The sequence below is a fragment of the Nyctereutes procyonoides genome, unplaced genomic scaffold, assembly GCF_905146905.1.
Source record: "Nyctereutes procyonoides isolate TBG_1078 unplaced genomic scaffold, NYPRO_anot_genome, whole genome shotgun sequence".
NCBI lineage: Eukaryota > Metazoa > Chordata > Mammalia > Carnivora > Canidae > Nyctereutes > Nyctereutes procyonoides.
In genome coordinates this window covers 8,489,644-8,561,732 of record NW_026575141.1, presented here as the reverse complement: position 1 = coordinate 8,561,732, position 72,089 = coordinate 8,489,644, and the positions used below count along the sequence as shown (strand labels likewise).

The window sequence follows — 72,089 nt, the reverse complement described above, 5'->3', positions numbered from 1 at the left end:
ATGGAAACCATAAGAAAATAATTAGGCACTAGAAAAAAATACAGACTGATTTGAGAAATCATCACTTAAAACTTTTAAAAATTAAAAAATTTTAAAGATTCTTGAAATAAAAATGATCACTGAGTGGGCCAAGTAGTAGATGAAATAAAGTGAAGAGAAAATATTGAATTGGTTGGCTGGTGAAATTTCTCAGGATGTAACCCAGAGAGGTACAAAGATTAAACAAATGAAAAAGACTAAGACATATAGGAAACCAACATTTATATTAATATAAATTAAAGAAGTAGAATAGGAGAAGGGCAATATTTGAAATGATAATGATTAAAAGTTTTTCCATGTTTAGGAAAAATAATAATCCTTACAGTCCAGAAGCAAAATGATTTCTAACCAGGATAAATGAAAATAAAGTTATATCAGTAATATCTAGTTGAAACTGTTGGACAGCAGAGACAATAAAAAAAATAACGATGGTCAGGAGAAAGGTGATTACCAGGAAAGAAAAGGTGAGAGAAAGGAAGAGATTAACTACACAGCAATAACATTTTGACTGCAGCAGATATCTCAAAAACAATAAGAAAGCTTAGAAAATGAAGAATAAATAATAGTTTCACAATGCTTGGAGAAAATAACTACCAGTTTAGAGTTCTATACCCCACTAAATAATTCTTCAAGAGTTGTGGGTGGAGAGTGGAGATATTTTCAGACAGAGGACTTTTTGTTTGCTGGATTTTTTTTTAAGTCACTAGAGACTTTATATCACTTAAAGTTATCACTCAGTAATTTACTGTTGGAAGAAGAAAATTATACCCAAAAGGTAGGAGCAGGATTCATAAATGGGTGACAAGGATGGATGTTGATAAATATGAGGTAAATCTAAATGAAAATTAATGAAAAAATAAAGACTAATTATTGTGGTTTAAAAATAAGACAATGAAAACACTAGACATGAATGATAGGGAAGGTGTTAGAAGTTTACTTATATCACAGGTGCGGAGTATAAGGATATTGATTAATGTTAGACTTTGTCAGATTAGGTTACACATAATAGAAATTTAAGGGGAACCACTAAATTAACAGAAAAATAATGTATAACTTCCAATTGTTTAGAGAAAAAAATGGAATAAAGACAGTTGGTCAGCGCAATTGGAGACTATAAAGAAGGAAAAAAAGAACATAAAAATGCAAAATACAAAGTAAGTTGGCAGAAATAAAATACTAAGAAACATGATAAAGGAAAATGTAATAAACCTGACAAAAGGTGAAAACTTGGGACGCCTGCGTGGCTCAGCGGTTGAGCATCTGCCTTTGGCTTGGGTCCTGATCCTGCGGTCCCGGGATCGAGCCCCACATCGGGTTCTCTGTGTGAAGCCTGCTTCTCCCTCTGCCTCTGTCTCTGCTTCTCTCTCTCTCTGTGTCTCTCATGAATAAGTCAATAAAATCTTTTAAAAGAATTAAATAAAAGGTGAAAACTTGATAGCTGAATTCCAAATTCAACTATATCCTATTTTTGGTGGGGGAGGACAAAGGGAGAGGAAGAGAGAATCTTAAGCAAGTTCCACACCCAGCATGGAGCCCCACATGGGGCTCCCTCTCACAAGCCTGAGATCATGACCCAAGTTGAAATCAAGAGTCCAACACTTAACCAACTGAGCCACCCAGGCGCCCTAGCTATATGCTATTTTGAAAGGCACATCTTAAACATAGTAACTTGGTAAAATTAAAAGTAAGAGGAACAAAAATTATATACCTGACAAATATTAACCATAAGAAGCTGGTGTAGCTATACAATTCCCAGGGAAAACAGTTTAAGGCGGAAAACATTAGTAAGGTTAAAGAGAGTCATTGTAAAATGATAACTTTGAAAAAAACTTCTCTAAGACAATGTAATAAGAAAAAAGATATAAAAATTCATTTTCCTATTACTTATGCATGTATAATTCTCAAAGGGCTTAAAACTAGATTAGTCCTACTTGAACACACTTCCTTTTATTCCTTGACATCTCTCCTTGAAAGCCTAGAACACATTTCTTTCACTAAGCCTTCCAGTATTGATTTTTTTCCAACCTTTTCTGTCTCCCCTTTTGCTCTTGCATAGCATATAGTATATAGAGTTAGCTGGGAAACCTCACAGGAGCTTTGTCTTTTATGTGTTTGTAAGTGCCATGTACCCTTACAACTATTATAAATAAATCATCATCATCATCTTGGGATAAAAATGAAACATAAAAGTGTCAACCTTTCAAACAAAATGAGTTACCTTTCTCTCTTTAACTATACCTTAGAGATGCATTCTTGTAAAATTCTAAAAACTCTTTCAAGTATATTATTAACTTAAAAAATATTATTTCAGTCTAGGTTGAACAACCATCCTGTTTTGCCTGATTTTAGCAAAGTCTTATAACTCAGGAAACTCTTTGGGCACCTGGGATACTTGGTTGCTGAATAATATCACTATTCTTTTAAGAAAGCCAAAGCACATACATCTTATACCTTTTATTGAAAATTTATCTAAATAAATATTTAGGCAAAAAGACTGAAAGTAAATATCTATAATGAAGAAAAATATTAAGTTTTCCTTAATATGAGTCTTCTACTGTCAAAACAAAGTCCACACTTTTGTAGCCTATCTCTTTCTAATTTGATTAAATGTAGGGCATCTTATTCACTGAAAAGTTTACAAAGCAGTGGAACATGACTTTTCGTTTAAACTAACATCTGTTGTAAAGAAGTCTCTGGTATTCTTGGAATTTTTATTATGTATGCTAGAGAAAGTCAATTATTTTCGAGCATCACAGCATCTAATAAGTTGGAGAAGGTGAAGGAATATAAGGCTAGTAACCAGTTCTTAAAAAATAATACATCAGAAATGTTTCTTAGCCTTTCATTTGCCTATTTTGAATAGATTTTGTGTGTTTGTTTTTGTTTGTTTGTTGTAGCCAACGAAGTGGATGAAACTGACCAGAATTTACAGGCAAGGAGAAAATGCAGAGTTAGATTATGATGCATTTCCATAAGCAAATAACATAAACCTCTCTACTATCTGAATTACAAAAAAACTATATTTTCCACATCTGATAACTTACAAAATTTAAACTTTCTCATGTGGTCATAATGGTTTGGAAACCTAATAATATTTTCTCAAAAGTGTTTATCCACTTACAAAACTATATACTAAGTGGTTGGGAGTTCCAATAGGAATAATACATGACCCAATCTTTAGGGCACTTATATTTTATTAGATACCAAAAGTAAACAATGAGTTTATTAAAGTAGAATACAACTGTATAAGGGGGTGCCATCATTATAACAAGAAAGGAATTACTGAGGTGTATAGCAAAAAATTCACAAAGGATGTGATACTTGAAATGGATCTTGAATTCATTCATTCATCCATTTGTGCATGCATGCATTTATCAAAATCATTAAGCATCAATTTTGTGTCAGGCACTGTGCTCAGGGCTGGCTCTCATTGTGTGTTTATTTTTCTTTCAAGATTTTATTTAAATTCAAGTTAGTTAACATAAGTGTGGTATTGGTTTCAGAAGTAGAATTTAGTGATTTTTTTTAAAGATTTTTTTTTTTATATGAGAGAGGGAGAGCACAGAGAGAGAGAGTGAAAGGGAGAAGCAGACCCCAAACTGAACAGAGAGACTGATGTGGAGTTCGATCCCAGGACCCTGGGATTGTGACCTGAGTCAAAGGCAGATGCTTAATTGAGCCACCAAGGTGCTCCAAATTTAGTGATTCATCACTAGAATATAACACCCAGTGCTCATCACAACACATGGCCTCCTTAATGAGTTCTGGCTATAGCTGTAAACAAGAAAGAAAGGCTCCTAATATCACATAGCATACACTCTATTAGAAAAGAGAGATGATAAACATATTCACATATTAATAAAATACATTAATTTCAGATGGCAGCAAACGTTAACAAAGAAATAAGCTGATGATATGAGAGATACTGCTGGAGAAAGCTGAGAAACGGATAGTTGTTCAGGCAGATGGGGTGGGGGTAAACAAGGACATTTCCAGGGACAGGTCCTTTTAAGGTGTCTGGCACCTCTCTACAACATAAAGTTGGCATTTCACATAAGTGGACACCAACATCCTTTTCTTGGTGTCTCTTAACGAGTAAATCCTAACATTACATCCATCACATTCTAATTTGTCTTTAATCTTTCACTCTTTGACCTCACATCTTTTTTCTCTCTTTATTGCCTTACCAGACTGTGATTTAACACCATTTTCTTCTTGCAAACTTTTCATGATTCTGATTCCTGTTCTTTCCCTGACATGGCCAGAGGTAAAGGGAGTTGGAGAACAGGAGAAGAATACTAAACCAGAAAGCCATTATCTTCTGTAATTTCCAGGGCAAGACATGTAAGATCAGGAAGAGCCAAATAAAATCAAGAATATATCCATAGGGAGTGGAATGATGTAGAAAAAAGAAAAGGAGGTCCCGATATTTTGCCATTAACAGGGATGAAAGAACTAAAATTCTACCTCATTAGATACAAGTATGAGAGTGAACCAGTGTCAGATGAAAGTCCAGGGTTTTTAGAAACCTGCCAACCTTTTGGCACCAACTGATACTGTTACGAACTTAGGGACCAATTCCTGGCTATATAATGAACTGTAGGGTTGATGAGCCAAAGCAACATATACCACTAGAAATGCTCCATCACTGTAGGTCTGCACCTCCTTGCTAACTAGTCTTCTGTCCCCCAAGACATTTATGATCTGTTCCAACACTAAAAACTGGGGAGTTAGAGTACACAGTATATGAGGGCTTGTATTCCTTCTGCCATGTCTTCTTTAGAACCAAGATCTGAAGAGAATAATTATCTTTCACTTCTACCCTGTTTGGGTCTACTTTGGCCCTATATTGAACAAATTCCATTGATAACAGTCACTTTGATGGAAGACTGTAGCAGTTTACAACAATAATTAGACAATTATTATGTTTATGTCTTAAGTTATTAAAAAATTAATAATTATGTCAAGTTATTAAAAAATGGCCTGACAATCAGAAAAACACAGCAACTTAAACAGAAATGCTAAAAGATCAGTGATCTCAATGATACTTGCAATCCTTCTTTACTGTTTTCACTGTTAGTGTCTTAACTTACAAGGTAGGTGAGAAATTCATTTGGAGATTGTAATTTCCTTTACATACTTTAAAAGAAGGCAGAAGAGTCTGTTTAAAATGAGATATTTTGGTTTAGCACCCAACTATGACTTCTTTTCATTTAGTGTTACACTAATTATTTCAGCACTACCATCCAACTGTCAGATCACATTTACCTCAGTCAATTTCATTTACACCCAATGCTTTTCCATGAAAGTGAACAATAGCTTATTGTTTGTTTCCATCAATAATTTGTCATAGTGACTGGACTGTATTCAGGTATAATATTCCTTACCTTGGAAGATAAAAATTCTGTACACATACACAGAGATGTAAATACCAGTTTGCTGATAAATTCCAACAAAAAAAATGGACTTACTCTCCTAATGAACTACTTCATAAACAAGGAGTTTTTGTTATGTAACTTTGTATGTGTCTTCAGGGATATTTCATTTTAATTTTCTTTTTTTTTAATTCTTTTATTTATTTATGATAGTCACGGGGGGGGGGGGGAGGCAGAGACATAGGCAGAGGGAGAAGCAGGCTCCATGCACCGGGAGCCCGATGTGGGATTCGATCCAGGGTCTCCAGGATCGCGCCCTGGGCCAAAGGCAGGCGCCAAACCGCTGCGCCACCCAGGGATCCCTCATTTTAATTTTCTAAGTGAAGGAGGACAGTATAGGCACATGCCTTTTTAAAATACAAACCTAAAATTATTTTTAATACATTTTCACTAAGCTTTTAACATTATAATATTTGCCCTGAATATTTCTTTATAAGATACTTAAAAATTACATGTGGCTGTATAATCTGTGACATGACAGGTAGGTAGCAAATTAAATTTTAAAAGTTGGTCTTCTTTTAAAAGTGAAAAAAACAGACACAAAATAAACATTCTGTACTGAGCAATTATGAGTAGGATGTTTTTAAGGATGCAAAAATTTATTTTTGTAAATGCAATTTTACTTCCAACTGCTGGCCAAATTATTTATGTATCTGTCTATGTAAAAAAGAGATTCATATTTGAAAACATTATCAGATTTTTCCCTATATGGTACAAATTTGTTCCCAAATGTGTCCTAATTCTCTCAGCGCATCTGGATTTGCCAAGAAGATAAGCAGACATGACTCTTAAGATGACTAACTTTTGGTCCAGAGAGCAACGAGGTTTGTTAATCTCCCAGCCACTTTTTCTTTGCGTGAATTCTTGTTTCTTCTTGGTTGATATAAACATGCACTCAGGATTGGCTTCACATGAAGGGAATGTGTAAATCTCCCTAGTCTGTATGATTTCAAGGCATTATCTCTGGTCTAGATTTAAATTTCAAGGATTGGGAAAGCAGTCCTTTGTGTCTTCCTGAGAAGGAAGGCGAACTCCATGACAATGGGATTGGAGGTACAGCTTCAATGGGAGGTGAGGAGCACCAGGATACCTAAGATAGAGAGGCACGTTGACCATAGAGGAGGAACTTATGATTTGCTATAGATTTTTATTTTTATATATTTTTTAAACATTTTAAGAAGATTTTATTTATTTATTCATGAGAGACACAGGGAGAGAGAGGCAGGGAGCCTGATGTGGGACTCAATCCTGGGTCTCCAGGATCACAACCCAGGCTGAAGGCAGCGCTAAACTGCTGAGCCACCTGGGCTGCCCATTATTTTTAGAATTAATGTTTAACTTTTACAAATTTTGACAAGATTTCCTATATCTTAGTATTCATTGGGGTGAAAGTACATTCATAAGGAACACTTCAGATCTTAATGCCATAAGAAGTAAAATATAACTTTGAAAGATAAATTGCAGCTTTTGCTTTGAATGATTTACCATGTTCCATTCCAATATGCTCTCATTGTTAGGGGAGTTGGGGGAAAAAAAAGTGTGATTAGTAGTTTGTGCTGGTAGGAAAGAGCAAGTCTAAGGTGAATATTATTAAATATTTCTAATGTTCATAATTCATGGTATAATTATTCATAAGAGTAAAAATAATGAATATAACTCAAATGCTCAGCTATGAAATACCTGTTGTAGGTATCATGAGTATTAGAAATTAAGAAATATGCAGGCCTTTGGGAAATGTTCAAAATACTTTGTATGAAAAAATGAAGTGATAAAAGAATAATCCATAAATAATGTCTTAAATACATTATGTAGGTGACATGGACATGCCCCACAGATCCCCCCTTCAAGGATAGATTTCTTGCTCAGCCACAGGAAGTGTGGTAGGCAGATAATTCCTTTTGGGTCAGCCACAGCTTCAGAGAACTGCTTTGCCTGACCTCACTCCCTCCTGGGGCAACCCACACCCAGCAATTGATGCAGTTTGGGGTATAAGGATTTGACAATTTGGACCTGACATAAACCACTCTGAAAGGTCAGACTTGTTCTAGAATTCCTCCTTGGGTTGACTGCGGTTTTCAGACCTGACAAAGTTTGATTTCTTCCTCCATCCAAGCCTGTTTTTCACTTCCCTTTCATAGATGAAATCCAGAAAAACATCTTCCATTCAAAACTCTGTCTCAGCATCTGTTTCTGGAGAACCCATTTGTGGAAGAATTTCCCCCCAGAGATATCCATGTTATAATTCCAGAATCCTGTGAATATGTTACCCTTCGTGGCAGAGGGGACTTTGCAGGTATAAGTAAGTTAAGAATCTTGCAGTGAGTAGAGCTTATTTGGTGGTCCCACCAAATGTGTGTAAACACAGTGGTAAGAAGGAATATCAGACTCAGAGGAGGAGATGTGATTAAACCAAGATGCTAGTTTGCTGGCTTTGAAAATAGAGAAAAGAGACAAGAGCCAAGGAGACTAGGCAGTCTATAGACACTGGAAAATGTGAGGAGATGGATTCTTCCTCAGGGCCTCTAGAAGGAGCAGACAATTTGATTTCAACTTAGTGAAATCCATCTGAGATTTCTGACTTTCAGAACCATGAAATTGGAAATTTGTCTTAAGCCTCTATTTGTGATAATTTGTTACAACAGCAATAAAAACTAATTTATCACCCAACATCTCTTTTGTATGAAATCACTTTAGTGAAAAATATTTTTCAAAGGAAAATATCCTGGACAATATATACTGAAAGGTATATAATATTTATCAATGAGTAAGATTTTTCCTTATTTGGCTTATACCATTTCCTAGATTTCCTATAATAAATGTGTTTCTTCTGTAATAAATGAGTTTTAAGGGGAGAAAAAGAATTGTCTTCAAGATTGCTCTGCAGACATGCTACAATTTAAATTTTTACTAGAAATACATAGGCACTACTCATTCCCCAGAGTGCTCTTTTAGATTTTTTCAAACTCAGACACAAATTACATGGCTGGGCTTAGGAAGCAGGCAGAACCTGGAGTAAAGGTGATCTGAAACTTAACTCAAGGTTTTTGACTGGGAAATATTTATATATCTCTTATTTCTAATAGAGATTGGCCCTGAGAGCAGGAGGCTGAACTGTTGCTATTGGCAACTAGCTTGGGTCATACATGGCCCACCTTTCCAGTCTCATCTCTGGTTAGTTCCCTTAGCTCTAATCCAAGCACACTGAGATTTACTCTCCTTGCCCTCCTTTCATTATTTACCATTTGATTTTCTACCGCCTGGAATGTTGCCCATTACCAATTTATTTTCATATTTGTGAAGTGATGGAATCAAAGAAGTTCAGAATTTGGTGGGACAAGATCTACACATTTCCATCTAATCCAGTATTCATTGCTCTTCTCCTAATTTATCATTTAACATCTAAACCTAAAACTGTGCTAGTGGGAACTTTCCTTCGTTCCTTCAGGTGATGTCATCTTCACCTCCATTGGAATCTTTATGATGTTTAGTTTGTACTTTTTTTAGACATTTAATACAGTAAGTACCTTGAAATTTAAATAGTCTTCTTCTAAATTAAAATTTAGGTAGTCTTCTTCTAAATTAACACATCCCTGAAGGAATGAGTTGCCCTTATATTTTCTTATAAATCCCTCTTTCTCCTAAAACAGTATCTTATAAGGAGTAGAGATATAAATACTTATTGAATGAAATGTATGCATATTTATAGTACAGATGTGAAACTATTTGCAGTTATGGCAAACAAAATAAACAAGAACAAAATCCCTAAATCCCACTAATATGCATAAGACAAAGACTTTGGGAAGTTTTCTTCTCAAAGAAAACCATATCTGAGGCAGAGAAACCATACCTGTAGAAGCTAGGATATATTCATCTGTAGTCAGAAATTTTAATAATTTGGAACAGTCCTAAACTTCTGCTAACAAATGTCACCAGGCAGCCTATTGTCATTTGTTGTGGATTTAAAATAATGTGTTGAAATTCTACTCCACTATCTCAGAATGTGACTTTATTTGGACAAAGGGTTGTTGCAGATGTAATTAGTTGAGATGTGGTCATTCTAGTGAAGGATGGGCTCTTAATCCAGTATAAATAGTGTCTTTATAAGAAGAGAGGAGACATAGAGACAAAGGCACAAAGGGAGAACACCATGTAATGATAAAAGCAGAAGTTGCATCTACAAACCAGGATCACCGAGGATTGTCAGCAACCGCCAAAGGCTAAGAGAAATGTGGAGCAGAGTGTCTCCCTCAGAGTCCCCAGTTGGAACTAACCTTGTCAAGAACTTGGTTTTGGACTTCTAGCCTCCACACTGTGGAAGAGCAAAAAAAAAAAAAAAAAAAAAAAATTTTTTTTTTTTTTTTTTTAGATCCTTCAGTTTGTGGTAATTTGTTATGCAGCCCTGGAAAACTAATATACCATTCTTCTCATCCTTTCCTCCCAGTAAAAATTTAAATCCAATGTTTTTAACAAGCTGATGGCCACCTGGTGTTTGAGAAAAGCTGAGAAGGTGAAAACTGTTATTTGTTATTACCTCTTCAGGCAGTGGGCAGAGAAGCCCCTGGAAGAACTGTAATGAGGGAAGCCAAACACAGATGGACATGCTATGTTTAGGCAAAGGAAGTATCCAAGGGCCAGGTAGTGGATAAAAGAGACAAAGCAGAGCAGGAGGTCTAAGGTGCATGTATTAATCAGCATCAGGGAGATCTGAAGAAACTGAAGCAACAGTAGGAGATGGGTTAGTTCCAACACTGATGGATCAGAAGGCTTCATCAACTGAAGGAAGAAGGGCAATGTAACTGGAGAACAGAGACATGGAACCAGAGGAAGGAGAAAGAAAGGGAGTAATTCTAAAGCTGAGGCTGTTTGTTTCCCCAAACCTCAACTTCCTTTGTTCTTGTCTCACAAAGACAAGTTTCAGTGTTAAGGAACTCTCGCCTGGATGCCTATAGAGGTTTTACAGTCTAAAAACAAATAGCTGAGTACTGCAGGATTGCCAGAGCAGGGGTGGAGACACGATGTTTCCGGCGGAGGTAGTTCTTACATTGATCGTTTCATCCAGTCTCTTCATAAAATATTAACATTACAAGGCTTAGTTAGAAGGTGTTAACTGCTGAGAGCTCTGGTGAGGTCTGAGTTTATGTTGGACTGTAACTCCAACATAACATTTTTCTTTTAAATCAGTAAACACAAAGACAGGTTTCCTTTTCGTTACAGAGGAAACCTTAGAATGTCACTGTGGCACATTGGACATTTATTGCACCATGAAGAAATAGTCCTCATTGTCATCCAGCATCGGAAACTCCACATAGATATAAAAGTACATACAAATCATTGTCAACATCTCAGGCCTCCAAATCTAATTTTCAGCCTTCAGAGTACAGTCAGCGTAATGCTTTGCCCGTAGACTGTTGGTATCCCAAATGAGAAGGAATGTGTGAGGTACTATTATAAATGAATACGTCAAGCTATAGTCAGGCATTAGAAGATAAATAAGGTAAATGTGACAATTTTTCAAAGATATTTCATTGCTCTAGAATAATACTTGGGTACTCAAATGGCAAAGGAGACATGTGGCAGAGGACCCCAGAGGATTTTTCCCCCCGTTTATGTAAAATGGCAAATCAAGGTCTGTGAAGACCTTTTGAGGTTATATATATATATATATATATATATATATATATATATATATACAGAATATTTAAATGAAACGTTTGTGATCTTTTAATCTGCCATTTAATTCATTGACAACCCTTGAACAACATGGGGATTAAAGGTGCTGATGCCCCCCACACAGTCAAAAATCCTCTTATAACTTGATTGCCCCAAAGCTATTAATAGCCTACTGCTGAGTGGAAGAAGCATTACTAATAGCATAGACGATTAACATATTTTTCATGTTATATGTTTTACACACTGTATTCTTACAATAAAATAAGCTAGAGAAATGTTATTGAGAAAATACATTTACAGTACTGTACTGTATTTATTCATTTAAAAAATCTACCTATAAGTGGACCCCTACAGTACAAACACATCTTGTTCAAGAGTCAACTGTAGTCAAATTCCACAAAATCTTCCAAATATAAATGGGATACAAAGTGACTAATATAGTTCCTGTTCTCTAGCACTATATATAGGGAAGAGACAGATGTATAAAATTAACCATAATTTATGGCAGAATGTGATGAATCAATTAGAGAGTCAAATCAAAGTCTGTATGTACACAAGAGAGCATAATTCTCACCAGGAAATCAGAGGAATTTTCTTGGAAGATACGAGATTTGAGTATTTGAACAGAATTTTACAAGTTAGGTAGGGTTTCAGTAGTCAGAGGTAGAGAGAATGGAATTCAGACAGACTATAAGTGAAGGCTTGTAGGCAGTAAATGTAGAGATCAGGTAGGAGGTCTAGTGCAGCTGGAATGTAGGAAATGAGGACCATCACCTGACATTGCGATCAGAGAGGGCCTAGAATGCCAAAGTTAAAGTAGTTGCATGATATTTCCTGAGAAATGGGAAGTCATAAAAATATTTTCAAGAGTGATAGTTATTTTTTTAAAAATCACCTTCCACTCAACATGTCTACTATACAAATCTTTCTTGATCTCATTACCCGGATGACAGATTGCAGGTTTTAATTTGTTTTCAGAGAATTACCCTCCTTTTCCTATACTCTGACAGCTTTTCTCTTCAGATTCTAACTTTTGACATTTAATACATAAGCCTCTGAATTCCAGTGTGTGTGTTGAATTATTTGATCAAGCCATAAGTTTGTATTTGTATGTTATCAATATTTGTTTTAAGTATTGGTAAAGCTGAACTTACCCTGTAACAAAATTTTGGCATGAATGTTAACATTAGCTAAATGCTTCGAAATCAGTCTGACTCACTTTACTTTAACCTGATTTTTAACATGAGATCCACAGAGATTACTCATCTAACATCAAAATATGATGTAGAAATAAGATAACTGAATTGACATGTATTCCTTAGAGCAACTCTATCCACTCTTTCTCCAAAAGAGTTTTGGCAGCTTGTCAAACATTTTCTTACAAAGAGTCATCATATGACTACCTTTATCAAACTACCCATCAGTTCACACCCATTCAGGCTTAAAACAGAATCAGTGCACACCCGTTGTTCTAGCATTGTGAATAAGAATTGCTCAATTCAACACGTCCTGAGAGATAACATGGTCTAATGGATTGAACAACAGAGAGAAAGTTTAAAGTTTAGGTATCTATTTCTGGTGGGTTTTTATTTTGATTTATTTTTTAAATGAATTTGTCATATATTTGAGAAGAGTTTACTTCGCTTCTGTCTATATTCTCTTGTCCAACTCCTAAACTTCCTTGGTGGTATTTGTCATCTGTCATTAAGGAGATGATGCTGATCTACAAGATATAATCTGTAGCAGAGAGCATTATTTCTACAAGCTCTTGGGAAGATATTTATTAAGGAAACACTGTTCTCCTATCCAGTTATAAGTTTTTGCATCCTGATTCAAGGTGCAGCTCCAAATTAAAAAGAGTTCTCATTCACTTGTTACAATTCCTGTCACATTTTGCCTTTGTTTTTAAGAGTTAGTTCTGTCAGAATGAAATGTTCCATATTACACTTCTACTTCTTTGGGACAAAGATGAAATCTAAGCTATTTCCAAGGGAAAAAAATAATTAGTTCCACTGGATGCTTGTGTGCTTTCTCTCTCTCTCTCTCCCCCTACTTCTTTCTCTGATTCTCTCTTTTATTCTTGAGAATGATTACAAAAAAGTGTACTTTCATGAAATACCCTTACCCATTTTGGGGGCTTGTATTTTTTTAATATTAATTTTTGTTTTGATAAACTTATTTAGCAGTTCAATTTAATTTTACTTTTTGAGTAGGTGTGAAAAGTGGAAGATGCTCCACTTAATCTGAACACAACTTAGTCCTCACTACGATGAAAGCTACTTCATTTAAGTTCTACATGCCTCTCAGCCTATCTTTAAGAAACAAAAATAGTGTATGATATATCAGTAAAGACTTTAACAGGATATCTGAAAATAAAATGTTCAGTGCAATATTATTTTTCAATTGCATGATGCCATACATGTTTTCATTATTAACTATTATTTTAAATTATTTTCTTGCAAGTTGTTAAGGCCCATGTCTAAAGATTGCTGCCTATGTTCTCCTTGAGGAAACCTTGGTGGTTTTCTGTCTCACATTAAGATCTTTCATCTATTTTTATTTTATTTCTGTGTATGGTGTAAAAAAGTGGCCCAGTTTAATTCTTCTGCACGTGGCTGTCCAGTTTTCCCAACAATATTTGTTGAAGAGACTATCTTTTTTCCATTGGATATTTTTTCCTGCTTTGTTGAAGTTTAGTTGACCCTAATTTGTGGGTCCATTTCTGGGTTTTCTGATCTGTTCCATTGATCTATGTGTCTGTTTTTGTGCCAGTACCATACTGTCTTGATGACTACAGCTTTGTAATATAACTTGAAGTCAGAATTGTGATGCCTTCAGCTTTGCCTTTTCCCTTTCAGGATTGCTTTAGCTATTTAGGGCCTTTTGTGGTTCCATACAAATTTTAGGATTGCTTGTTCTAGCTCTGTGAATACTTGTAACAATCTTAGAATACAGTTGACTTTTATATCACTATTGAAAAATAGCATCACTTTTGATAGATTTGGCCTGTCTTTCTCAATGTCAGTTTTAAGACCTAAAAAAAAATTCAATTGCTATCTGGCAAGTGGGCTTCTAAGAAGGTTAGACAGTGAGTTCTTCAGAATATATTGAAGTCTCAGTAACAGGGAAGCTCTTGATTTTCTTTGGATTTGAAGCAACTATTGTAAAATAAATGGATTGTTCACAGTATTTTTGAGCATTTCTTTTTCTGTAAGTATTTTCTTATATTGTATTATACTTGTATACTTGCCTGAAAACTTGATAACTTGTTCAGATTTCCAGACTCATCACTATTCTCTTTCAGGGATGAAAATACATTTCTCTCAGTAAGTACGAGTCTATGGCAAAAACGTTTGTCACCTTTGAGTATGATTTACTGTCATCCTTTTTTCAAAATCTATGAAAATTCATCATAAAAGATATTATTCTTTAGGCGATGACATAATTCATACAATGATTCACCTGTATGTATTTGAAACCTGCTTATTTTTCTGCATCCTAGAATGAAAATAATTTGGTTGGTGGGATTCTTTGTGATATCTAATACTATTCACTTAAAATGATCTTTAGTTAAAAGATTTCTCTGTCCTTACATTTTCTGAAGTTCCAAAGAACCGAAAGTTCTTAGGGAATAGAAAGATGCTGTTAGATGTAGAAAGATTAGCATATCATAAAGACCAAATAAGAATACAAAGAAACTGAGATTACTTATTTTCCTCTCAAATATTCACCTAATGTTATGTGAAGACTTTAATGCATTTAGCAATGCTGCATACACATCAGACAGTCGATTAAACCTTGTTCAATAAATGAATGAACTCCAAATAAAACTTGCTTTAATTTTTTTATTTTAGTTATTTAGTGATATATGAACATATTTTACTATGTCCAGATTATTTTATTACTTTGTCAAGGAGAAATTTTTCATAATTAATTTGATATTATAATATACAGATTATGAAGCAATCATTATTGGGAGATATTAAATAAATAGCAATGAATATAAAAAAATCCAACTTGTCACTTTCCACAAAACATGTTTTAAGCTAGTCCAAATTGTTTCCTTAAAATTTTAATATTGGGGCAGCCCTGGTGGCTCAGCGGTTTAGCCTGCTTCAACCCAGGGCGTGATCCTGGAGTCCCGGGATTGAATCCCACGTTGGGCTCCCTGCATGGAGCCTGCTTCTCCCTCTGCCTGTATCTCTGCCTCTCTCTCTCTGTCTCTGTCTCTCATGAATAAATAAATAAATAAATAAATAAATAAATAAATAAATAATCTTTTAAAAAATTAAATATTTATTTAATTTACTATTTCAAAACTTTCATTGGTACCTAAAGGACTAATTTAGGTCATATTTCTGCTATCTGGGAGGATCATAATGACAAAAGTTTATGATACTAATAATATAGAAAAATACTATTTGTAAGAAGGATCCCTTATATTTAGCTAGTATTAGAAAAGTAATGCACATGTAAGGGATATATCAGTTATTTTCTATTCATACATAAAATGTTTTGGGAAAATATTATTCAATATTATGTCTGCTTATATATCATTTTGTTTCAGTGATGCTGTTATACAGACCCTTTGTTTCAATGATTTTTTTTAATGATGTTTTATTATGTATTCCTATTAATGCATGACAGTCATTTAAAATTTCAGAATAGATATACTTTTCTCAAGAAAAAATTACCAGATTACTCCCTTCATAGAACAGTTATTTTACACTTTAATAAAACATAGTTATTTTATATTTAATAAGATCTCAAAGACAATACAGCTTAATTCCTATTGTCTCTTTTTCCTTTCTTCTATACATGCATATTGAAGATGGATGAAATTATATGTAATGAAGGTCACACTATAATTATTGACAAAGAGACAACCAAAATATCTGACCTGCAACTTGTGTGTTTTTGCCCACTACACCATTCTGTTTCTTCCAAAGTGTGAGCTTTTAAATAGCAATGACTTATGGTGAATTCAAGTCTTTTAAGCCCAGTTTTCCATTAGTTCCTTTTAATCCGTGCATAAATAATATGACCAGCAAACCTGATTGAGATAAGAGGCATTCATAAAGTTCAAGGGACATGTTTAAGACTGTACATGTACTTAGCGTAAGAGCCAGGATCATAAATCAACCTAAGACTCTACTCAGTACATTTTTCACTGTATCTCACAGCTTTTGGTCTAAATGTGCAATCAAGCCAGAGCATATTGCCATACTGGGGGAAAGGCGAGGATGGTTATGGCCAAAATATGTAAATGAGCACCTGCTGAAGACCACCAGAGCCATCTGCTGCTTGGATTCTCATACTATTTGCCTACCTCTTTATGATAGCTTTTTTTCTCAGTTTTTTAGGATGTGGAGGGAGGACCACATTCTCTACACATTTTAGGCATTAGCAATCATTGAGATCACCTCATTAATTTACTTGTTAAAGAACTACTAAATCAAGAAGTACTTGATTTAGTGTACTAGGGTCCTAAATTGCTTGAAGACTCTGTGGGTCATTCTTAGAATTCAGCTTAAAAAATACATTAAGTTGGCCCTATAGATTCTCAGTCATTCATTCCAGTATTCATTTCAGCATTGGCCATAACTCTTGATATATGATTCTGGGATCTTTTACAATCTAAATTTTCAATTCAAGTCAATTTACTCACTGAATACTTTTCCTGGTCTTATCAGCAGCATCTATAAAAAGTCCTTTAGAAGATCATTCAATTGATATTAACATCATAAAAACAAAGCATAGTCAAATGGAAAATTGGAAATACACAAAAAAGAAAAAAACAGAAAAAAGAATAAAAGACACAAATAATCAACACACAGACACAATTATTCAGATTAGGTATATATTTTTCATTATGAATGTGTGTATAGTTTGTATGTAAATTTAAAATGTAGGTAGTATCAGGTAAATATTATTTATGTGTATTCAAAACATAGTTAAATAATCTCAAGTGTACGAATTTTACCATTTAACAATATGTCATCAAAAATATATCCTCTTGGATGCATTTGGCTCAGATCATGATCCCAGGATTCTAGGATTAAGCCCTCTGAGTTGGGCTCCCTGCTCATTAGGGGACCTACTTCTCTCTCTCCTCACTTGCGCTCTCTCTCGCTATCTCTGTCTCTCTCTCTCTCAAATAGATAAATAAGTAAAATCTTAAAAAAAATGTATCCTGCCATCCAGTATTAATCTTTGGTATCATTTAAAATAGTTTCATAGTGTTTCATGATTCCTTATGAACTATTGATTGATTTAAATATTCCCCTTTTAATACTTAGGTTGCTAACAATATCTTTGTTCAAATTAACTTCTATGAAAATCTTTGTATACATATCTAATTATTTCTTTAGGAAAAGCTTCTCAAGGTGGATATTACTGTGTCAAAGAGTATGAAATTTATTCCTAACAAAATAAGTGACTTCACTTCTTGAGGTGACTTCATTATCCTTCTTTTTTTTAAAAAAAATTATTTATTTGGGAGAGAATGAGCATGATTGATACAGGAAGCAGAAGCGGAGGGGCAGAAGGAGAGAGAGAAGCAGGCACCCTGCCGGCTGATCAGGAAACCTGACAAGGTGGAGCTGGAGACCGGGACCCTGGAATCATGACCTGAGCTAAAGGCAGATGCTTACCGACTGAGCCACCCAGGTGCCCATCATTATCCTTCTTCTCACCATAGTTTCCATTTTTGAACATTTACTATATGTTGAGCACAGTTCACATTACATGGATTTTCTTGTTTATTTCATACAACAAAATCCTTGCTGTTTACTATTATTATACACAATTTACTGAATTGGTAGAACGTAACTCAAATTTTAATTTATTATATTTTTTAACATGCTTGGATGTCAGCAGTATGTATCCTTTAAAAAAAAAAGATTTTATTTATTCATGAGAGACACAGGGAGAGAGAGAGACAGACACAGAGAAGCAGGCTCCATGCAGGGAGCCCGATGTGGAACTTGATCTCGGGTCTCCAGGATCACACCCTGGGCCGAAGGCAGATGCTTAACCACGGAGCCACCCAGGCATCCCAGCAGTATGTATCCTTATGTTTTATATAAGCTGGCTTTATACACCTTTACTTACTAGTACTCCCTGGTGCTTCAAAGATCTTTTATTTTTCTAATGTAGAGAGGCACAAATCAGAAAACTACCCTACTAGCTCCTTCATACACTTGTACAAAGACCTCCCTTCAGCCAGATTGTAGAACAACCACTTCCTACCATTCTTCTCATCATTTCCTTCCCCTCTGACCATTATCTTCAAGTCAGGTGGGTAATTCGTGGACGTGTGCTCATTAAGGACCAGTGCATGGAGTCATTCTTTCTCTGAATCAGACACCAACAAACAGAACTGACTTCTAAAAATAATTGATGAGAATTATTTTACTACCAGATAGAGACACTATAGAGGAGAATTGGGGAAATGATTAAGAAGCGCCTCTAGTCATACTACGTATTACATTACATGTGGGTGATGTAATGTTATACATCCCATATTCAAGATTATGTAACAAGATTTTTTTTTGTAATGAATTACAATACCTTAACTGGTAATTCTCTTTTGACTAATGATACAGGATTATACAGAAAAAGAATTCTGGAAATAAGGTATTTTAATATTAAATCATTTTATGCAAATCATTTCATTCTATTTTTACTTTTTATACTTCTAGTTAGGTATTTGATTCTCCTGTGTTATTATGTTAGGTTACATATCTATGCTTGTCAATGGATAGTAATGAACATTTAATTTATTAGTGACTTCTTTACCAATAATCATATTTTAACAAGAATAGCTTAATATGCTGTCCCTTCTATACACATGAATCAATAAAATTATAAAATAGGTGCAATAAATAGTTATTAAATATATACCCAAATTATGAAAAATAGTTAAGTCAATTTAACATTCTTGAGTATTATTTACTTATAATTTTTTTAAAAAATCACTTTTTACAGTAATTTGAAAGACAGCTAAATTTTAGTCAATTCTCTTGAGAATTCATCTTTAATCATCATGCTTCTCTAATTAAAAACAAAAAAGCTTTGTAGGTATTAGACTCATAGTTATGCTTTGTGGTTTACTATGTTATTTCACTACAAAGAATACTTTTCAAGTTATTTTCAACGCTGTCAATACTCTAAACTTTTAATGAGTAGTTTTTAGTTTGATTATCTAGAATTGTTAACCAACTGTCCCTGAAAGTGTAACAAAAAACTTCTATGAGCTTGGAGAGGAAGAACATGCTGGCCAAGCAATTTATCACTTAGTTTCACAAGCCAAAAAATACTTTGGCTCCCATTAAAGCACTTTTGAATGCCACGGTAGATCCCCTTTATCCACAGGGCATCTGTTGCAAACCCTCAATGGATGCCTGAAACTGCAGATAATACCAAAACCTATATGTACTATGTTTTTTCCTATACATACATATCCATGATAAAGTTTAATTTATAAATTAAGCATAATTAGAGATTAACAACAATAATAAAATAGAACAATTATAACAATATACTCTAATGAGAGTTATATGAATGTGGTCTCTTGAAATATCTTTTTAAAAATTTTTTTTATTGGAGTTCAATTTGCCAACATATAGCATAACACTCATCCTGCCAAGTGACCCCCTCAGTGCTCATCACCCAGTCACCCCAACCCCCCACCCACATCCCCTTCCACTACCCCTTCTTCATTTCCCAGAGCTAGGTGTCTCTCATGTTTTGTCACCCTCACTGATATTTTCACTCATCTTCTCTCCTTTCCCTTTATTCCCTTTCATTAATTTTTTTTTCAGTGCCATTAATTTTTATATTCCCCAAATGAATGAGACCATATAATGCTTGTCCTTTTCCAATAGACTTATGAAATCTCTCTTTTTAAGATTTTATTTATTCACTTGAGAGAGAGAGAGAGTGGAGCAGAAGGAGAGGGGCAAGCAGATTCAGGACTGAGCACAGAGCCTGACAAGGGGCTCCATCCCACAACACTGAGATCATGACCTGAGCTGAAATCAAGAGACAGAAGCTTAACCAAGTGAGCTACAGGCGCCCCCTTCAAAATGTTTTATTTTACTGTATTCATCTTTCTACAACTTATGATGATGTGAGATGTTAAAGTGTCTACATGATGATAAGTGATTTCAATGACATAGGCATCATGATGTATGATAGGCCTTCTGCCCATTTGTCTGAAGAAGGATCATCAGCTTCTGTACTGCCATCGAATGCAGGTAACCGAACCCATAGAAAGCAAAATGTGGAGAAGGGGGAATTCCTATACATCAAGAACAACCAGTTTGTTAGTGTCATGGGTGTAGAAATCCCATCTCTTAATTCTGAAGTTTAATTTTGGTTTTTCCAAGGGTTTAGCAAAATTTCCAATTTTATTAGACTACCTTTTTATTGTGGAGTGACTTAATCTTTTCCTCTCTTTTTGAAAATTTCCTGGTAGGAGTTAGCATGTACCAACAAATATGATGGCCTCATTTCTTTCCCTAAACCAGTTTTTCATTAGCTTTGTAACAATAAAAACAAACTTCATTTTCACCTTTTATTATATGTGCCATTCATCCATTTTTAGTTTAGTCCTGAAAACCCAGGGGTACCTCTTTATTTTCCACATTACTGACTTTTTTATTGTACCTAATTCATCAGAAAATTTTTGGACCTGCAAAATGGCTTACTGGAGTTGAGATCAGCATGCATTCTACTGAAGCTGACTGGGTTTGAAGCATCAGCTATCCAAGATCTCTCTCATGGAGCATCAGCTGAGGGCCCTATATTTTCATATTCCCAACAGTTGGTGTAGTCACGGGGAATAACAAAATAACTAAGCTGGAAGAGATTTTTAAAAATCATTTGATTCCAACCATTTGTGACATAGTCCAATATAATTCTTCCCAATTGCCATTAAACCCGTTTCTAAATTCTCCTGTTTTGTTGATCTTTCCAGTGAAATAGCTCTTGCATATTGCCAACCAATTGCTAAGTTCTCATCTTTATGCTACTCCATTTCTCAGCAGCATTAGACACAATTAACCATTATAACCTTCCTGGGCCACTCTGTTCTCTTGACTTCTCTCCATGACACTCTTCAGTAGCTGCTGCTTCTCATCTTACTTTTCTGGCTCCTTCTTTTATGTCTGATTTCTAAACATTGATGTGCCCTAGGGATCAGGCTTAAGCTCTTTTCTCTTTTCTCCAAGATAATTTCATCTTGTCCTGTGGCTCTAAATACCATTTACATTCTGTTGACTCTCACATTTGTGTCTTTAGCCCTGAATATCCAGGAACTCCAAATCATGTGATATGTCCACTTCCATCTATCAATCTAGACATCTAATAGGTATCTGAATTTTTCCATGTACAAAAAAACCAATTGGTTCTTACAATCCTTTCCCTTGCACTGTAGCCTTAGTCAAGCCACACACACAGTGGCAACCTTTGAATTCTTTATATTCCCGTAAATCCCATGTGAATATGCACCAGCAAAACATGTTAACATTACTAGCAAAACTAATCCAAGATCGTAGCAGATTTATTATGTGTAAATTACCCCCTAAGTATATCTCCAAAGAACAGCCACATGACACTCTTTCTCTAGGCCATGAAAAGTAAATGGTGAATGGAGTGCCAACATCTTTTAGAAATGAATTGTGGAGAATTGTTTTCTCTAAAGCAAGGATATTCATGGTTTTAATTGTTGATGGAAATGAACATATCAACCAAAAATATCAAAGCTACTATAGATTAGTTATGGACACAAAAGTTCAGCAAAAATCTGCACAATAGGATTTTGTCTCCATAGAGACACTATAGATGAAAAGGACTCCCTGATTTTTATGAGAATCTCCACGTCCCTAGGTTGTAGAGAACAAAGAAAGATATTTAACTAGTAGAAACAAATTAAGTATGGGTGGCTCAATAGAAAGCAGCATTGGAGTGGCAACTAGGATTATCTAATGTACACATTTTTGGTGGTAGCCTAATAATTGATGGGATTATGACTGAAATAATTGGGCAGCTCCATGAATAAAGGAAATACTTCAACAATAGCAAGTATGTCCTCTAAATTTCCTCCTAGCCTTCTATATAGGCTGTGACCAATTCCACCAGAACACTATGGTGGGAAAGGAAAATACTAAAAATTCTTGGTGACTTTGGACACTGAATTTCATCTTAAATGAGCATGAATGCCACAAAGGTGCTCAGTTAGAAGAGGAGGTTGTAGAAAGTAATAAAGTGAGTGCTGACCTTGGTTCAAATATACGTTAAACCTAGTACTCATTTCTGTGCTTTTTTTTTTTTTTTTTGAGCGAATGGGTGGGAAATAAATATACTGAATGTTTCGGTTTGAGTCCCAATGGCAAACAGCACACTCAAATCAGGATAATTCTAAAAGTTTTTATTTACTTTTAAACAAAGGGGCTAATTTCAAAGGTGTATGAAGGTTGTAGAGAAACACAAAGTGAGGGAAAGAGGGGCTAGCAACAGTGTGGTTGTTACCATCTCTAGGCTCAAAGGGATAAGGAGAAGGAGGGATTACCAGAAACTGAAGGTAAGATGAGAGTTTAGATGAGAATGCCTTGAGAACAGCAACTTTCTATCAAGGGATGTAGCTAGTGTGACCTGAACTCACAGGGAGGAAACCAGGAAAAGAGATACTGTGACTTCACATCTTTGCAAAGCATCATTAGCAAAAACCAATCCGACATCAGAGGATTCAAAATTTCATGATGTTATCCATACAGGTCAGCCTCCTGGGAAGAGATCAGGATAGAAAATGATGGAAGGTGAATCTGGAGGTGAAAATGATGGAAGGTGAATATTGGGCATATTCAAAAACTGACAGACTCCTCACATTGGCCCCCTGCCTTAAGGAGAAAAAGACAGTGTGGTCAACTGTTGGTAAAATTGTGATTTTCTCACTGAAGATTTTATTTCTACCTCTGGTGAATGATAAGCAGATATTGAGCTTAAAAATGATGTTTTGTCTTGTCCAACATAGCTGAAAAACTCCAGAAGTGTGATTACACTGAACAGGGATAGTAATACAAATCATAGTCTTGTCTCAAGGATTTATGCCAAATAGAGCCACAGCCTGCAGAAATCTTGATTATCTCATCATACTGTAAGTTATCACTTTGGCCGACTGATGACATTAAGCTGAAAAGACCTAGAAAGCCAGAATTTGTTTGTGCCTTCAATGCCCACATAGGACAAGTATGAGTAGGAAATCCATGGAAATATAAGTTCCTACAACCTCAGTGGAACTTTTGGGGGACCAGCGAGGTTGTCCTCTCCAAGGGCCAAGTTGCTTCATCATTTATCATTTACTTTAAGAAATACACATGCTTATTAGACCACTTGTTATTTTGATGACAGAGTATAGCTTTGTGCAATTCAAAAAGGCAAAAATTCAATAAATAAATATAAAATATACATTTATCAATATTTTGAGGTAAAACAACGTGTTTCTTTGTGCAAAAAAAATAGACTTTGTTTTTCTTTGCTTAGATTACTAATAGTGTTTTTTTTAATAACCACATTTAAGTTAAGCTTTTTTAAATTGGGTGAGAACATAGAAGCACTTGCAAAACAATTTAAGTGCAGAGATCTTTACAGACATAGATTTTCACCCTAGTTTTTATTATTGTCTTACACCTCACTAATAATTTTTAAGAATTTAGTTTTATTAAATACTTTCATACATTTGACTTAGTTTTTAAAGAATCAACTTTCTTCTCACATTCATATTTCACTAGTTTACATAATAATTAACTTAAGCAATTTCAGACAGAGGCACAACATACACAAGTAGGTATCAGAATAAATACAATGCAATTTTGGCAAGCATATAACAACTCAGTTAGTGGACATAAAATTGTATGTGTATATAAGAGCATTTGTTAACTCCACAAATATGTAAAAGTTAAGTGGAGATGGATTAAGAGGGCTTGAGTTTACCATATTCATGTGTGTACTTACCCAAATTATCTAACAGGGGATTTGAAAGACTACTTACTTTTAGTGGGACCAAGACCAAGAGAAAGGTACTGTGTAAGCAGCTTTACTTCTTAGCCCTTATGGTTCAATAGATCCAATGGAGCTGAAATTGTTTGTGACAGGTCAGGATACTGTATGGGTTCTTAAAGAACCCTATATTTTAGAGGTCCAACCAGCTACCTAGTGGTAGGCTAAATCATTGGACAGCTTCTTTCATTCTCCTGAGAAGAGATATTTATTTTGGATAAAAAAAAAGACACCAAAATAGACTCCCTAATGCCAATGTACATATAGGAAAAACATGAAGTGTTGACCTAGGCTATTAATAGAAAACAGGATGTTGATACACAGTAGGAACAGAGAGGAGTATGAATAAAACCCAGCTGGTTCCCTGGGGAGCCTCATGGTATCTGAAATGGCCAATAGTAGAAACTAAGGAAAGACTACTTTAACTCTCCAAAGTAGAACTACCAGATCTTAGTAACGAAGATTGGTCACTATCTTGAAGGCATCCTAATCTTACCAGCTTGAAAGTACTAAAGAAGTATAAGCATCACCCCTCCAAAACAATTTAGAAATAGATGTAAGAACAGATGAGATCCTGGCTAGGAGAGTGTAAATATATATTGAGTATATTGGGAAGTCAAAGGTATACATTTTATGGAATATTTTTCATATTTCACTACCCAACATTCAAACACCTTTTGATTTGAGAGGACTCCAAACTAGGCAGAAAGAAGGTTTTGTTTATTTCTTAGCTTCTATAGAAGATAATGTGGGGTATATAGTCCTACTCCTGGCTTTCTGGCAGTTAAACATAGACTTCAGATCTACTTCAGCTATAGAGATGCTCTAGCTTCAGATATTTAACTTTGAGGTTGCTGAAGAGGAAACATTTTCTTCTGCCTTTCTAAAATTCTTCCAGCTAGTCTAAGAATTAAGTTGACAAGAGACAGATAAACAGGAGAAAAACAAATTTAATTTCGTACATGCAGGAACCCCATATACATGAAAAGTTTGAAGATGGAAAGGCAAAATGAGGTATATGTGTGATCCTGAGCTAAGGAATGGGATAAGGGCCTGGAACTTCAAAGGGGAGGAGGGCAATTCACAAGGCACTAAAAAGAACAAATATTTGGTAAGTAAGAGTTCATTCAGCCATACATATGGGCCACTCAGATAAAATATTTTTCTGGGAATAATTCTGGAAAAGACCCTCAGTTTAGATTCTTCAGTAGAGTTAAGGGAGGGGCAAAAGTTTCTCTTGAGTCTACAGGATCTCAGATGCCTTCAGTTCAAAATAGTCCACATGCAAAAGTGGGGCATTTTGGGAATATTTGCTCTGAACCCATTCAAGGTTATGAAGTAAAGACAGGGATAGTTGTTAGTGTTTATTTTTGTGATGATGCCCAGTACTTGAGAGGCCAGCGGTATGGCAGTGAATGTTCAGTTGTTGCACAGGGACCATCTGAAAGGCAAGAAGCATCTAATTGCAGTGCTCCTTGACCTCCTATGGCCTTCGCTTACTTTCCAACCTTGCTTATTTGCATACTAGCTGATTCTTTGGGCTTTCTATAAATCCTTTTATAAATTCCTCCTCTGGAATGGTTGGCCAGAGCTAGATTCTTTTGTTTACAACCAAGAACTCTGATTTGGTAGTGTACTGTAAACACATACAAACATATTTTGCCTTTCACAACAGGCATAGATTTAGCACATTTACGTGGCAGGAATTCCAAATAAGCTGAACACGTTTTAAAAGACAATTTAAGCAAGCATAGAATTATAAGTTGATTTGAGATTTTCTTTCCCTTATTAAAGATATTCACCCAATCTATTCATATGCTTGCAAAACAACTACTCAAAACTATCTTTATATATTAGCTACTATTTTTACAAATGTTTGGAATTAATATTTACAAAGTTGGGTTGGAGTTTTCCCCTCTCAATATTCTGCTAGCATTAAATATATCATAATCTCAAAAATAAAAGTAGATCTACTATTGCCAAAATAGCATATGGTATACATTCTTTTTTTTTTTTTTTTGGCATGTTGATTTTAAATCAGCCTATTTATTGAGCTACTACAACCTTGTCTTTGATTCTTTGATTTTTATTTGCATTGTTTTATGTCTAGTATATAAAGTTGGACATTGAAAAATGTTTGTTTACATTTCTTCTGCAAATTATCTTTAAAGTTATATATGGAAAATTTTGTATAGGTTACACATATTTCCCCCATTTTATTAGCCTGTTAAACTCATTTTTATAATTTTTGCCATATAATATGAAAATTTTAAATTGTTATTTTAGTGAACACAACAATCATTTTTTAGTATTTTTCTCCTTTATTTTTGATCTTGGGCCTTGGTTACACTGCCACTACTCTTTGTCCCTTAATCACAGGGAAGTAATAACAGCTTCTTGCTGTTGCTATATTTTGCATTATCTTTTTGTTTTTACAGCTGTGCCATCACAGGAAAAAATAAATTTCCATATTAGATTTTCTTTGTTTAAAATTTCTAGATGGGGGGAGTACTTTCAATTAACTGGAAAATCTCGGAAGTTTGTTCCTCTAAATAATACAAGAAATGAATTTAACTTGATCATTTTCTTAATTTGAGCAGTTGTTACAAAAAGAGTTAATCATCCAGTGTTATACTGAGAATTAGAAATGCCACTTAAAAAAAGACAACTGAATAAATCTGTTTCTGTACTTTCCACCTATTCCACTAGTGTTTATATGTATGCCCTTTATAGTTTGTTTATAATCTAATAATATCTGGAAGTTTTAAGATTTTCATTATTTGATATGTTTCTCAAAATTATCTTTGTTATTTTCTTCCATTTATATTATTTTATTATATTGTTTCATTATAATATCCTCTCAGAAAAATTACTATTATTTTTGTTAAATTTGATAAAGAATCCTTCAGGATATTTGTAAAAATGGCATTATTGTAGAAAGAACAAACATCTTTATAATAACCTATATTTGTAGCTAGGAACATGATATATTTTTCATTTACTCATTTTGTTTTAAATATTCTAAATTTCGTAAATTTTAATTATATAGGTTTTGTAGTTATTCCTATTTACTGTTTTTAGCTAAAAATCAATACATTTTATTATATTGTCTACATTTATTAATATTTTAGAAGACATACTAAGAGATATTCCATTTGAAATTTAAAATACAAAAATGTGGAACTTATGTGTAAAATCTAAAAAACAAAACAAACAAAGACACAAAGAAATACATAAACCAAATAAATAGACTCTTAAATGCTGAGAACAAAACCTGGTGGTTGCTACAAGAGTTGTGTGAGGGAATGGGTGAAATAAAGAGGATTAAGAGGTACAAACTTCTAGTAATGGGATAAATAAGTCACAGAAATGAAAGGTACAATACAGAGAATGTAGTCAGTAATATTGTAGTTACGTTGTATAGTGACAGATGGTGTAATGAGTAATGTATAGAATTGTTTCAATATGTTATACACCTGAAACTAGTATTACATTGTATGTTTTGTTTATTTGTTTTGTTTGTTTGTTTGTATTTAAGATTTTATTTATTTGAGAGAGAGAGTGAGTGAGAGAACAGGAGCAGGGGGAGTAGCAGCGGGAGAGGGAGAAGCAGATTCCCCGCTGAGCAGGGAGCCCAATGTGGACTGGATTCTGAGACTACAGGATCATGACCTGAGCGGAAGATAGACAATGGACTGAGGGGCTTCGGTACTCCTGACACTATATGTTAATTGTACTTCAATTGAATTTTTTTTTTTTAGCTACAGAAGGATATTATATATACATTTGAAAAGAATTTAAGTAAATTCATTAGCAAGTTAAAAACAATACAAATATATTTAAAAGAGCAAACTAACTCTTCTATCTCCCTCACTTAAATTAAGCAATTACCGGGCAGCCCCGGTGGTGCAGCGGTTTAGCGCCACCTGCATTCCAGGGCGTGATACTGGAGACCCTGGATCGAGTCCCACGTTGGGCTCCCTGCATGGAGCCTGCTTCTCCCTCTGCCTGTGTCTCTGCTGCTCATTCTCTCTCTGTGTTTCTATGAATAAATAAATAAAATCTTAAAAAAAATTAAGCAATTAGCAAGATTTTATTGCATTTGCCTTAGCAATCTCTTTTGTTATTACTATTACTCATATATTAAATCAAATCCCAGACCTACATTGCCCTTGCATACCTTAGTATGCATTCATTGTTAAAAATTATGAGCATTTTCTTAATATATAATAATGCAATTTTCACACCTAAAAATGGTGTTATGTAATATGCCATCCATATTCAATTACTAGAATTAAAAGAAAAAAGGAAACGAAAACAAAAAGAAGCTTCCAAGAGTTGAAACACACATTGTATTAGTAATCACTGCTACTCCTATGGCCTTTTCTCATGACCTAAAGAAAAAAATAATAATAAAATGCCATGTCATTAAAATACAATCTCAAATCTCTTCTCTTATCCTTCATAGAAATCTGCATGTATTAATAGTAATAAAAATTTGTTGAGCCCTTACAAAAATATTAAAAAAATATTATATATATTTAAAGACTTTAATTTCTCAGGCGCAGTTTAGGTAAATGGCAAGATTGAGAAGAAGACACAAAGATTTCCCATTTACTCCTTACCCCCACGCATGCATAGCCTCCTCCATTATTAACATCCCCTTCCAGAATGGTACATTGTTGCAAATGATGGACCTATACATCATCACCCAAAGTCCATAATTTATTTACATTATGTTTCATTCTTGGCCTTGTGCATTCTATAGTTTTGGGTGAATGTATAATGACATATATCCACCACAATGGCATCTTATTATATATTTAAAATATACAAAACACATAATTTATTCCCAAGTATGCATGAGCCAGCTCTATCAATTCTAACATTTCTCTGTTTTTGACTTAAAATTTAGAAAATGAAAAAAATACATCACGTACTACTGAAACCTCCTACAGACCATTTGTCAATCACATTTTCCTTCCTCCTCTGCTCCCTGAAATAGTAACTCACTTGAATTTGTAGTTTATCAATCCTATGCATAATTCATACCATTACTTTACATGTACTTACTCACAATGAATATATTGTCTTGTGCATTTCCACAGTTATGTGACATCATCCTATATGTGTCATTCGTAATGTGTCATTTTGTGCTTGTTTTCATTTCAAAAGATGTTTTTGCATTTAATGGGTATTATATCTTCATTTATGTCTGTAAATAGCTAAACATTATTATTTTTAAAGTTATTATCTGATTTTTTCTAATAATCTATGTAGCAAATTCATGGTCTGATTTTTATCTTCATGGCTGGCTTTCCTCATGAACATTCATTCTATTTAGTTTGCTGATTTATTTGATTGAATTTTTGTACCTTTTCTCTTTCTTCCTCTTCCCCTACCTGTCAGCCCATTCCCTTTTTTCCTTTCCTTTTATCTCTATCTTCCCTGTAGGGGATCCAGAAAATTGCCATTGCTTTTACCTGGATCTTTGCTTCAGACCAAATCCTATTGTGCCTCATAACAGCATTTCAACCTACCCACCATCCCACAATGACGTATCCATTATTATTGCTTTGGGCTTTTGTAACAGAATCCGTGGAGCAAAGGCCAATGGAACATGCCAACTACAATGGTTTTGTCAAATAGAGATTAATTTTTCTCACATAAGAGAAATTCTGGACACAGGCTATCCGTGAAATCATAGATGTCTAAGCTTTTTCCAACCTTCTATTTCCCTATTGTTAGGATGTGATTTTCATCCTCAAAGACTCCAGAGAGCTCTTATATTTCCATGCATCCTGAGGGAGAAAGGAAGTGAAAAGAGCAAAGGTCAATACAGCATACCAGCTACACTTGTAAATTAAATATTGCTGGAAATTCCACTAAATATTTTCCATTTATCTTCTTGGCCCCATTATGTGTTTGTGACAACGTTACCTCCACAGGAGTCTGAGAAGGCAAGTATTTTTAATTGGACATATTTTTCAGCTGAGAAAAATTGGGAACATCTTAGTAAGGAGGCGGGGAGAGGGAACATTGGGTGGTAAACTAGCAGTAATTTGACAGAGATGTTGGGGCTATTGCAGATTTATCCTCTGGGCCAGGGGCAGCCGTGCCTACTCACTTGGCTATGTTCCCATCCTCTCAACTCTTTCAAGCCTATAGCTTCTTCTTCTTCTTCTTCTTTTTTTTTTTTTTAAATATTTTAGTTATTTGTTCATGAGACATGGAGAGAGAGGCAGAGGCACAGGCAAAGGGAGAAGCAGGCTCCACACAGGGAGCCTGATGCAGGACTCGATCCCGGGACTCCAGGATCATGCCCTGGGCAGAAGGCAGGCACTAAACCACTGAGCCACCCAGCGATCCCCTTTTTTAAGTTTTCAAAAAAGATTTTATTTTTATTTAAGAGAGTGTGTGCACCAGCTAGGGGAGGGACAGAGAGAAAGAGAAGCAGACTCCCTGCTGAGCTGAGAGCCTGACAAGGATCTCAACGTGGGGCTTGATCCCAGGATCCTGAGATCATGACCTAAGCTGAAGTCAGATGCTTAACCAACTGAGCCACCTGAGAGCCTTGGACCTAGAGCTTCTTCTAAAGGAGAATTGGTAACTCCTGCTGGCAGGAGTTTTACATTTTTTTAAAGGATTGTTCAAAAATAAAAGAAGGATATGTGAAAGAGACCCTCAAAACCTAAGATATTTACTATTTGGTCCTTTGTTTCTTTTTTTTAAAACACTGACTCTTTTTAAAAAAAAATTTATTTATTTATCCATAAGAGAGGTAGAGACACAGGCAGAGGGAGAAGCAGGTTCCATGCAGGGAGCCTCATATGGGACTCAATCTTGGGATTCCAGGATCACACCCTGAGCCGAAGGCAGACGCTTAACTGCTGAGCCACCAGGCATCCCCTATTTGGTCCTTTGTATGAGGATTTTTTGACACTGTTTTAAAGCCCCAGGCTCAGGCTCCAGCAGGCTTTCCCCTCATCTTCCTTTATAGTTAGCTATAACTACTAGATACTGTGGAATACTTTTATTTTCCTATTACTCTATAGAAATTGTGTTTTCTACTCTTACTTTCTTCTTTAGCTTGGAAGCCCAACATCCCTGTGACTTCATCCCAACCATTATATTATACACACACATCACATCTACACATATGTTATGTTTATATATATATGTATGTGTATACATATATATGTATATATGTAATGACAGTGAATGACTCATGTATCCCAGTTTTGAGTCAATCAGCAGATGGCATTTTGCTGGCAGCAGGAACTGCTTCAGTGGGTTCAGGGAACATAAGCTTAAGCTTTTGGTTAGTTAGGGTGGGCAGTATTCTCTCCAGCTAGACATAAAAGAGGAAATATAAAGCTCAAATGCTTCTTGCAGACATCCCATGAGCAAGGTGAAATGAGTCTTAGAACAAGACTGACATTGCGAGGGACAATGGAAGCAGGCGGAGGAAATAGAGTAAACCGATTACAAGTTCTTTTCTGCCTCTGGATTTATGTCATTATTATTATTATTATTATTATTATTATTATTAAATTTTGCCACTCAGAGTGGTCCATGGACCAGCAAAATTACTATTGTCTGGGAGCTTGTTAGAAGACTCTAAGGCCCCATCCTAGACCAACCCAACAAAATCACAAACTGTATTTCATCAGAATCTCCAAGTGATTAGCAGACATCAAAATTTCAGAAGTATGTCTATAGCAGTGGCTCTCTAGATGTGGTTTGTGGATCCCTGAGGGTTTCTAAGGCTTTTCTGTAGAGTATGAGAAGTCAAACCTGGTTTCATAATAAGACATAATTTGCCCTATCTACAGTACCCACTGCTATAGTCTTCATATTCTCAGTGAGAGGGAGTTTTTCTCCCTCTTTACTTTATAGTAGACCTACGCACTTTCTGATTTTTTTTAAAAGATTTTATTTATTTATTCACGAGAGACACACACACACACAGAGAGAGAGAGAGAGAGACAGAAACACAGTCAGAGGGAGAAGCAGGCTCCATGCAGGGAGCCTGAAGTGGGACCCGATTCTGGGTCCCCAGGATCACGCCCTAGGCTGTAGGCAGCGCTAAACCACTGAGCCACCGGGGCTGCCCACTTTCTGATTTTTTAGCATAGTTTTCTCTTTCTTCTTATACGAGTGACCAAGTTCATACTGGGAAGAGCCCACTCCTAGTCCATGGAGGTTAGGTGTGGATGACCACCTACCTTTACTTAATGCTTTCTTTCTCGGTAAGAAGAGATCATCTAAGTTTGGCCAATTAACAATTTTAGTTTTCCTATCCAGTGATTGATTCGGATTTTGATATATGATCCATGTTGGTGCATTCAGAAGAAATACCAACACTTGTTTTTTCTGGCAATTTGGGAACAAGAAGCTCTCTTTATCTTATTTGCTTTTTTTTTTTTTAAGATTTTATTTATTTATTCAAGAGAAACAGAGAGAGAGGCAGAGACACAGGCAGAGGGAGAAGCAGGCTCCATGCAGGGAGCCTGATGCAGGACTCAATCCCAAGACCCCGGGATCATGCCCTGAGCCAAAGGCAGAATCAACTGCTGAGCCACCCAGGTGTCCCTACCTTATTTGCTTTTTAAAAAGATAGTATTAAAAAAAATAAAAAAAATAAAAAATAAAATAAAATAAATAAAAAGATAGTATAGGCTAGCATTGCCAGTAGTTCCCTTTGGAGATGGTTTCTCTGTTATAGCCAGGTATAGAATTGAAGTCTAAAATAACTTTGCTTAGAATCATGAAACATATGCTATGTAACTGAAGGCCAAATCTATTTTGTGAAACAAAGGCAACGTATAACATTTTTATTTATTTATTTATTTATGATAGGCACACAGTGAGAGAGAGAAAGAGGCAGAGACACAGGCAGAGGGAGAAGCAGACTCCATGCACCGGGAGCCCGACGTGGGATTCGATCCCGGATCTCCAGGATCGCGCCCTGGGCCAAAGGCAGGCGCTAAACCGCTGCGCCACCCAGGGATCCCGGCAACGTATAACATTAACTAAAACCTTGGAAATTTACCAGTTCACGTTCATTTCCTTCCAGGTACTGGTATTGATTTTTACTTGTCTTTGTAATTGATGATATTGAAAACGTTATTTTCCCCTCTATTTTCATGAGTTCTTGAGTGAAGTTTAGGTAGGCTTCATGAATATCAAATCCAGATATTTTTTGAATTGAAGGTTCTAGCAACCCCCTTTTTTTCTCTTTTAATTCTCAGTACCTAGCACACTGCTTGCTTCATAGTCATTGCTGAAGTGAAAAAGGAATTTTGAATGCAGCTATTGAAACTGCAAATCCTTCCTTGACTACACTGAATTATTATGTTGTTAATTTTGTAAAGAGTTGAAAACATTTTTTCAAGGTTAACATTCTATTATCCTACAAGGATCCCCAATTATAATTTGACTTCTAAAGCTTCAAAGAATATTATTAAAAACCTTATAGAAAAATGTTTCCTTAATATATTTATTGTGTACCTAATATATGCTGGGTCTTACCTTGGTTTGAATAAGATACAATCCACAATCTCAATACTCAAAAAAGGTCCTATTTGGTAGATAAGATGAACATAAGCATACTTTTAACTTGTTTTGTAAAAGTAGCAGATGCAAAACACCAAGTGATAAACTTTATCTGTGAAGATCAGAGAAGTGCATTGAAGTGTGTGACAAGCAGAGCTAGAGGATATTATAGACGAAAGAAAGGCATATTCAAATGCACCAGCATTCGATGCACAAATATTTGAGGGGAACTGTAAACAGTTTAGAATTGTCTGAAAGAGGGATGATAGGAGATGAAACTAAAGAGAAAGGCTGAATCCAGATCAAGATTGTGTTTGCCATATCAAGGAAACTTGATGTTGTTCAGCTGACCACTGCTACTTACTTCTAAGAAAATCCACTTGAAAAACATTCAAATCCCTCCTAAATAATTTGAGATTATAGTATCTTGTATCTTCCTCCTTCTGTGGGAATCATTTATATATACAAATGGGATCCTTTCAAATGTCTTGTGGGGGACAGAGAGGTATTCCAGAAGCAATGGGGAAGTGGATGAGATGATAGACTTGAAAGGTAGGCTTAAGGCAGTGGCTGTGTGAATGGGGAGGTCGATAGGTCTTAAGAATTTGAGGGAGGATAGGATCGAAGGAATTCTATAAATCATGGCTTTAATCTAACTTATTTACTTATATTTTAGTGAGAAGGAGGAAGCTTTTAAAATAATTACCCCTTAGGTTTTCATGGATATAAGCAGTGAACTTTAGATCTGATAATAATATGTTACTTAATTTTACAAATTAAAGTATATATACAAAGTATTTTTAGGCTATTTATAGCCCCTTTAGAGAATAATAGACATATTAAATAAAGGGGAGGCGCTACTGCCTCATGAACTGCAATAGTGAATTTACAGCTTTCTTTGAGACTTTTGATTAAAGATGCCCACTTACTCCTCCACTTCAGATTCAATGTCATACTCATGTATAATTTTGTTTGTTTTTTTCTGTAAGATTTTATTTAGTTATTTATTCATTTAGAGAGAAGGGGGAGGGGCAGAGAGAGAGAGAGAGAATCTTAAGCAGACTCCCCTGCTGAGTGCAGAGCCCTACTACTCGGTGGGGCTCCATCTCACAACTCTGAAATCATGACCTGAGCCAAAAATCAAGTCAGGCACTTAACCAACTGAGCCACTCAGGTGCCCTGGTATATAGTTTTATACTTTCTGAAATTGTCTAATATCTATTGGTTCCAATTTTATACAGAAAATATTAAATTAGTTTTGGTGATCCTAACTGTGACTTTTTCCTAAATTTCTTCTGTCTTTAGTTACCTTCATTGTAATTTGCATTTTTGATTTTATAACTTGGTTAGTTGGAGTAATCCTTCTCAATTTCTTTCTTTCTTTCTTTCTTTCTTTCTTTCTTTCTTTCTTTCTTTCTTTCTTTCTTTCTTCCTTCCTTCCTTCCTTCCTTCCTTCCTTCCTTCCTTCTTCTTTCTTCTTTCTTTCTTTCTTTCTTTCTTTCCTTCTTTCTATCTTTCTTTCTTTCAAAGATTTTATTTAGGGACACCTGGGTGACTCAGTGGTTGAGTGTCTTCCTTTGGCTCAGGTCATGATCCTGAGGTCCTGTGATCAAGTCCCACATCAGGTTTCCTGAAGGAAGCCTGCTTCTCCCTCTGCCTATGTCTCTGCCACTCTGTGTCTTTCGTGAATAAATAAATAAAATCCTTAAAAAGACAGAGAGAGCACAACAGGAGAAGCAGCAGAGGGAGAAGCAGGCTCCCTGCTGAACAGGCTGCCCCATGCCAGGCTCAATCCCAGGATCCTGGGACCATGACCTGAGTTGCAGGCAGACACTTAACCAACTGAGCCACCCAGGAACCCTCAATTTCTTTTATATCATGACCATGTTCTTATACATACAATGTATGTATACAGAACATGAAAGGCAATAGATAAGGCTGCTTGCTTTAGGAGACCACAAGCCAAGTGCTGTAGTCTACCATACCTTATCAGGCCACTCAATGTTGGCAGGAATTGCTATCTGCTCATGACCCCATAGGCCATTCACACTGGTTGGAATGCTCTGAGTTATGGAACGGGACTTAAAGAGCTCATTACTATAGGATGCACACCTGCACTGTTCAGCAAGTATTGTGATAGCACTTGACATATCATGTAACACAAATGCCAACTGGCTCTAGGAACAGTTGCTAGTGATCCCATAGGTTTATGAAACTTAGGATGACTTAACAATCATTACAGAGAACATGACTGAAAGCATTTATTTTATTGATGAAAGCTCAGGAACATTTGACAGGACATTGTAAATGCCCAATTCTTTTATTTCATAAATGAGAACATATGAGATTAAAGAAATTATGTGTCTTGACTTGAATAGACATTAAATGACTGGACTATAAGCTCTATGAAGTCAGGGACATTTTGTTAACTGCTATATGCTGTTGTACGGTAGAGATCGCAGCACATGGCATAAGTTTTCTAAAATTCTGTTGCATGAATGAATGAATTGGCTAGGGTCACTCAGGTAATGAAAGCCAAAATGAGAATTACAATCTTCTATCTCCCAGTTCAATGATTTGATCCACTGTGCCTAAGACTGTATGTCACATTGTTATCAATGCTCTGTGAACAATCCATTATGTGGCACAAAGCACAGAGGGTCATGAACACATCCTAGAACTGAATATTTTAAAGATTTACCTGCTGTTTTGTAACACTTCCTATCCATCATATTCATAAATCAAACATGAAATATTTGGGTTGCCACAAAACTTATATTTATCTTAATATATGTCTGTAAAGAATGTTAAAAACAACAAAGTTGCTCTTCTATGAGCTTTCACAAAAATTTTTCTCCTTTGGTAGTTATAGCATTTTGCCATTTGCTTGAGTCATCGAATGTATTTAGATTTATCTTTACTTCCTACTAATTAAATAATGAAAAGCAAAACTTTAAATAAAGTAATTACTAATGTATCCTATATGCATTAAAATTAGAGTGAGCACCATCACTGAAAGTTTATATTACTCACACATTCATTAAACATTCATTAACCTCACCTCAGGTATAGGTGTCCTTGTTTACATATTTCAGATTTGCATATATCTGCCCTGAACAAGATTTCAAAAATGTTTATGACCCTATGACCACCTTAATTATGAATCCCCAGGCAGATGTTTGTGAAATCCTTACCCAATGTGGCTTTTCCCCTCTTCTACCAGGTTTTTATTCAGTTCAGTATACAAGGTGACACTAAGATAGGACAAATGAAGTTTCAGTGTGGATCCCTCCATCTTCCCCCTGTAATTCCTGACCTGGTAGGTACCAAAGCCAGAAGGGACCTGGGATAAGAATGCTGGGTCATATGGAAAGCTGCTGTGTTTCGCCTGACTGATGGGGAAAGGAAAAGGCTTCGATTTTTCACAATCTAAAAGACATTCTCTTTCTCTAATGTATGGTCTTAAGCCACTTTTTGAGAATTGTGTTTCACAGAAAGACCCCCAGACCAAAAGATATTTCATTCTTTGATAAAGTTTTTGGGAATATTCATATAGAAATGCTACACATGATCCTGGGGTAAGGTGGCCCCGCTGGAGGTGTGTAATCTGGCAACTGGCCTTTGGGTTTGGTGTAAATCCTTACTAGTTTCTGTTAGTACCAAATATTTTCCAACAGATCACCAATATTCCAGGTCAGAGATGGATGGACAGTGAGGCATCTTATATATGATACCCAATTCTTCAGTGGAGATCTGATCAATCTTATTTAACACATAGATACAAAGGATATAAACTCTGTTTTCTTCCATCGCATCAGCGAGGCCATCTACTGTGGCATCACTGTGCAGAGCCATACCGGCATTACTAATTTTATATTCAGCCAGAATGCTATTCATACTTTCAGCATTCAGTCCACTCTGAAGGCAAGTGATAGTGAGATTGATGCCTCCCTTATCCTTCTTTTTAAAACCAATGTTAGGGGTTTGCTGTTCAAGTGAAAGCTAAAGTCTTCCAGCTTGTTTTCAATTATCTCATGTCCCAGTGGTTTCAGGACATCCAGAACAATCAGGATCAAGTTATATGCTCAGGCCACTGCAATGACTTCCTTTACTTTTTCCATTCTTGGCACCTTCATTGATAACTGGGAGATCCAGAATCTGGGTCCTGGCACCTTTGTATCTGATGACACCAGGATCTGTGGTAGGATAGTGAACTCAGGCTGTCTTGTTGAAATATACCCCTACCAGGTTGCTGAGCAGTGTTAATTTCTCCACAGATGGAAAATCCACAATATATTTGAGCATCCCTATGTCCTTTTTTTTTTTTTTTTTTTGTTTTTGTTTTTGTTTTTTTTTTTTTTTTAGATTTTTTTTTTTTATAAATTAATTTTTATTGGTGTTCAATTTACCAACATACAGAATAACACCCAGTGCTCATCCCGTCAAGTGTACCCCCCAGTGCCCGTCACCCATTCACCCCCACCCCCCACCCTCCTCCCCCTCCACCACCCCTAGTTCATTTCCCAGAGTTAGAAGTCTTTATGTTCTGTCTCCCTTTCTGATATTTCTCACACATTTCTTCTCCCTTCCCTTATATTCCCTTTCGCTATTATTCATATTCCCCAAATGAATGAGAACATACACCGTTTGTCCTTCTCCGGTTACTGTGGCCAAGTTCAAAAAGGGTGTTGCCTGAGTTCTCCTCTGGGATTTTGATGGAATCTTGTCTCACATTTAGATCTTTCATCTATTTTGAGTTTATCTTTGTGTATGGTGCAAGAGAGTGGTCCAGTTTCATTCTTCTGCATGTGGATGTCCAATTTTCCCAGCACCATTTATTGAAGAGACTGTCTTTCTTCTAGTGGATCGTCTTTCCTCCTTTATCGCATATTAGTTGAGCATAAAGTTCAGGGTCCACTTCTGGGTTCTCTGTTCTGTTCCATTGATCTATATGTCTGTTTTTGTGCCAGTACCACACTGCCTTGATGAACACAGCTTTGTAGTACAACCTGAAATCTGGCATTGCGATGCCCCCAGATATGGTTTTCTTTTTTTAAAATTCCCCTGGCTGTTTGGGGTCTTTTCTGATTCCACACAAATCTTAAAATAATTTGTTCTAAGTCTCTGAAGAAAGTCCATGGTATTTTGATAGGGATTGCATTATACGTGTAAATTGCCCTGGGTAACATTGACATTTTCACAATATTAATTCTGCCAATCCATGAGCATGGAATATTTTTCCATCTCTTTGTGTCTTCCTCAATTTCTTTCAGAAGTGTTCTGTAGTTTTTAGGGTATATTTTGAGAACCATTTGAATGGTAAATGGTTCTCCAACCTTTTATTTTCAGGTTGTAGGTGTCCTTCTGTCTAAAATGAGTCTCTTGTAGACAGCAAATAGATGGGTCCTGTTTTTTTATCCAGTCTGAAACTCTGCGCCTTTTGATGGGGTCATTAAGCCCATTCACGTTCAGAGTTACTTGAACTTCTTCTTAAAGGGGAGTTTTAAGAGTCCCCCTTAAAATTTCTTGCAGAGCTGGTTTGGAGGTCACATATTCTTTCAGTTCCTGCCTGTCTTGGAAGCTCTTTATCTCTCCTTCCATTTTGAATGAGAGCCTTGCTGGATAAAGTATTCTTGGTTGCATGTTCTTCTCATTTAGGACCCTGAATATATCCTGCCAGCCCTTTCTGGCCTGCCAGGTCTCTGTGGAGAGGTCTGCTGTTACCCTAATATTCCTCCCCATGAAAGTCAGGGACTTCTTGTCTCTTGCTGCTTTAAGGATCTTCTCTTTATCTTTGGAATTTGCAAGCTTCACTATTAGATGTCGAGGTGTTGAACGGTTTTTATTGATTTTAGGGGGGGATCTCTCTATTTCCTGGATCTGAATGCCTGTTTCCCTTCCCAGATTGGGAAAGTTTTCAGCTAGGATTTGTTCAAATACATATTCTGGCCCTCTGTCCCTTTCGGCGCCCTCGGGAACCCCAATTAAACGTAGGTTTTTCTGCCTCAGGCTGTCGTTTATTTGCCTTAATCTGTCTTCATGGTCCTTCAATTGTTTATCTCTTTTTTCCTCAGTTTCCCTCTTTGCCATTAACTTGTCTTCTATGTCACTCACTCGTTCTTCCACCTCGTTAACCCTCGTCGTTAGGACTTCTAGTTTGGATTGCATCTCATTCAATTGATTTTTAATTTCTGCCTGATTGGATCTAAATTCTGCAGTCATGAAGTCTCGTGAGGCCTTAATGCTTTTTTCTAGAGCCACCAGTAGCTGTAGAATAGTGCTTCTGAATTGGCTTTCTGACATTGAAGTGTAATCCAGATTTTGTAACTCTGTGGGAGAGAGGGCTGTTTCTGATTCTTTCTTTTGAGTTGAGGTTTTCCTTCTAGTCATTTTGCTCAGTGCAGAGTGGCCAGAAACAAGTTGTATTGGAACACGGGGGAGTATCACTGGCCCCTCTAGCTGGTCTTCTGGGGGAGGGGCCTGTTGCGTTGATTTTCAGGTGTTAGCACTTGGGGGAGCTGCTCTGCCCCTGCCTGCTGCAGGGCTCTGCGGGGGTTGTTTACCCCGCCAGGCCCCAGGAGGAACAGCCGCAGTTGCTATGGCAACTCTGGAAGCCTGGATTCAGCCTCCGCAGGAACTATGGGGCTCGGGGCTCTCGGCTCTCCGTCCGCAGGGCCTGGAGGCTCCGGGGCGGGGCCGCTGATCTGCTCAGCTCGGGGCAGGAGCGTCCTCGCTGTCTCGGGCCCTCCCGGCCTCTGCCTGTCCCGGGGGAGGCCGGATCCTGGGCTGTGTCCCGGCGCCCTGTGCTCCGGGGCCTGCGCTGTTGGATTCGCGCTCCCGCCCTGCAGCTCCCTCCCTGGAGCCGCTCCCGAGCCCCTCCGAGCTGCTCCGGTCGGTCCCTCCGTGCGCGCTGCAGCCCTTAGGGAGCTCGGAGCACTCTCCTGCGCTCGCAGGTGTCTGTTAGTGTCCCCGGGAGCCTGAGGGCATCCCCGCTCTCCTGGGTCCTGCTCCAACTCCCTGCGAGCCCCTTTCCGCCCGCCCGGGAAGGTTGGTGCAGCTCCTGCTCCTCCGGGACGGGGCTTTCCTGTCCTGGGGACACTCGCCCCGGCCTCAGCCCGGCTCCTCGCGGGGCCCCTCCCCCTCGGAGGCCTTTTGTTCCTTTATTTCTTTTTCCCCGTCTTCCTACCTTGATAGAAGCGCGGACTCTTCTCACTGTAGCATTCCAGCTGGTCTCTCTTTAAATCTCAGGCCGAATTCGTAGATTTTCAGGATGATTTGAAGGTTATCTAGGTAATTTGGTGGGGACAGGTGATTTGGGGACCCTGCTCTTCCGCCATCTTGCCCCTCCCCTCGCATCCCTATGTCCTGGTCACATCAAAATCTTCTCCTAGCCGGTGACCACCACCTTTTGGAGTAATGAGTTCTCTGCAAAGCTTAGAAAGGCAAGCCTTAATCAGATTTAGGTGGGACATTGTGGCCTTGTTTTTCTTGAGGCTAAGCCATCTCAGCTTTGATCTCTGTGATCCTGATGAAGATGCTGTTCCTGGTGGCAAATCTTGGGGGTTCCATGGTCTCCACATTGTCTCCTGTCACACACCTGGCATAGATTGACCACATCCATCTGGTGCTAATGCAGTGCACAGACGAGATACTTCCTACGTCTAGGGAGAGTTCCACGTGGGAGGTTCCCAGAGACACAGTGTGGAGCCTTCTCCTCTCCGCTCCCCTCAGCCAACTCCCCATTTTTTAAGGTTGTTGTTTCATTTCTTTATTAAGGAAGGGGATGCATCATTTACTGTGGACCTTCATGCTGGCCCCTCTGTGCACACAGGTTTGTATTGTTGAACTCTGCACACTGAATAAAACAAATCAGAAAGACAAGTTTGTTGCAAAAGTTTTGACCTGAAAACTGGGAAACTCAAGGCTATGGGAGTTGTGAGTTCTGAGTTGCTCACAGACTAAAGGGTTGTTGTTGTTTTAAGATTTATTTATTTGAGAGACAGATCTGGTGCATGAGCGTGTGGGGGCAGGGGCAGAGGGAGAGAGAGAATCCTCAAGCTGACTCCTGGAGGAGCAGGGAGCATGAGTGCTGTCTCCATCCCAGGACCCTGAGATCGTGGCCTGAGCCAAAACCAAGAATCTGTTGCCCAACCAACTGAACCACCTGGGTGCCCCCAGACTAAAGGGTTTTAATAAGGCAAATGCAGAATATATTTGGCTTTTTTACCTGATTGCCTAGTGGTCTTCTTTATTTGGATCAGGGTAGCCTAGTCAGTGGAACAGGAAATCCAAAGAAGACGTGTAACAGACTTGGTGTTTGGGGATTGGCTTGGCGTCCTTTGCAGATTTCTGAGAAGAGCTGTAAGTTTCTGTAACTAAGATAAGTTTGTTTTATTTTTGTTTAATGTAACTGCACTGGCCAACTTAATTTTGTCCTTAACATATATGGCTCCACTTTTGTTTTAGTTCTATGGTATACACATGTGTATATACACATCTGTAGGAGGCCAGAGCTCTGATGGGTTGAGGAGATCTACCTCTTTTGTAAATAAGTGTATTAGGAAGAGGCTGATTCTAACAGATGGGTGGCTGTAGCCTCACCCTAGTGGGAAGCCAGCTCTTTCTGGATGCCTGGGTACAGCTAAAGCACTGAGGGTTGGGTGGGGGTGGGGGTAACTGGATGGTGAGAGGAGCTTAGCAGAACATATCAGCTTCCATCCCTCTCACCCTTTCCTGGGCTGGTGGCCAGACCTAGCCCTGCCCCTGAGGCAGGTCACTGGGCTCTATGGGGACAGGATCTGAAGACTCTGAGCGCTCCATGGGACCACTCCTTGAGCCCTTCTCCATGCCATACTTGTCAGAGTCCATGACTCTTCATTTTTCATGATAATTTATATTAATCAAAAAAGTTTTGGGGGGGAAATGAGAAATTGAATCATTGAAATAAGAATTGATAGCAACTTGGCAGAGAGATGTGAATTATACTGCTGTCCCTTTCTTTCTCCTCTAGACTGTAGCGTATAGAAAGCAGGTACTAAAGTGGTGATTAGCAATTGCCACATTATCTGTGATTTTTGAGATATTATGGAAAAAAGGGAAGATTACAGAATTTAGAGTAGAGAAAAACTAACAATTTGGGTTTTTTAAAAAGATGTTATTCTGAAAATTGTGGGTTATTAGATTTGTAACTAATACCAGAGAAGAGGGGGTACCTGGGTGGCTCAGTGGTTGAGCATCTGCCTCTGGCTCAGGTCATGATCCCAGGGTCGTGGGATCAAGTCCTGAATGGGGCTCCCTGGAGGGAGCCTGCTTATTTCTCTGCTTCTCTCTGTGTCTCTTATGAATAAATTAATGAAATCTTAAAAAAAGTGCTAGAGAACAGTTTCAATTTTGTTGTGAAAGGGACAGTTTATTCACATAAAGAACAGGGTGTTTTGATTAGTAGGAGTTACTATGTGGTAATTTAGAATAAATTTTGCCAAAAAAAACCCCTTAATTTCAGGATTTGGTAGGGTTTCACTGGTATACCAGAAACAACATAACATGTCCTTAGCTAATCACTTAACAGGTTTTTAAAACATGCTTGAAGGAGAAATAAAAATATGCGGACAAGATGATTCTTGAGAACTTTAAGCTTTTTAACAATGTAACAGAAGATTCCTACCTAGAAGTTGAACATTTCCTGTTTGAATATTATTACTGACTTAGAACACAGAGGCACACTTATAATACTAATCAACATTCATCTAGCAGTGTAAAATTAATAGCTAATGTAACTTGGAGTAGAATTAGAATTCAGAAATATCTCTAAGAGTTGGAAACAATGGGCTCAGTCTGATTTGAAAGCATTTATATGACATGTCCAGAATAGACAAATTCACAGAGACAGAAAGTAGATGAATGGTTACTAGGGCTGGGGGAAGTGGGGAGTGGGGAGTGATTACTAGTGAATGGTTTCTATTTGGAGTGATGAAATGTTTTGGAATTTGCTAAGGATAATGGTTGCATAATTTTGTGAATATACTAAAACCTATGAAATGTACACTTTAAAAGGGTGAATGTTATGGTAAGTGAATTATATCCCAATAAAAAGTTTAAAAAGACATCTATGGCTAATAAACTGGGAATAGAACAAAAACTTATGAAAAACAGAAGGAGAGGATCCCTGGGTGGCTCAGCGGTTTAGCCCCTGCCTTCGGCCCAGGGTGTGATCCTGAGGTCCTGGGATCGAGTCCCGCATTGGGCTCCCTGCATGGAGCCTGCTTCTTCCTCTGCCTGTGTCTCTGCCTCTCTCTCTCTCTGTGTCTCTCATGAATAAATAAAATCTTAAAAAAAAAGAAAAACAGAAGGAAACTGAACACAGCAAGAGTTTTTATTTTGCACAGGTAGCCAGGTAAGACTAGTATTCAAAATAACTTATGCATTAAAAGATGGATAAAAGTAAAAAAGTAAAAGTATATTATCTCCATTATTGTTTAGCAATGTTTTAGATATCCTAACCGGGACGTATGTTTTATATGTTCTAACAAGATATATATCATATTTAAATACTGGAAAAGAGAAAGCAATGCTATATTCAGTGCAAATGGTTTGTTTTTCTACATAGAACACACTAAGGATTTAAAATGAAAACATTTATTTTTATTTTATTTTATTATTTTATTTTATTTTAGCATAGTTGACACACAATGTTGCATTAGCCTCAGTTGTACAACACAGTGATTTGACAATTCGACACATTATGCCATGCTCACCACAAGTGTAGCTACCATTTGTCACTGTGCAAAACTATTACAATATCATTGACTACATCTCGTATGTTGCAGCTTTCATCCCCATGACTTATTCATTCAAAATGAAAGTATTTAGGGATACTTGGGTGGCTCATCAGGATGCCTGGGTGGCTCAGCGGTTGAGCATCTGCCTTCAGCTCAGGGCATGATCCCGGGGTCCTGGGACCAAATCCCCCGTGGGGCTCTCTGCAGGGAGTCTGCTTCTCCTTCTGCCTATGTCTCTGCCTCTCTCTCTGTGTCTCTCATGAATAAATAAACAACATAAAAAAAGAAAGTATTTAAATTTCAAATTGAAAGAATTAAAAAAGGTAGCTGGACAAAAAAGAATTGTTTTTAAAAATCAACAGCTTTTCTGTATGTTATAAACAAACCAACATAACAGAGTGTTAAATGGAAAAGAAAGCTCATTCACAGTAACAATCTAAATAATAAAATACTCAGGAGTTAAATTCATAAGATATGTTCAAGGATGATACTTGACACATCTCAGGGATGGATAATTATAGGAAATTGATTGAAAACAATTTTATGATACAGAAGTTTTTGAGATAGAGAAGATATTTTTAAGGTAGAGAATCCAAAACTTCTATGAGATTTACAAATGGCTTTAAGAAACAAGAAAGTTCACATATCACTGTCCATGAAGCAGCACTGTCTATAACAGTGTAATGAGAATACATTGAGAAAGAAGCAGAGGAATAGCTTGATAGACAAATAAGTTGTGAGAGAAAGATAAACAGAAGCCTATAGAAAATCAAAACCTCAAGAACTAGTATATTAAGTATTTGGTTTGTGATAAAAGTGACACCATAAACAATAGAAAAAAATGAATTATTAAACAAAAGATTTTCAAGAAAATTATTTAGAAAAAAATACTTTCTATTTCTTTCCTGCCCCAAATTTCAGATTTATTAAAGAGTTTCTAAGGGCACCTGGGTGGTTCAGTCAGCTAAGCATCTACCTTCAGCTCAGGTCGTGATCTCAGGCTCCTAGGATTGATCCCTATATTAGACTCCGTGTTTAGTGAGGAGTCTGTTTCTCCTTCTCCTTCTGCCCCTCTCCCTGCTTGTTTTTGCTCTCACACATGTTCTCTGTCTCAAATAAATAAATAAAATCTTAAAAAAAGTTTATGGAAATTAAATCTTAGAAAAAGTATTCAAAAGAAATATAGGTTAATTTTTACGTAATGTATATCTTGAAGAGGAAGGCCTCAAACCATTATTAGAAATGAATATTCTTTTGAATACAGGAAAACATAGGAACTTTACATAGAGTATAACAGACAAATAACAAACTTGGAAAAGCCGTGCAATATATATGACAAGGCTTAATGTCCTCAATACAGAAAACTCTCTAAAACACTTCAAAGAGAGAGATCGAAAGAAAAGTGATCAAAGGCCAAGAAAAAGCAATTTCTAAGAAGAAATACAAATAACTGGTAGACATATAAAATGTTCAAATGTACTAATAATTGAAGGAATTCAAATTTAAGTAACAATAATATAGCACTGGCTAATATTAAAAAGTCTGATAATACCCAGTCTTTAAGTTGGAGTTAGGAAATAGACTTTTCCATTCATGGACTGGTGATTGGGGTCTAAACTGCCATTCTGTTTCTGAATGGCAATTTGCCAGTATCTATCGAAAGCCTTAGAAATGTGGGTAAACTTTGACCTAGTAATCACTGTTCTCAGAATATATCCTAGGGAAATCATTATGTAAATACTCACAAATGTATATTTGAGAAATGTCTCCGCAGCATTTTTATAATGGTGGGAATTTTAAACAGTATCAAGTAGGTTAAATGAATTACGGCTGTGGCAAAAGTAATTTCCCAAAATCGTCATAAAAATATTTCCAGTCCCACATGCTCTTCCTTAACCTTATCCTTCCCCCATTTACAGATGGAGTCTATTTTGCCTCCCCCTGAACCTTGCTAGGACTTTGTGGATCTCTCATTGACTAGAAGATGATGAAAGTGATGTTTAAAGGGAATATGATGTCCTATCTGGCTCTGTCTCTTTTTGAGTTTTTGTCCCTCGAAACCTTGTTTGTTCTGTTTCTATGTCATGAGGAAGCCCAGACTCCATGGCAAGGTCACTTGTAAGTGTTCTAGTGGAAAGTCAGTATTTAATCATGTAAGTGAGTGAGATTTCAGATAAAACCAGCCTCCAGCCTTTGAGCCACTATAGCTGATTCTAAGTAGAGCAGAGACAAGTTGGTTGAGCTCTTCCAAACTCTAGATTTGTAAGCAAAAGAAAGATTGTTGTTTTAAGTCACTACATTTTGAAGTGGTTTGTTACATGGCTATAGTACCTTGTACAGTGTTGTTACATCTGAAACTAGAGTATTGTGAAGCCATTTCAAATGAAATATAGATGGATAAATATTTATCTTAAAAATTTTAAAGACATTTACAAAGTTACAACTTGGAAAAACTTCATAAGATCATAGAATATATATAATTACGTTTTGTATGTGTGCACAAAAAAATGCACAGAAATATCCAACAGCCAGCGTATGTATGCATAGAAAAAAGAGGTTGATAAAATATTTAACAAAATGGAAATACTAGTTGTCTTCACATGTTTGGAATAAAGGGGATGACTTATACTTAATTTTTATTCTTGCTCATCTTGCTTGCTGTATTTTCTAATTTTTCTTAAAGTGGATATTGATCATTTGTTCAATAAGGATGAAACAAATTTGGACTTGATCAACTGATAAAGTACAAAATATAGAGGAACCTGGCTCAGAAGCTGTTCATAAGAAAAAGACAGGAGTTTTCATTGATTACAAGTTCAAAATCAGCCAACAGTGTGCTGTAACTGCCAAAATGTTAATGGAAAATTAGGAAGTAATTACAAAACTTGAGAGTCCGAAGCAGTAGAGGCAAAAGTCCTTATAAGACACACTGAATGGGGGCGCCTGGGTGGCTCAGTCAGTTAAGCATCTGCCCCAGGTTCAGGTCATGATCTCAGGGTCCTGAGATCCAGCCCCACATCCTGCTCCCTGCTCAGTAGGGAGTCTGCTTCTCCCTCTTATCTCCACTCATGCTATCTCTGTCACTATCTCTCTCTCAAATAAGTAAATAAATATCTTTAAAAAATATGACACACTGAGTAGATTAGACTTTGTGGTATCACAGTTTAAGAAGGACAGCAACCACTTTTCTTCCAGAAGGAACTGATCCTGATGGTGGTAAGACCTGAAATAGGATTATGAGGCACAGTAGAAACATCAGGGAATCCTATTGTGTTAGAAAAGAATAAAACAATGACATATACAGGTATGGAAAAGTGGGATTAAACTTCATCTGGGTAATTTTAGAGAGCAAATATTAAGAAGTGCATGAAAATCTCAGAGAGACAGATTCTGCTCAGTTGGAAAGAATACTTCCAATTAAATTGAGATATTAAAAAATTGAAGAATGTAGTGAGTCCATGTCTCTGGTGTTGAGGTTCCTGGATGTCAGGATTTTTAGATCAGATCTCTGTATTTCATGGGTAGGGGTCTACTGGGTTACCACTTAAAGTCTTGTTCCTGCCAAAATCTACAAGAGTCTCAGTCATAGGATCAGAGCCTCAAGAATACACACTCCGGACAATATTCTGGAAAGTCACTCCTTAGCATACATTTTTATAACGGGATAGCTCTCTGAATTCCCAGTCTCTGCTAATTACTACAGCTGAGCTAAGTTTGGCAGTGATTTTTCTCAGAATTAAGGACTATTTCTGAAGATGATGTGTGTTTTAATTAAGTCTCCTCATTAAAACTTTCTAGCTTGAATTCAAGCTAGTGTTTGTCTCCATGCAGCACATAATAGATATTTGGCCATTTCTTATTTAATCTGATTAATGTAGACAGCTCATCTTAATCACTCAGCCCCACAAAGTGAACTATAAGGCTTTTTTGTCCAGATAGGCTGAGGTGTGGTAGATCTGTTTCGTAAGTACTTCTTTTAAGTGGAGTTCATGATACACCTTAAAATTCTGGTTAGCTGCAGATACAAGATTTTATCAAGTTGTTTGAAGAAAAAAGATAATATTTTCTCCTTTCTCTACGAGCAATTATGAGAAACCAATTTAAATTGAGCTTTTGAAAGAATTTTTTTTATTAAGAAAAGAAGAAGAAAATAAACTCTTATGAATTTTGTTAATACCCATGCGATTTTCCTACCATGAGACTCTTCGACCCTGGACTGCCCGTCTCGCTCATGTTTAGCTAGCACTGATGGATTTCAGGTGGTCTGTATTTATAATTTAATGTCACCCTACCTTACTTTGCTAAAGCATAGGCACAAGTCTCTATAAACACTTGATATTTCGACCAAATGGTCTTGCTTCCATCACCTCCTTCCATAGTTTTCCTTTGGTCTTGAAAACAGGAGGTGATGAGTGAGTTATGTAATTAAAAGCATATTCTCAGAAAATACATGGTCCTCTTCTCTTGGCTTTCACCCAGATATTCAAATAACTGGACCCAGCATGTGGCACTGAAAGGGGGATTTTATGGTATTTACAAAATAACCAAATTTGATTTGTTAACTGTACCTATGATGAACTTAGGCAGTTCCTAATAATATAATTAAAACAAAATCTTACATATTAATAATAGCAGAGAAAGTCTGTATGAAATTCAGGAGAAGATAAAGATACATGAGAGATATTGAAATATTCCACTTCCTAGAAATGATGTCTCTTTAGAATATATCTAATAGAACAACTTAAAGCATTTTCTGTGGAAATTTAAAAAGACAAATCCCCAGTTAGAATATAAATAATAAGCAAAAAGAAGAAATATATAAATGTATGATATATCTGTGTTTACTAACCATTTAAAAAACCTTATCAGCAAAAAGTCTGAGTGTAGACTGTATTCAAATGATCTGTATTATTTACTATCAGTCAAGATATAAGTCACTTTCAAATAAAATTATTCCTAGGAATAATATATATTTGGCTAATTTTTTTTTTATGATTTGTAAAAATTCCTGAACTACTTGCCAAATTGTTGAAATGTCCTTTTCCTTGTGAGGAAGATCTATGTAATGGAAGTCTATGGTGATTCAAAGGCCATCTTAGATTATTTAGACATCTTCAGACAGGCCTTCTTCAATCTGCCTGTGAGCCCAGAGGAAATCCTCCAAGCAGGCTCAGACCACAAAAAAAGGCTTCTAAATGACTCATAGAATTGTGAGTTGAATAAATGTTGATGTTTAAATCCAATGAGTAAGTACGTCATGTAACAAAAGCCAACTGATACACTTGAGACAGTCCTGGTGTAGACCCGTTGTCATGGAGTAATTATTAGTAATGCCTCCTTTTATTCTCAAAACTATCTTTGTTTGAGTATAAAATCTACTTAACCAAGTAGTATTATCACCTGCTTATTTGCCAAGCATGTTTTACATTTAAAAATGTCATTAGACAGAGTTACTTTCTGGTTTGAACTCCTTAAGTGAAATCTTTGTTTAGAATAAAATTCAAACTCTTTTAGCATCTATAAAGTCTTATTATAATCTGTCTCTCCCCCCACCCCCATTCCCACCTACACTTCACTCATGTTATTCTCCCTCTGGTTCTACAGTCCAGTGTACTGGCCTCCTATATTGGCTCCACAAACAGATGCAGTTCTTTCTTAAAACAGGGACTGTGTTTTTCTTTCTGCTTATACGTTCTGCTCTACACAAGCTGCTTCTTTTGTGATTTTAAGGCTGTGCTCAATACTGCAGTTTGAGAAGTCTGCCCTCATCCCTCTACTCAAAGAAGTCCAACCTCAGTCTTAATTATAGTATACTCCGTATTTCCATCATATAATTTATTGCAAATGTTATTTAAAAAAATAAGTTAGTCCACTTGATACCATCAGTCTCTCCCAGTAATAAGTAAGTTCCTTGAAAGGATTGCATCTCAAGGTCTTTTAAGAGCACCTGGTAGAGAGGAGATAAATAAATATTTGGTGAATAAATGCTATATGCTCAACTCTGAACTTAGAATGGAGAATCCTGGATTTGAGTGTTTTTTGTTTTGACTAAGTTGCTTACCCTGGTGACACTTGTTTCATCATCTTGAACATATAAAAACGGGATATTAAATGTGATAATAGAAGAGTGCCAGGTCAGCTGGAATGTGTTGGTAAATGTCAGCTATTATTGTTAGCCTTTATCTCTCAAGATGATGTGGCGCTTTTTACATCAGATATGTACTTATTTAAAAAATATTTTTGATAAGCATTAAGTACTTTTGTTAAAGTTCAGGGTTGCCTGTACTTATCTCAAAAGTGAAAAAGTACTACCAATCCCATCCCATCCCATCCCATCCCATCCCATCCCATCCCATCCCATCCCATCCCATCCCATCCCATTCTGCTTCCTATGAATTATTATTTCTTTGGTGAATCTGATTGACCTGAAGGCAAAACAAGCAGCTGTGGCTCATCTTACTGTAAGTCTTCTATCATGTATTTCTTGTCCATCAGATTACAGCTTAAAAAAAAACTTCATTTTGAAACAAAATAGATTAGGTTTTTTTATGGGTATTTTTCCCTTTTAACTGAAACAATATCTTGAACTGATATCTCATCATACCACCTCAGTATGATGAAAATGATGAGACTTGTTCCTGATTTGATGTTGAATGATTATAAAACTGGAATTATGGGGATCAAAAAGGTGTTGCCATTTTCAAAGAAATACTTCTGAATATCACTACTTATAGATAGACCACAATATAGCTTTCTATTAATAAATAATAGTGACTAGTGAACAGTTACATATTACAGTGAGAATACATTTCACAGGGCCTTTTAAAATGAATATTTAAAATAACTCAAGGAAAAGGAAACAAACTATATTTTTGTTATATATATTTTTCCCGAAGGCATACTCATAACATTTATAAAATACATATATTTTGTGTTTATAAATTACCCTAAATACTCTCTGTCAAACAGGACTGGCCATGGGCAAGACTGGTATTGACAGTTTTGGCCTTGGCTTTTCTCTCTTCAGTTGGTATCCTTTACCAAGTGGAGCATAAATAACACACATTCAGAATAGGTAATATGTTTTCTCTCTCTCTCTATCTCTCACTCTCTGTTTTTAAACTGGAAGTGTAACATATGCACATAGCAAACTTTTCAGAAAGTACAAATGTGTTTATAGTAAAATATCAATTCTCCTCTATCTCTAGATTCTTTTTTTTTAAATTTTATTTATTTATTTATGATAGTCACAGAGGGAGAGAGAGAGAGACGCAGAGACATAGGCAGAGGGAGAAGCAGGCTCCATGCACCGGGAGCCCGACGTGGGATTCGATCCTGGGTCTCTAGGATCGCGCCCTGGGCCAAAGGCAGGCGCCAAACCGCTGCACCACCCAGGGATCCCTCTATCTCTAGATTCTTAGCTCCCCCTGGAAGTAACCTCTGTTGAGTTTCTTTCATATATCTGTTCTGTGCATATGCATACATATTTTATATATGTATGATATTCATCTTAAGCATTAAGAAGAATCTCTTGTCCCTCAAATGGTTCTCTCCTTTGGAACTGTCTTAACCTTTGTTTATCTCAGATGCCTCATCTTTGTAATTAACCCAACTTCAGAGAGTTAATTTGGGATTAACTGGCTATTATTCATGCCCCTGGAAGAGTATGTGGCACAAGGGAGCCATTCTGTGTTAGCTATTATTGTATTCACATTTTTGCCCAAGATCTTGCATTGACATAATTACCTCTTAATGGGGGAATTTAAATTTTGAATCCAAATGATTTCATCTCAAAAAAAAAAAAAGTTCAACCGTAGAGACTAAGCTTCACACATAGATAAATTCTTACCAAATTCAAAAGAGGATTAAATATTCTTTAAGCATGAGCTTAGAATATGCAGTTTACTTACTATAGAGCAAAATTTACCTTTCCTTAGATGCCTTTATTCTAATGGTAAATGTCAGAGGGAAATGAAATAATATAGAAGGGGACTTAATTTGTCTTTACTCATTTGTTCATTTATTCATTTAAAAAGGATATGTACTATATACTTACTCTGTATCTGACATAAATATAGGTGAATAAGAGGCAAATAAAATAATCACAGTCCTTATTATTGTGGGGTTTCCAGGATGGTGGGGACAGAGTTTATCAGTGAAATAATTATGTATATATTATAACAGAAAGTGAAATGTAAGATGTATTTGTGTGTGTGTGTGTGTGTGTGTGTTGTGTACAACCTACTCCAGCATTGGGTGTGAAGGAGGCCCTTTCAGTGGAATTTTGAAGGAAAAAGGTTTTGATCTAAGAATTTTATTTCAAGCCAATTTGTCAGTCAGTTCTGAAGGCAACTGAGAGTTATTTTCTGTTACTGAAAGGATTATAAAATATACCTCTCAGATACTTCCCTAAAACATACTGTTGGATGATATATTCCAGCAGGATCTCTTTCTCATTCTTTTTCTTAACAAAGCCCTTCTTCTTCCTGTCTATATAGAAGTCTGCAAAATCAATGTGGAATACTTACACACGTTTTAATTTACTTTATCTGATTTCTTATGAACTAGAGTTTGTGTTAGTTTATGTAACCATGATTTTAGTTTTATTGTGTATTTTTAATAATTATTTTAATTTTGTTGGACTTGTGGTATTCCTATGAAAATGAAAACAATGATTTCAGTCCTCATACCATAATTTATTATTAATAAATAATTATTAATATTATTAATAATCCCATATTACTTATTTTGATAATATAAATGTAAACTCTGTTAGACAATATGCTGCAACAAACAAATGTGTGCATCTATATAATTTTTCACCTGTGCAAATATATCTTAAAAATGTCATATGTTGGGGATCCCTGGGTGGCGCAGCGGTTTAGCGCCTGCCTTTGGCCCAGGGTGCGATCCTGGAGACCCCGGATCGAATCCCACGTCGGGCTCCTGGTGCATGGAGCCTGCTTCTCCCTCTGCCTGTGTCTCTGCCTCTCTCTCTCTCTCTCTGTGTGTGACTATCATAAATAAATAAAAATCTTAAAAAAATGTCATATGTTGGATTGTTGTATCAGAAGTTTCTGTAATTTTAATAGTAATTGCCAAATTTTTGTTCATAGTAATTGCATTAATATACATTCCAATCAGCAATTTATGAGAATGCCTGTTTTCCCATCATCTTACTAATGGAGTATTTTTTCAAACTTTCCAGTTTTTGCAAATATGATAAGATAAAGTGGCATCTCAAAGTAGTTTAATTATACTTTTTATTATAGAAGAATTTGAGCATGTTTATGTGTTTAAAAGTTACTTGCATTTCCTTTTCATGACTTCACCTATTTTTCTTTTTTTTTTTAAGATTTTATCTATTTACTCATGAGAGACAGAGAGAGAGAGAGAGAGAGAGAGAGAGAGAAAGAGAGAGAGAGAGGCAGAGACACAGGCAGAGGGAGAAGCAAGCTCCCCACCGGGAGCCTGATGCGGGACTCGATCCTGGGACCGAGTGGCTCAGCTCAGGATCATGCCCTGGGCTGAAGGCAAACCTTAAACCGCTGAGCCACCCAGGGATCCCTATTTTTCATTCTTAAAATGTATTTTTAGCAATTAATATATTCTAGCCAAGAGTAATCCTTTGTCAGTGATAGAAGTACAAATAGTTTTCTCAGGTTGCCTTTTGGGGTTAGTTATGGTATTTCTTGACATATGGAATTTTTTTTTAATGTAGTGAAAGTTACCAATCTTTTCTGTGAGGACTTTGGATTTTGAGTGATGGTTAAAACATCCTTTCCTATTCCAGATTTAAATGTACTTCACAAGAACCAAGCGACAGAAAAGACTCATCAAAGACACTGAAATAACAAGTTTATTGGGCTAAAAGAGATAAAATATGAGCATAAATATCTGAAGGAGTATTGTGACACCATCTTGCCCAGAGTTCTTCTATTTCCCCTTGGTGACTTCCTTTGCAAAAGCCATGGCTTTATTAAGTTTTTTTTTTTTTTTTTTTTTTGTGATAGAATAACTGGTACAATTTTCATCTTATTTATGGTGAATGTTCTTTGTCTATTGGTAGGTTTTGCTGCTATGTCTCACATTTTTTATAGTATCCTCTAAATAATTGATTAAATAATTGATTTAGGTATACTTAGCATCCCTCCTTGATTTCTGGTGATTTTGTTGGCTTATTCTTATTTTTACATGCTATCCAAAATTCAAATATTTGTTCTGAGTCAAAACTTCACCATGTGAAATTTTGTGTAAGCTTTTTTTGAGTTTATAATTTCTTCCCCCATATTTATGGGGTTTGCATTGTGTGTCAGGGTTTGCACTAAGCTCTGAGTATATAACAATGAACAGGAAAGGCAAGTCTTCTGTTTTCATAGGGCTTATAAGATTAGTAGAGGAAAAAATTAAATAAGTAGATTCAATATGGTGCATGCTAAGTATTATAAGAAATAGAGGATACTATAGAAACACATTTTGATAACATTAAACATTTATATTCTTCTAATGTGTCTTGCACAAATCCTGTGTTTTGGAGGAGAGCCAAGAATTCTTCCATAAGTAAACATTTGGAGAGTCATGAAATGATTCCTAGAAGAAGGAAGGTTTTAACTGAAATTCAGATCTGAGTGGTCCAGGCTGGTCTAACTGTTCATAACAATATGTAGAGATCAGAGAAAGAGCAAAAGAGTATTACATAGCAGGTGAAGGAGTTTCATGCTTTGTTTCCATTTTACTTATCTATCAATAGAGGAAATCTCTGAAACTCTTCATTTTAGAAACACAATTTGGATTTTATCTATTTATTTAAAATATTATTTATTTATTTATTTATTTATTTATTTATTTATTTATTTATTTATTTATTTATTTATTTATGAGAGAAGAGAGAGAGCAGGGAAAGGGCAGATGGAAATGGAGAGGCAGAGAATCTCAAGCCGAGTCCACGGTAAGCCTGGAGCCCCATATTGGCTTGATCCCAGGACTCTGAAATCATAAGAGCTGAAGCCAAGAGTTTGGTACTTAACCAACTGAACCACCAAGGTGCCCCAACAATTTGGATCTTAAATAAGATTTATCGGCGCCTTTAAGACTGTCTTCAGAAAGAGGAATAGCTGAGAAGGGAATTAAAAAATTATTCTCTCTTTGTGAGAAACCTTAGATTAAAAAGCTAATACTCAGAATCAGCAGATTTCAAGTAAAATATAGTACTTTGGCTGATGTTCCAGTGAGGATTTGGAAAATTCTTTCTTTGGAAGATCCTTGTTGGTTAATGTCCCTGCTGTTATTCTTAATAACTATCCCGTTGTGAACTATTTCCCAACAAGATCTTTCTAGTCTTATCTTCTAACACCTTGCCCCAGCTGAACTTTGAAGTTTAAAATACAGGTATTCCCTGCTTTTTCAAAGTTTGTATTCCACCATTTTGCTTTTGTGAAAGACCTACATTAATACCTGCTTTTGCTAACCAATGGAAATCTGGAAAGAATTTTTGCTTTTACGAAAAGTGCAAAATGGCTTTCATTTTCCATAAAAGCAAAAATGGCGTTCAGCATTTTTGCAGGGAGCAATTACAGTTGACAGTGTGCATCCCAGCGGCCGAGTGGCGCCACCTAGCTCCTTCCCCGGGAACTACACGCAGCATCTCAGCTGCTATTGCTTTGAACCATGTCTGTGAACATCTGTGTTTATCTCAATTTGTTTTCTGCATCTCTTAGCAAGATGTACCCAAGGTATCAGCAAAACCTATAAGAAGTTATTTTGTGGGCCTGGGAATGCTTAATTTTTTTTTCCATATACAGTGGATCCTTGAACAACACGGGGGTTAGCAGTACTGACCCTCTCGCAGTCGACAGTCTGCATGGAACTTTTGACTTCCCCAAAACTTAAATAATAGGCTGCTATTGACTGATAGCCTTGCTGACAACATACAGTTTGATTGACATATATTTGTATGTAAGTATTATAAGTATTATATCCAGTCTTCTCACAATAAAGTGAGCGAGTGAAAAATGTTAAGAAAATTGTAAGAGGAAACACATTTGTAGTACTTGTACTGTATTTATTGAAAAAATAAAATATACCTATAAGTGGCCCTGCACAGTTCAAAGCCTTGTTCAAGGGTTAACTGTAAATTAATGATAGTTGCTTCTTTACATTAGGTCATTTGGTTTACCAAAATGTTTCATAGGAACCTATTTTCAGGTAGTGGGGGGCCCTATATCTAATGTGATTCAGACTACTGCAAAGCAGCTTTGGCGGGGGGGTCTTCAGGATTCTCCCTTTGAAAGCAACATTTTAGGCCCTTATCTGTGAGTTCCTGCAGCTTCACAACAAAGGCTTCTATTAACCATTTTTTTCTTTAACAGTCATCACCTCCATAAGGCTATATTAATTCTTCCAATATTTCTGCTCTGCACTGAAAAATTCTATAAGGAATAACAAATTTTTTTTGTCCAAGAGCTGTCAGCTAATTGCAACTAATATGGTATCCATATGGCAAATTTCCAGCCTGTCAGCTGTGGTACAGCATTGAGGCTGGCTTGCTGGATCCTTCAGTTTGTTTCTGTGTTTAGAGAAAGCACACAAACAGTAACTAACCTATCATATTGATGTCACAAATGTCAAAGTCTTGTTATAATTAAATCCTCTATTTCCTTTTATGTATGAAAAGGAAAACATATTTGGGCAACTGTAAGTGCCTGTTTTCTATTTTTAGAATGGAAGCCACAGCTTGTTTACTTAATTGATTTGGCAAGGAAAAAACTGTTAGGAGAAAAACACAACAACTAATCTGTGGTCTTTTCTCATTTATTCTGTGTTTCCAAATATAAGCATTTGATCCTTTTTGTGAGGACCTACACCAGGTGAGACTAGAAATTTGCAAATTATAATGAACTGCAAGCAATAGTGTGAATCCTTCTTAGAGTGAAGTCAGAATAAGAGAATAGAGGAGTTAAGCTGTTTTTTAAAACTGTGATTCTGGTTTTTTTTTTTTAATAAAGTGTTGCGGTAAACAATAGAAACCCAAAGAAGGTGATATTTTATTCTCAGAAACCTAAGTTCCAAATCTCTCTAGGGTAAAACTGGGAAAGCACAGAAAAAATATCATCAGGCCAATGAGGTGTACTCTTTTGATTCTGCCAAGTGAACTTTCTGGTTTTGAGCCTGGCAGGTGTTTAAGGTTACTTGTCTCTTAGGTTCCTGTGATATAGGGATATAATTTTCTCTGACTGGCTTCTTCCCTTCCTCCTACCTATCTGCAGTTTTCTGGTGGTTTACTTTATCTAGGCTTTTCTGTTTACATAACATAGTGTGGTGCTAAACGAACTCTGGAATGACTACCTGAGTTCAAATCCTGATTCTACCACTTACTGGTTGTGTCATTTTAGGCAGGTTACTTAATATCTTTTGCTTCAATATCCTCAATCTGAACATGGGTTGATCATAAATAGAACTAACTTCATGCTGCTGAGAAGAAATTGTATCTACCTACCACCTATCCATCCATCCACACCACAGACAGATGTAATATTCATTATCATTATCATCATTTTCCCTGTGAGAGAATGTTCGTCTACTGATCCACAGGGAGGGCTCATGCCTCCTTTACATGAACAACCTCTGAAGATGTAAGTGATGCCCAATATGCAGCAACCTCTCCACAGCTAATTTTGTACCTTTGGCACAGTTATCTGGTGTCTCTGCCTTTTAGGCTTTCTAGTCAACTGTGCCCCCATCCAACCTCGGGAGACACATATTGTTAGCATTGTTATATCCAGCAGGTGAGTTAATCTTTTCATTATGGTGGTGATGAATTTTACCTGTCAACTTGACTGGGCCGTAGTTATTCGGGCAAACATTATTCTAAGAGTGTCTGTGAGGGTGTTTCGATGAGACTAACATTTCATTTCATTACAGATTGAGTAATTGCTTTCCCCCAGTGTGGGTGGCTTGTCTCCAGTCAGTTGAAGGTATGTTTAGAGCAGAAAGGCTGACCTTTCCAGGAGCAATAGGAAACTGTTTCTGCCTAATTGTCTTGGACCTGGAAGATGAGGGTCTGTTTTGTTTTGTTTTATGGTTTTTTCCTGCTGTTGTCTTTCAGAATGGAACTACACTGTTTATCAACTGCAGATCTGGAGACGATATCCTTCAAAATTCAATGAGCTAATTCCTTATAATAAGTCTCTTGATAGATAGATGATAGATAGATGATAGATAGATAGAGACTTTTGGTTCTGTTTCTCTGGAGATCCCTGTTGCTTTGGAGAACCCCAAATCATTACGAGATATTTCTCATTTTTCTCCTTACCTTGATATGTATTTTGTCTGATATTACTATTAGCAGTTTTTGTTATTGTTTTTTTGGTAGTCGTGTGGCTACGTATTTTCATCCCTCCTTTCAAATTTCCTGTCTCTTCATATGTAATGTATATCCATTTTAAGCAGTATTCAGTTTGGTTTTGTTTTTCTAACTAGCCTGACAGTCTTTTAAAGAAATTTGAAGTATTTAATTGATTTAAATTTCATATAATTAGTCTTAAGTACTGATGCATGTGGAATTTAAATCAGCTTTACTGTTTCCCCTCCTATTTTTCTATTTGGTTTTGTTTATTTTTTCTCCATTCTTATTTTCTTTTGGAGTAATCATATAATTTTAAAAATATTTTTTATCCATTAGCCTTTTCATTATATACTTGTATTTATTATTTTTAAATGACATCTCTAGAGGCTTCCCCCACAGTCTACTTCTTGTTAATGTTTTAACCATTTCCTGGGCAATACAATAACCTTACACATTTTAAGTTAATTTTTCTACCTCCTGACCTTTGTGCTATTGTTGTCATGTTGTATATATAAACATGGAGTGTATATTATATATATATATATATATTTGTATATATATGCAAGTGCATATATATGTAGGATATGAATATGTGTGTACGTATACGCACACACAAATCCATATACATTCATAGATACATACACGCACGCATTTCAAACTCTATGAGATGTTATTATTCAGGACAGTCAGTCTTCATTTAGATTTACCTTCATTTCTACATTTCCCAAACTTATTTATCCTTTTGCATTATGCTTCTACTTCCTGAAGGACTACTTTATCATATCTTTTAGTACACTTTATCATACCTTTTAGTATAGTTGTCCTTGAAATGACTTTTCTCAGATGCTGTTTATTTGAAAATTTCCTCATCACAACATCGTTTTAAAGATGTCTTCACAAAAAAAAAAAAAAAAAATAGATAAAGATGTCTTCACTGGCTGAAGGAATCTAGGTTGGAGTTTATTTTTTTTCCCCGTCCTTTAAATCTATCACTTCACTGCCTTCTGACTCGCAACATGTTGCTCAGTGATCTGTCAATCTCATTGTCACTCCTTTGAAGGTAACAGGTCCTTTTTGCCCTTTTATCTTCTTTTAAGTTTTTCTCTTTTCTTTTTCAGCAGGTAGACAGCTCATGTGCATAGGTTGTTTTTTCTTTATCCTCTTTCATGCATCTAAGTATTTTCAATGTTCTCATACTCTGTTACATATTTAAATTTTTTTCCAACTTTGTACTTCAAGCTGCTAATTTTTTTCCTGATCTATTTCCTAGTTACTAATCTTCTTTTGTGTGGTGTCTAAGCATTTACTAAAATATCTATTAAGTTTATAATTTAATTCATTGTATACTTTCTAGAATTCTCAGTAGATTGTAATAAAATCAGTTTGCTAGTAAAATTCCATATTTTATCTATTTTCCTGGACACATTAACTATAGTTATTTTAAAGTCCTTGTCTGATTCTTACAGTATATAAATGGAATACCTTTTTTCTATCACCTGGCTTTTGATGTGTGTGTGTGTGTGTGTGTGTGTGTGTGTGTGTGATTTGGTGAATGCTACTATTTTGTAGGAAAAGTTCTAGAGGTACTGGGTGATGTTTTCTTCCTCCAGAGAGGATTTAATTTCCTTCTAGTAGGCAAAGAAATCACCTTTATCCATATATGGATTGAAACAATTTCAGAATTTTTGAGTGCTGTGCTGATTCCAGTTTGTCTTTACAAACAACTGTAGCCCTTCGGGAATCCCAACTGAAAACCCTAAATATTTACCATAGGCCGTCCTTGAATGGTCTATGGTAATAGAGAATCTTGAACTCGCAATTACAACCTAGAGGTATGGGCCTGCTATAGCTCTCAAAATCTCTGCTTTTGAGAGTTTTTAACAAAAGCTTTTCTTATTTTCTTGATTTTTTTTTCCTGCCTGCTCAGATTAGTTCTAATCAAATGTTTCAAGGGAAAATGTGGGGAAGAAGTATGTTACACTTATTTCTTAGTGCTTCCTATTTTTCTAGATCTTGGTCTTTCAAATAATGGCTGCCTTGTGATCCTGTTGCCAGCTGGATTCTCAATCGACTATAAATGTGAAAAGATTCATATAAATTTTTAATTCCATCTACCCTACAGGCAACATTATAGACAAATCACCAGGTAAGCTCTCTTTAAGAAATTATTATATTTAGAAGGAAAAAACTGATACACTAGCTAGCTATTCATGGACAAAAATAAATGCATAATGTCCTAAACCTAAACCTTGGAGTTGTTTTACCCTATTGAAAACAATAGTAAAAATTTGGATATCAACCCTTAGGATAGTTTTTCTTAAAGTAAAATTAGTATTAGCTACTGAGTGTCTACTCTATGACACCATGTCCCTGCATATTTTTCTTAGAACTTATCTGTCACGCAAGTACTATGTGCAATGTATATTATTTGTATTTTTACATAAAAGGAACAGAAGCTCAGAGAATTTAAATCATTTGCTCAAGGTCACACAGGAAGTGACAGAACTGTTTCTTATTTGTTTTGTTTTGTTTTTTAAAGAGAGTGTGGGGGAGGGGAGAGGCAAGGGACAGATAGGGGAGAGAGAACCTTAAGCAGGCTCTATGCTGGGGCTCCATTTCAAGACCCTGATATCATGACCTGAGCCAAAATCAAGTTGAATGCTTAACTGACTGAGCCACCGAGGCGACCTAATAGAACTGAGTTTTGATTCTAACTCTATAATCTATTTCCTTTATTCACGTGATTTTGCTAACTATAACAATCTTTAGTCATTTCTAATTTATAAATAATTTCAGTATAATGAAGCTTATAGTCATAATTGTGCATTATATATTTAGATATAAATGAGGATGTTTGGAAAAAAATTTAAATGTTATATTTTAGATTAGGAAATATGTTACTATGAAATTTCAAAGTAGATTTTGAAGTCCTGCTCAGGCTGTCTCCTTATTGTGTGTTCTTATGCAAATCCTCTAAGCTTTCAGAACATCAGTTTCTATTTAAATGTGAGGATATTAACTACTTCATAGAATTTTTCTGAGGACTAAATGACTTATGTGCATGTGAAAATTTTTGGAAAACTTAATGTCTTAATTAGTTTCCTAATTGACTTTATTTTTTATTGTGATTTTTGTTATACATATAAAATCAAAAGGCCAATGAGTTTGTAGGGGATCTTCTACCATAAGAGCTTAGATAAATGTTGACCTAAGAGTTGTATTATCACACTTTTAATATAAGCAACTATTCAACTTCCTTTTTAGGTTCAATGCCCTACATAGTTTAGACTGAGGCTTTTTCTACTCTGGAATGAATAGGGTTCAAATGTCTAGAAAGTTTTCACAAAGTTGAGTTACATGATTTACAGACTGCTTTAAATTTATGACCCAAGAAATACTATTGCTATATAAACACTAAAAAGTGGTCAGTAACACAAATTTATTAGAGAAAGCTGATCAAAAACTACTCTTATCTTCTTCCTTAATGCAATGATGGATTTATTACATAAGGGAATACTGGGGATCAATGTGCTATATATTCTAGATTCAATAAATTGTTTGATGAAATGTCACATAGCACAGTACCAAAAACATCAATTTTAAAATATCAGGACTTAAATGGTATTTATTTAAAAGCCAAGCAGGGTTAGAAGGAATAATGATCAGATATAAAGTTCCGCTAAGTTTGTTTGTTGTAGTCTGCCTACCTTCTGTACTTTCTGCATATTACATGCACCTTTATTATGACATCACTATAGTGAGTTATAGTTATTTGTCATGTTGTCTTCCTCACTATATTACAAGATCTTTCAGCTCAGAGAACCGTATTTATTCATCTTTGGATCCTCAATGCCTGATAAAATGCCTGGCATAGATTAGAAATTCTTTTATTGTTACCTGAAAATGGTCCATTTCATAATTAGTAAAAGATAATAATTTTAATCTTAAACTAGGTCAAAATTCTCAAACTTCCCCAAGTTTGCAAGTTCCCATGTAGGAAAGATTGAAAATATTTCTCTGAGAAAAGAAATATTGTACATGAAAAGATCTGGTTTAAAACGTTTTTCCTTACGTGAAGAGAAGCCAACAGAACAGAAGTCACTATGGACAAGAGGGAGGGATCTTCATTTCCTCATCCATAAAGTAGGTGATTGAAGAGTCAGCATTTGCAACAAAATATTGTTGTCTTCTTGGTATGGGACTTCCTTAAAGTTAAAAGTTCTGTTATACAACAATTAATTGATCCAGAAGGGTTTATGGTGGATAAATGTATTTAATAAAGCCTATCAATATAATTTAGTATTAATTGGAAAGTTGCTTCAAATATAATAGCTTCACGTATATAACTAACTTGACTGCCAGCTGACAACAGTTTATTGTGTATTTTAGGAAACATTAGTAGCTCCCTGCTGAGAATATAAATAGGAAGAAAGTACAGGAGCCATGGGGCTAGGTGAATATACAATATAACCTCTTTATGAGACAATTTTGGAGAATCCTGAAAAAACTAATATAAAGAAAACCTTCAGTTGTCTTTCTGAAAGCAGATGTTTTGTGCTGAGAAATTAAGCACACAAAAATAATTGTATGAACTTTAGTAATCTTGCACATCAGAAATCTGCATTTGAAATATTTCATTTTTGGTCTACTTATTGAAACTTCTTTCCTAAAACTAATTGTAAGACAAAATTCTTCCTGTTTTGAAATACTAAAAGTAAAACAAAAAATGCAGATGTTGCTTTTTAAAAAAAATTGTCTTTAATTATAAATTTTCATTAATTAATATTTTCTACATTCTCAATATAGAGTTAAAATATGGAAAATGTGGAATTTAAAATATGGATAAAGAAAATGCAGATATTTATCTACCAAAGTATAAGAAATAGTCCAAAACTCAAATAAGAAGTCATAACAAAATTTCAGTGTAAAGTTGAGATGAGGTATTTGCAGATACATTTCACATACAGTGGGTATGTGTGTGTGTGTGTGTGGGGGGGAAGGATGGAAATCCTTAACTAACATGTTGCTTAAAATTGTCACCAAATAGTAACTAGCTCAGATACTTATTGGTATAGAAGACTTAAAGTGGTAGGTCTTTGAAAAATTGATTCAGGGACCATAAATAACAAATAGGAATTTTTGCTCATCGAAACTAATTTTAAACAGGCACTGAAACATCTACAATTTTATAACTCGTTGAATGAAAGCTAATTGTGTTATATATTAATAGAAAAGCTTAGGTGAGTGGTAATTTAAGAGAAACACATCTAATTTTTCCCAATATAGAGGTAAGAACTGAAAGGCCAAATTAGGGTTTACTTTCTGCTTACTGGATTTTCTTGCAAAGCTTGAGGTGAGGGAAGGCTGACTTTAATTGAGAAAGCTTCTATGCATTGGTTATCAAAATAGCTGTTCAGTAATACGGACTTTGGAGTACAGTAGAAAAAAAGTAAAGAAAAAGTGAAAGAAGTGGTAAGGGATACAGCAAAGGGAATATAGTCAGTGGTGTTGCAGTAGCATTGTATGGTGAGAGATGGTAGCTACACTTGCAGGGAGCATAGATAGCATAATGTATAGCCTTGTCTGATCACTATGTTGTACACCTGAAACTAATGTAACATTGTGTATCAACTGTGCTTCAATGTAAAAGAAAAGAAATGATTTTAAAAAGAGAGAGCAGTGGTAGGAAAAGAAAAATGAGAGGGGAAGAGGAACAAATGAAAAAATGTGAGCATTAAATAGGAGCCCTTTGAAGCAGATTGTGTATATTAATAAGTAGCTTTTACACTTTCTGAGAAACCTAAAATAGAGCTTTAGCTTCCCATGGAATTTATATTATTTATTTTCTCTTCAACTTCAGCCACCATTATTGAGTCCTCTTATTCACCGTTGGTGCTCCAGACTGTCACATTGTAGGGTTTCCTACAAGAGATCAACCAAACTTCCTCTTTACAAAGTATGTGTATGCAGGAAATGTATATATATATCAAGTACCCATTATATACTCTGCATTTGTGCTCTTTTTTCCCCCCAGATTTTATTTAAGTTCTAGTGCTATCTCTTTTAATTCTCATATTTTACAACTAAAAAAGTCAAATTTGTAAAAAGGTGATCCAAATTCAACTCCAAAGTTTATTACTCTCTACTCTGATGTTTGCTTAGTTGTTAAAGGTAAGTGGATAATATTTAAAAAGAAGAAATAAATTTCTGCATAAGGAATGAATATTAACCTTGCTCAGATGGTTAACATGGTAAGTCTATAATTGTAAGAGAGGACACGTAGAGAATGTTGCGAGTTACTCAAGCAGTGACAAATTTTCTTGGAATAAGTTTGACAGTGACAGTTGTGTCTGAGCTGAATACAGAAATATTCTCAGAAGCACTTTATAAGTGAGATTAGGATGTAGATATGTTCAATTTACTCACTTAAAGTCAAACATAGTTCCTCATTTCCCCCTCAGTTAAAATTCTGAGAAGCATGGAACATTGTGTCACTCTTACCCTCCTTTTACATGGTAGAGGACAAAGTAATAATAAACAATAGGTATTAAATTAGCATTTTCTTAATTACATTCATAACTGTAGCAACTATATTCTTTTGAATTTAGTGACTGTGTATAGTCTAATTCTGAAATAGCACAACTATTTAAATTACAGTTTTCTACACCAGTTTAAGTAATCACCTAGCAATTTTAATAATCTTCATTAAATGGTGAAGCAGCTAAAGTTAGTCTTTAGTGATACTCAAAAATCTACCTTATTTTAGCTTCTTCATATTCGAAGTGTTACACTATTTTGTCAATTCTAAGTAGTGCATTTTTCACATTTTAACATCTCTGACATTGAAATGTAACTTTAAGTCAATATGATAAAAAAAATCATTATTACTGTCATGGCAAATTGGCATTTTTTTCCTTAGTGGTAGGTACACACAAAAAAGGTGTATTTTACAACTAATGATATCTTAGATTTAGTGAAATTAAACATAAGGCAATAAAGGCATATAGGCAATATATCCCTGTAGAGATTTCTAAATGTCCAATGATATTTAATGAAGATCTTTAGACATTACTTCTTTTAGGGAAACACATATGTTTAAAAATCTTCTAAAATGAAAAAAAAATCAAATAAAATCACTCCAAAGGATGATTTGCTAATGGCAGATTTTGAATTATAGTGACAGATGCTGTCAGGTATATTATCAGTCACAGTTTATTTCTGGCACCACTGATATCTGTTCCACTTGCTCCAATCTTAGTTTTTGACCCTTGTGAGTCATGTGACCATGGCCAAACACTTAACCTCTTTTAATCTCAACTTCCTCCTCTGTAAAATGGAAATAAAAGATCTAACTCATAGAACTGTAAACTACATGAGATGGCAGATGTAAAACTAGCATATTTCCCAGCACATAAACATTAACTTTTTTTTTGAAGAATGGCCTTGACATAAATTTCATTTTGAAAATTGAAATTTGTCACAGGTGGTAAAAATTATTCCGATTGCTGGCTTAGTCTGACTGCGGACTGGAATGACAGTGTGTTTGAACTAGAATCTGTTAAGGCAGAGTCTTGGGATTGAATATCCTCTGCTCATTTTAGTACATGATTAGCAGGATACAACAGGATGAAGGATGGGAAGAAAAAAATTCCTGTTATGAAGTGATTATATTCATCAATCAAAGGTCTATGCCTGATTCGAAAAAAGAAGGTGTGAGGGTCATATTGGAAATATCTCACTGTGATATGAGCAATGCAATTAAGTAACAAAATACTTTGGGGCACCTGGGTGGCTCAGCAGTTGAGCGTCTGACTTCCACTCTGGGTGTGATCCCAGGATCGAGTCCTGCGTTGGGCTCTCTGCATGGAGCCTGCTTCTCCCTCTGCCTATGTCTCTGTCTCTGCCTTCTTTCTGTCTCTCTCATGAATGAATAAATAAAATCTTTTTAAATAAATAAATAAATAAATAAATAAATAAATAAATAAATAAATAAATAACAAAATACTTTTTACAGGTTTTTACACCCGATGGCTTTAGGCATAATCCCTGTATAGGTATAAAGGTAACTACTTATAAATTCAATCCAGTTATCTCTTCAAACGCTCTATCTCAGAGTTTGAAATCCCCATCATTAGAGTTACTTTGGTTAACTACATGATCTCTAGATGGACATTGTATATATGCACAACTATCACGCAGAAGGGGAGAGATATTTTGATTTATTAGCATATATTAGTGTGTCAGATTAGATAGGGAAGAAAATAGAAAACAAACCAAATAAGTTTGATGAAGATGAGAGAATTTTAGATATTCTTAGGAGAACAGCAGAATAACAGTTGGAAAACAAGGCAAATAATCTGTCCAGATGGGAGGCTTTAGGAGCTTTGTTATTAGGAAAAACATAAAATTATAGTTTTGCAAAAAACTATAGAAATATGCTAATATTTCACTGCTGTCTCCAGTTACTGGCACAGAACGTAGCAAGGAATAAGCCCTGAATAAGTATTTTTTAAATAAAAGAATGAGTGAATGAATGAGACATTTTTAAATGAAATATATTTTTACTGTCTGTATATAGTTAAAGTATCACAGAGTATAAAGTGAATTACATCTTTATGTGCTTGTATAAGGCAAGAACATCACAGAACATAGACAAATCATGTTAGATCAGGCTTTTGTTGATTTTTTTAAAGGATTTTATTTATCTATTCATGAGAGACACAGAGAAGGGAGAGACACAGGCAGAGGGAGAAACAGGCTCCACGCCGGGAGCCTGATATGGGACTTGATCCCGGGACTCCAGGATCACGCCCTGGGCCGAAGGCAGGTGCTAACCCACTGAGCCACCCAGGGATTCCCTTTTTTGTTGATTTTTAAAAAATGTAAGATGATTTATAAAAATCTAATCCTACGCAGTGAAGAAGTGACTTAATTAAGATGGCAGTTTCTCAAGGGTGTGGACCATGCCTGTTTTCATCTTTATAATCCCAGTGTTTATCATAATGCAAAATATGATAGGTATTCAATAGATGTTAGCTAAATAAATGGGATTCTAATACATACAGTTAATTGTCCAAAAGCTTTGTGCATATTTTGTCTAATAAGCCAGAAAATTGACTGTATATTTACCATGTGGGCATAGTCAATGGCACGCCTCTCTCATCTATTGATGGGTTATAATTTGGTTCATTTAATTGTGTTTATGTTTTATTGTGTTGTATTTTCTTTGTGAGAATGCTTGTTCTTCTGCCAAATTTTTGCTTAGCCACATTTACATGTGCACTGACAAATTAATATATTTCAGTGGCCTTATGTTTCTGTTGAACTGCCATGAGATGTTTTATTTGCAGCATCTGTGTATTTTAAAATATCATTCTGCCTAGGAGATGCCAATTTTTCATGTAAACGAAGATGAAAAATTAGAATAAAGCATTGGTAAAATAAAAGTGAATCTATATAGTTTCCTGAAAATATGTCCCTTCTTGAATTTTCTGATTTAGTTCCATAAGGGGAAGGGTGAGGGACAGAGAAATTGGAATGTGCTAATTGATTTTAGTCTTTGAATTTACAGATACCTTATATCCATCCCTATTTCGAGACTTTGAATTCTATCAGGGTGGTGCAACTCAGAATCTGGGAAAGATACCCCAGCTTCAAAAAACTTCCCCACACCACCCATATTGATTTAATTCATTACCTTCCACTCTCCTGACAGTGGAGAATTCTCAATTTCTTAATATTTATAAATATTTGTCTGTGATCTGAAAATCTTTAAAAATAGCAATTAACCACATATTGTTATTGAGCCTTCTCAAGGATATTGCTTCTTTTTTTATTATCTTGTTTCCAAATTCATTTGAAATGTATCTAGTAAATTTAAGGAAAGAAATAATGAGAAGAGCTTAAAAAATTAGAGTGAATTGGTGAATATCTAACTGGGAAATCTGAGTTAACAAACTTCCCTTTAACCTAGTTATGTCCTCTTGGTTAAAAACTCTCAGACTTTTCTCTTAAGTTGTTGTACAGGAGGAAAATGTTGTTGCATGACTGAGAAATAGTGCTTTTCAAATTATCAGAGGACAAGGGTGCCTGGGTAGTTCAGTTGATTAAGCATCTGACTTCAGATCATGATCCCAGGGTCCTGGACTCCCTGCTCAGTGGGGAGTCTGCTTCTCCCTCTTCCCCTCCCCTCTCTCTCTCTCTCTCTCTGTCTCTCTCTCTCTCTCTCTCTCAAACAAACAAACAAACAAACAAGCAATTAATTACAGAACAAAGACATTTTTGGCAAAGTCAGTCAGCAAAACATTCCTTTAGATTATTGACTGGACCCCATTCTTACCTGCTCGTATTTTTTTATTCTATAAAAGCCAAGACAAATTAAGTGGCAAGAGCAACATTGTTATCTAAAACTGCTAATAGTTGAGGGGTGTTTTTGAGAAGAAAATTGTTCAGTTATTAATTGCATCAGGGACCTAATATGGTCATTGCTGTAGCAAATCTATTCACAATATTATAATAGATGATCCTTGATCTATACAAATTTAGAGAACAAGGGAATTAGACATCATCTTTTTATAGGATATGTGGGGTATGACTGACATTGCAAAATATAATATAATATTATGAAAAAGTTTGGTATTATCACACTTATTGAGAATCTAAACTACATATGGTTCTGGATTTTAAATAAATTATTTTGGAGGTAGGCAAAAACGGAAGTGATAACTCCAATGTCTAGAAAAGTGTCAATTACACAGTGATCAATATATATTTGCTGAATGAGTGAAATTCATAAGAGAGTATTTTTGGGAGGTTATAAACATTGTAGGCAGATGTAATGGGCATTGAAAACCCAACATTCTTTATCCTTCATATGCTGTAGTCTGTAGGAACCTTTTTTTTTAACACTTGGCTCTTTTTTGTCTGAATATTAATGAAAAATGAAATAGAGACATATTCGATATATCTACAGTGATTTCAGTGCTAATATTTTGATATTAGGCAATTTGGGGGCCAATATTCTTTTTTTCTCTAGGGAAGATGTGTCAGTTCTAATGGTGATTAGTTTAGAAGGTTTCTTTGATTACAAATGAGACATAGTGGGAGGAGAGAGAGAGACAGAGAGAGAGAGATAAATGAAGTTATCTGTTTACAAAACCAGTATTATCAGGATATTTTTGTCTAATCTATCTTGCTGAGAGGAATTTACCTCACTATTCCAAATTCATTATTCCCAAAGCTTACAAATATCCAGGATATATATGTGCACCAAATTTGAGCCTGACTTCTCTGAAAATCAAGGATCAAAACTGATGTTTGTGGAAGTTGCAGTCATACATAATTAGTCATTGATTTTTTTTTGGATGCCCTTAAATGAATGTTTTCCAATTAAAGTGGAATGATTGGAAGGTAGAACATGGGTTAGGTATGTATCAGAAAGACTCAGCAATTTGAGAATTTTGCAAAAATGCCTGGGTGATTGTGATGAATGTCCCTTGGGTGAGCCCAACAGGGGAGATTTGCATATGATGGTGTGCTTTTGCTGTCTTTTTCAAATTACAATGCCCCACTCACAATCCATTCTGATTTCAAAGACATCATTCAAAGGTGAGATGATTTTTTATTATATTAAGCTTTTAATTTTAATTCCAATGTATTTAACATACAGGGTTGTATTAGTTTCAGGTGTACAATATAGTGATTCAATAATCCTATACCTTGCTCAGTGCTCATTATGATAAGTGTACTCTTAGTGTCCTTTACCTATTTCACTCATCCTCCCACCTATCTCTCTTGTAAACATCCATATGTTCTCTATAGTTAAGAGTTTCTTTCATGGTTTGTCGAGAGAGACAGACAGACAGACAGAGAGAGAGAGAGAGAGAGAGTTGTTTCACTTAATTTCTCTCTCTTTCCCTCATTTATATTTTATTGCTTATTATTTGTATCTTTCTGAGCACTATAAGCGTTACATAGGGCACCCTCTATATACATACTCCCCAAGTATCTAACAGCAAAGGTTGAAATGTTACTAAAACATATTAAGTGAAGTTGTCTTCTAGGTGACATTTAAAATATAAGTATTCCTCTTATAAACCTAGACAACCATTTATATCAGGGCCTAATTTTACCACTTTAGGATCTCACATACCTAACATGTTACAGGTTTTCATTAGATATTTGCTAAATAAAAAAAACTGTGAGCAAATATTTCCTTCTTGTTTAATTTTGTGCTGGGGTAAGGTAGGAAAATATCTATTTGTATGGACATTGCAGAGATGCTTCTCTATCACTGAAGCTATTTTAGTATGGAAATGTTCCAGTTAAGAAGTATTTCCTGTGTCCACTCTTTCCTTAACTCCAGACTAGGTGTTGTTAGATGAGCAAGGAGAGCCTGTGAAGCATGCTATTTTTTTTCACTGTCTCCAAGTAAAATCTGTAATAAAACTTAAGCCATACTTGAGTCATTTCAGGGAAAAACTATTCAGAAGGACAGTTCTATATTTTCAGGCAACTTAGCAGATTAGATGCCTTTGGGTTCTTTGCATGACTGAGTTAAAGAGCTAGAATGTATATAAAAGCTTAGTGAATTGTGTTTGCAGTTTCACTGAATAGCCATAGGTAAAACTGGACTTTTGGGGTTTCAGGTGTGACCACTGAAGTGGTTGTTTGTGATTGAATTGCAACTCCGTTGAAAGACATCTCTTGTTTTTCATGCACAAGTTGCTAGTATGGCATTTGTGCATTACAGTTTGGTTTTGCTGTTTGTCCATGTAAGACTCTTCATTTGTATCACCCTCAAATGAAAAATTAAACTAGGAAATAAGACTGACTTGTTTTGAAGAAGGAAGCCAATGCCTAATTAAACAAAACTTCTCTACCTATGACAAATTCCAAGCCATTATTTTTTGGTAGAAAATTTTCCTTAAAAATCAAAGCTTTTAAATTTATTATACTGATAAGCTAGCTCTGTTAAAATAATCAATAGGAAACATTTTTTATTAACCACTGCAAGTATTTAAGGATGTCGATAAAAGTGAAAATTTTGAAGGCATAAATTCCCTAATTACCATTGAAATCCAAATTAACATGAAATTATTAAAGTCTAAATAACATTTGCCCATGTATCACCTGGGACACATTTTCTCCTCGCTGTGCTTCCTACCACTACTGGATGAATAGTCAATAATTATTATTCGGTAT

General features: G+C 35.7%; 1 pseudogene; it reads right to left on the bottom strand.

Annotated features, from left to right (window-relative positions):
• Nucleotides 1–31,452: 31,452 nt before the first annotated feature.
• Nucleotides 31,453–41,333, bottom strand: LOC129498145 (developmentally-regulated GTP-binding protein 1-like; annotated as a pseudogene).
• Nucleotides 41,334–72,089: the final 30,756 nt, after the last annotated feature.